Below are 72,089 nucleotides of genomic sequence, written 5' to 3' on the forward strand. Positions count from 1 at the left end.
ACTGCATAGTTTGCATATGCTTTAGAAATATTATCTCATTTTATGCTCACTGCCATCTTCTGGGGTAGGTGCTATTATTATTTCCATTTTACAGATAAGAAAACTTCAGTAGATGGAGGTTATGAGTGACTTTCACAATGTCCCACAATTAGCAAGTGTCTGAGTTAGGATTTGAATTCGGGTCTTCCTGACTTCAGGTCTAGCCCATTCTATCCCTTGTGCCACCTAGCTGCCTAGTTATGGTGTTGTCTGCTCATTGGACTCAGATTAGGATGCTTTCAGAATTTTTGTGTCTGTTTTATATAATTTTTCTGTCTCCTCTCTGGTTGTTGGGCTATCACTATCATATCTTACTGCTTTCAGTGTGCTAGCTTCTAACAACCCCTCCCCAAATCCACATCCCCTTGACATCCTTGAAGCTGCTATTGAGGTATTAGCCTCATCGAATTGTCTGAGAAAATCAAGAAATCATTGAGGGCCCAGAAATTCAGCATCATATCAAGACCCTGGCTGAGAGACCAAGAGACTCTGGCACCAGACCTCTCGCCCACAGTATCTCATCCAGAAATAAGACCTCAGACAACTGACCCAATCAGGAGCAAACTGGATTTTCCACATGAAGAGTATGTTCTTCCTGTGCATTATCTCCTGTCATCTTGGAATGAATCAAAAGAACCGGCACTGAAGGTGTTTCCATTGGGCTCCTGGGGAGCAGATCACTAGGCATTGTTATAGACAGAAACTTGACCTAATTCCATTACTTCCCTGATGTTTGACAGAATAAACTGATGCTTTCCTCCAATATCACAAGATTCTTGAGAGTAGAATCCCCAGGAAACTTGTAGATTCATATTGTATGGCTAGCAAATGTCAATATCCTTTTTTAATAAGATGAAATTGAATAGAAATAAATGTAAAGTCTTCTTACAGTTTGATTCAAAAAATCAATTTCACAAGTATATCATGGGGGAGGTTGTTAAATGGTATTTTGTCTGAATGTTCTAAAACAGGGGTTCTTAATTTCTTGTATCATAGGCCCTTTTGGTAGTTGAATAAAAACTATGAACAATTGCTTAGACTAATGTTTTTGATGCATAAAGTTTTTAAAAAATTAATTAAAATGAATTATTTTGCCCAATCGTATGCCCATAAATTTGATAACTTCAGGGAAATGGATGAATATTTACAAAAATACAAATTGCCCCGGCTAACAGAAGAGGAAATAAATTACCTAAATAACCCCATCTCAGAAAAAGAAATTGAGCAAACCATCAAAGGATTCCATAGGAGAAAATCTGCAGGGCCAGATGGTTTTACATGTGAATTCTATCAAACATTTAAAGAACAATTAATCCCCATACTTTATAGACTATTTGGGAAAATAGGTGAAGAAGGAGTCCTACCAAATTCTTTTTATGACACAAATATGGTACTAATACCTAAACCAGTAAGAGTCAAAACAGAGAAAGAAAATTATAGACCAATTTCCCTAATGAATATTGATGCAAAAATTTTAAATAAAATATTAGCAAAAAGATTGTAGCAACTTATCATGAGAATAATACACTACAACTAGGTAGGATTTATTCCAGGAATGCAAGGCTGGTTCAATATTAGGAAAACTATCATCATAATTGATCATATCAGTAACAAAACTAGCAGAAACCATATGATTATCTCAATAGATGCAGAAAAAGCTTTTGACAAAATACAACACCCATTCCTATTAAAAACACTAGAAAGCACAGGAATAAACGGAGTCTTCTTTAAAATTATAAATAGCATCTACCTAAAACCATCAGCAAGCATTATATGTAATGGGGATAAGATCCAGGGTGAAACAAGGATGTCCATCATCACCCCTACTATTGAATTTGGTACGAGAAATGTTAGTTGTAGCAATAAGAGAAGAAAAAGAAATTGAAGGAATTAGAATAGGCAAAGAAGAAAATAAATTATCACTTTTTGCAGATGATATGATGATTTACTTAGAGAATCTTAGAGATTCAAGTAAAAAACTACTTGAAATAATAAACAACTTTAGCAAAGTTGCTGGATATAAAATAAACCCACATAAGTCCTCAGAATTCCTATATATTACTAACAAAGCCCAATGGCAAGAGATAGAAAAAGAAATTTCATTTAAAGTTATTGTAGACACTACAAAATATTTGGGAGTCTACCTGCCAAGACAAACCCAGGGCCTATACGAGCACAATTATGAAACACTTCTCACACAAATAAAGTCAAATATAATTAAATGGAATAACATCAGTTGCTTGTGGTTAGGCTGAGCTACTATAATAAAAATGACAATTTTACTTAAATTAATTTACTTATTCAGTGCCATACCAATCGAACTACCAAAAATTTATTTTACAGAGCTGGATAAAATAATAACAAAATTCATCTGGAAGAACAAAAAATTCAGAATGTCAAGGGAATTAATGAAAAGAAATGCTAGGGAAGGTGGGCTAGCCATACTAGATATCAAAATGCACTACAAAGCAGCAGTCCTCAAAACTACCTCATACTGATTAAGAAACAGAGTGGTAGATCAGTGGAATAGGTTAGGTACACAAGACTCAGTGGTCAACGACTATAGCAATCTACTTTGATAAACCCAAAGAATCCAGCTTCTGGGTTAAGAATTCACTATTTCACAAAAACTGCTGGGAAAATTGGAAAATAGTATAGCAGAAACTGGGCATAGACTCGTATCTTACATCATATACCAAAATAAAGTCAAAGTGCGTACATGATTTAGGAATAAAGGCTGATACTATAAGCAATTTGGGAGAGCAAGGAATAGTTTACCTGTCAGATTTATGGGAAAGGGAAGAATTCATGACCCAACAAGAGATGGAGAGCATTATAAAATGCAAAATAGATAATTTTGATTAGCTAAACTGAAAAGTTTTTGCATAAAAAAAGCCAATGCAACCAAGATTAGGAGGGAAGCAAAAAATTGGGAGAAAATCTCCACAACTCTGATAAAGGCCTCATATCTAAAATACACAGGGAACTGAGCCAAATTTATAGGAATAAAAGTCATTCCCCAATTGAGAAATGGTCAAAGGATATGAACAGGCAGTTTTCAGAGGAAATAATTAAAGATATCTATAGGCATATGAAAAATGCTCTAAATCACTATTGATTAGAGAAATGCAAATCAAAACAACTCTTAGGTACTACATCTCTCCTGTCAGATTGGCTAACATGACAAAACAGGAAAATGATAAATGCTGGAGAGGATGTGGGAAAAGTGGAACATTAATACATTGTTCTTAGAGCTGTGAACAGATCAAGCCATTTTGGAGAGCAATTTGGAACTACGCCCAAAGGGCTATAAAAAATGCGCATACCCTTTGACCCAGCAATACTACTCCTAGGGCTATATCCCAAAGAGCTCACACAAGCAGGAAAGGGACCTGTATGTACAAAAATATTTATAGCTGCTCTTTTTGTGGTGGCAAGGAATTGGAAATCAAGGGGATGCCCATCAATTGGGGAATGGCTGAACAAGTTATGGCATATGAATGTAATGGAATATGATTGTGCTATAAGAAATGGGGAAGATACAGACTTCATAATAACCTGAAAGGACCTACATGATCTGATGCTGAGTGAGAGGAGCAGAACCAGGAAAACATTATACCCAACCACAGACATATTGATTCTGTAAGGACTAACTTTGATAGACTTGGCTCTCCTCAGCAATACAAGTCTCAAAGATAGCTCCAAAGGACTCAGGATGGAAAAAGCTAGCTACATCCAGAGAAAGAGCTTGGAGTCTGAATGGAGATTGCGGCAAACTATTTGCTCTCTCTTTTTTTTCCTCTTTTTTTTTGGTTTTGTTTCTTCTTTCTCATGATTCATTCCATTGGTCATAATTCTTCTTTGCAACTTGACTCTTGTGTAAATAAGTTTAGTGTGAAGGTTTATGTAGAATCTATATTGGAATGCATGCCATCTTGGGTGGGGAAGGGGGAGGGGAGGGAAGGGAATAAAATGTGAAACTCAAGAACATGTAAAACTAAGTGTTGTAAACTAAAAATAAAAAATCTAATTTAAAAAAATAAAAAATAAAAAAATTAATTACAAAGAAAACCAATTAGACTAAACATGATTATCAAAGGATTTTTTAAAAAATTCACAGACCCAGGTTAAGAACTCCTGTTTCAATGAAGTACAAGCTCAATATCAATCAGCATTGTGATGTGGTAGCTGGAAAAGTTAATACTATCTTGGGCTACATGAAAGGAGTTAGAGCTTCCAGGAAAAAGAAAGTAATAGTCTGACTTAGGGGTCTTGGTCAGACCACACCTGGAGTAATGTATTTAGTTCCGGGTGCTACAGTGTAGAAAAGGCCTTGCCATATCAATATAAGGTAAAGAGTATTGAGAGGAGTTTAACCAGGATGGTGAAAGACCTTAGGTCAATGTGATACAAGGAATGGCTGAAGCGAGTGCTGGAGTGTTTATCCTACGAAGAGAAGACTTGAGAGGAGCATTATAGCAATCTTCATGTCAATATTTGAAGAGGCCTCATGGAAAAGGGATCCAATTTGTTCTGTTTGGCTCCAGAAGGCAAACTAGGAGCAATGAGTAAAAGTAGAAGACATTCTGGACCTCTGTTTCCTCACCTATAAAATTAAGAGGGTGGAGTATGTGAACTCTGACTTCCCTTCCAGCTCTGGTGCTAAGTTGCAAAGAGGCAAATGTGTACTTGATGTCAAGGGGAAAATCCTTCCTATCAATTAAAGCTCTACACAAATAGCATGAGCTTCCTTGGGAAGCTGTGGATTTCTCTTCATTGGAGGGGGCTGGATGACTATTTGTTGGGCATGTTGGGATTGTGTTTTAGGTGCAGATTGGACTAGAAAACCAAAGACACTCCCTTCAACTCTAAAATGTTTATTCCTACAATAGTCTTCTAATTGTTCTTCCTACTTCCAGTCTCTCCTTCTACCAAAATTATCTTCCTAGAGCACATGTCTGATCATATCACACCCTTATTCAAAAAAAAATGGCTTCCTACTATCTCTAGTATAAAATAGAAACTCCTCAGCCTGACATTTAAGCCCTTCAAAATCTGTCTTTGACATAACTTCACATTTACTTCATGTTACTCACTTTTGAGCACCTTATTTTCTAGCCAAATTGGCCTCCTTGTCCCTCAGACTCCCATTTGATTTCCCATCTCGTTGTCTTTGTATAAGTTGTATCTCCTGACAGAAATACTCTTTCTCTCTCCATCTCTACCAATTAGAATCCCTACTTCAAGGCTCAGCTCAGCTGCAACCACTCCAGGAAGCATTTCTACTAGCAAACTACTAATACTCTCTAATTCCTCAAATTACTTTGCATTTATTTATCTCTTTTCAATGTGGTAGCTCCCAGTAGATGGTAAACTTGTAAGCTGTGAGATGTTTTGTGTGTGGTTTTTGTCTGTATCCTCATGCCTAGCTCTTAATAAATATTTATTGAATGAATGGCTATTCTCCCTCATTAATTTCTCATTTGACCCTAACCTAGAATATTAGAAAGATTTTTTTAGACATATGATAAATATTTTAATGAATGGATAGATGGATAAATAAAGCAGCATGTGATAGTGGAATGATCCTTGGACCATGAGATAGAAGACTTGAGTTCCAATTCTCTGTCTGTCATTTGCTAGCCTTTGTCAAGTCACTTAAGCTCTAGCAATTTCACACCAACTCCCCTAGTTTGGCCAACTAATTGCTAAACTTTGATTCTTCAAAATCTCTAGCACCTCTCCCCTTCTCTCTACTCACACAGGCCTTCATCGCCTTTTACTTGAACTCTTGCAATAATCCGATTGATTTCCCTACTTCAAACCAGTCTTTCCCTTCTGAAATCCATCTTCCACATAACTGTCAAATTGATTTTTCTAAAACACAGATCTGAAAATCTATTGACAAATCTTCAGTAGTTCCCTGTTGCTTCTAGGATAACATCAAAATCTTTAGTTTGATCTTAAAGTCCTCTACAATCTTGCTCCCAGTTACCCAGGGAGATGATACTACTGCTGTACTCTTTCTTGGCCAGAACATCTGAACCCCGCATTTAGTTCTTGGCACCACATTTTAGCAAGGATATTTATAAGTCAGAGAGCGTCTGGAGAAGAGCCACCAGGATGGTTATGGGCTTTATGTTCATGCCATCTAAAATTGGAAGAACCGGTGATGTTTATTTTAGAGAAGAGAATATTTATGGGGATACCTGTCTTCATAAATATGGAGAGAGATTACTTGGAAAGGGAGTTAGGCCTTTTGTTAATGTTATTGTTTTTGTTTGGCTTTAGACAGAGCAACTAGGAGCGATGGGTAGAAATTGCAAAAAAAAAAAAATTGATGTAAGCCAAAACTTGCCAATGACTGGAGCTCTTCCAAAGTGGAATGAACTGCTTTAGGAGGTAATAAATTCCACACCATGGAAACAAAAGCTAGATGTTAGATATGTTTTAGAGGGAGTAACTTTTTTCAATTATTTCCACTACAGTATCTTCCAAATCTGTGATGCTATAATTCTCATACCTTTCCAGGCTTATTCTACACTATGCCACTTCACGCACTCCCTGTTTCCATCAGAGAGTTTAGCCACTAGCTATTCCCCATTCAAAACATTTCACCTTCCACCTCCATGCCTTTCCCCATAAAGTATGATTCAACTGCTAACTTCTATAGGATGCCATCCTCAATACCCACAGTTGTCAGTTCTCTTTCCCCATTGAAATTGTTTTGTATACTCAAAATATGCAAATGGATCTATATTGCTCTGTATCTACTTTGCATTTGTTTATATACATACAAATTATACCCTAAACTTCATGACTGGAATTATTTCACTTTTTGGTGCATCCCCTAGTACGTAGCAAAATGCAAGATGCCCATCCTGATCTCCCTTAATGCTGGGACTCTCCTTTTGTTGATAATCTCCAAGTTATCCTGTATGTAACTTGTCTGTTTACAGTTGCTTGCATGTTATCGTCACCATTAGACGGTAAGCTCCTTCAGAGCAGGAATTGTCTTTTGCCTTTCTGTTTCTCCATCACTTAGTGCAGTGTCTAGCACATAGCAGGAGCTTAATAAAAGCTGGTCGACTGACTATTCTTTAAATATTTATTGAATTGAATTTTAGTTCCCTTGTCTATAAAATGATGATGATGATGATGATGGTGATGATGATGATGACACCAGCCCTGCCTTATAGGGTTGTCATAAGGATAGCATATGTGAAAGCAAGATTCATATTTAAGATACTTACCAGGAGGCAAGAATTGCCAGATACTTATCTCCACATCTCGCAACTAAGGCAGAGACTGTGTGGCTTTGTTCAATGGCACAGACGGTGTTGGAGTGGGTATTTGGATTCCAGATACCAGACATCTGGGCCAGAGCTCAGTGCCCTTGATCAAGCTATGGTAAAATGTCAAGAACTTGACCACTCCTATCTCACACCAACTGTCAGAAGATTTGTTGTGTTGTAAAATGCCTTGAGAACATTAAAAGTAGATTAAAAAAGCTAACTAAAAGACTACTTGATTATATTTTGGGCTTTTTATCTTTTTAAAGAAACAGAAAGTTTTTATACAGATCACCTGCATACCCAGGATCTAGATTTAAGTCGAGTCCAGGATACGAAATTTCAAGTATATAAAATATAATTACTAACCAGTGCCATCCTACTCATAGATGGTATTTAGTAATGATGTCATCTACACCATTAACATTCATTTTCAGTGAGGACAGTAAAGAGTCTCCTTCCACATGAAGTCATTAAACAGAACAGAACAGTTAGCTTTTGTCATCTAAGGACATTAATCAGTAGAGCAGTTTTATCTTTCATTGTTTCTTCTATATAAGATTTATTTTATTATTCCTAGGGCATCAAAATACAATCAAAACTACCCAATACAATGTTAATCTGTAGCCAGCCATATGCATTTCCTGCTTTAGAAAGAGTTCACTTTTTTCAATATAATTCTGAAATTGTCTGACCTATGATGGGCATGAGCAGTCTGTAACATATTATGAAGAAGGAATCCTGAAGTAGAATGGGGTGTAAAGGATTCCATCAAAGAAATGTCTGATTGAAAAATAACATGGGCAGGTCACGAAGCCAGAAAAAAAGATACCCCTTGGATGGCCTATGTGTTCCACTAGTATTCTTGGGGTGTCAGGAAAACTAGAGAAGGCTCTTAGCCTCTTAGCCCCATAAAGGTGGACCACCTGTGTTGAACTAATGGATTTACTTCAATAAGAGTTTCTCCAGATGGGCAAAGGTAGATAGATTGTGATTTTCATCAGTGGACGGAATATTCTACCTCTATCAGTAAGATCACAGATCCTTTACACTATTTGAGACTGGACAGGGGAAGTTTTATTTTTTAATCCTAAAGCTTTCACAGTTATTCCACCAAAATCTCAACAACGTTGTATTTTTTTTATTTATTGCATTTCATACTTTGAGCTCAAGCGGTCTTCTTGTAGCAAGAGAACCTCAAGAAGTTGAGACTGCATCATTTGTGGATCCAGTTAAAACAGATTATGTGCCATCTTCAAAGGTTCTGGTCAGAATGTAATCAAATGAACCAGTTGCTAACCAGGAAACTAGTAAAGATCAAGGCATAACATAAGGGCATATGGAGAAAGACCCCTTTTTTAAGATGAAAGAAAAGAAAGAACAAAGAAGAAAGAATAATGGTTTGGTGTGGAAAAGAGAAAAACAAGCTCAGATGTATGTAACCTTATGTAATCTTAACTTTCCCAATAAATATGCAGGCTGCCTTCTGACATTATATAAGTGGCATTTCTTTGGCCACTGGGAATAGGATTTTCATAATAGAGAATGCCTTCTGTCTTTACTAATCATGTCATGCCAAATCAAGTCAAAACTGTTTTCTCTGCTTAAGAGAATGATGTCATTTTCCCAGGTTTATGGTCTCTTTGGTCAAAATATAGTAAGGAAAGCTCAGAACTGATTTCTCCTCCCTGTCTGTTTTAATCAGTTCTGAAGCTTTCCTCCCGCTGTGCACATTAGCATAGGTCCAAGTCTCTGGGCTCTGTCCCCTGCTGACCTTCCGCCACAGGGAAAAGTTTTCTTTGAAGTCAAGGGGAGCTTCCCGAAAAAAATCTTTGTGAAAGACATACTGAGGACCTGCAGGCTGGGTGGCAGAGGTGTGGAGGAAGCATCCACAAGGGGAATGCCAAGAATTTCTTTCATATATATTAAGATCACAGATTTAAACTGAAAAGCTAGGGGATATAAAATTCTAGGTCCCCTTAATGAGAACAATTTGCAAACAATTCAGTGATAGTCAATTAACAGTCTGGTAATCAGATTTTATATGTTCCTTCATTTTTGCATTATAAAGTAAAATATATAGCTAACATTAATTGTAACAATAGTTGTGAAATAAATCATTCCAACATAACAGTAGTAGGAGGTGAAAATTAGACAAGTCAATCAGCCCAATTCGATTCAACAAATCTTTTTTTTTAAGCTCCCAGCACCATCAAGCATTCTGCCAGGTGCCGAAGGTACAAAAACAAAAGTGAAGAAGTCTCTGCCCTCAAGAAGATTCCATTCTATGAGGGAGGGGAGGCAGGAGAATAGAGTAAATACATATAAACTATATTCAAAGTAGCATAATACAATTAACAACACCCTCTAAGTACAAAACGGTCCACTAGGTACACTCTGAGACCTCCAACTGGTAAATTTATAGATTTCATATTGTATTATCTTGAAGTTTGCTCCCTTTTAAAGAATAGGGATCTGGAACCCTCTGGAGTTGTGTATTACACAATGCTGTTGGCATCATTTCCTAGCTTCTCAGATAGACTACTCCCATGGTAATTAATGGCAGACCCGCACGCAAAGAGACTACAAGGGGACAATGAATTTAAATATTATTCTCTGTGTAAGTTTTTAGACATCCCAAAATTCTATTCAAGAAAACTACAGGTGTAGGAAATGACAAGGTTTCATGAAAAAAAATAATAAAGCCCAGATTTGTAACTGAGTATAAGGATGAAGGGGAGTCTAACTGCTCTTTGATGGAGCTAAGCACTGAGCAGTACCTAATTGCATAACTCCACATCGCCTTGGGCAAGAAGGCAGCTATTCATTTAACTGGGCTGGTTCAGCATACAGAGAAGTGAATGTTTACTGGTTACAGCTTCATTTATGTGCTTTTTACCTTCTTTTCCTTGAGACAGTTGCTACTCTCTATTTAGTCTTATGTGAGAAATAAATTCCATTTTAGTTATTTTAGATCTATACATGCATATATGTGTACATGTGTACATACATGTACATATATAGATATAGATATTCAATCTTTCAGGATTGATTAAAAAAGATAGACTGGAAAAGTCAGTTCTGAGATTTCCTTGTTCCATTTAGCCTAGAGACTATAAACCTGGTAAAAAAAATTACATCATTCTCTTACATAGAGCAAACTGTTTTGACTTGATTAGTAAAGGCAGTCCCTGATATGTTCAAAAGTATGGGTCTTTCACAAAATCAGTGTTTGGAGAAAGTTTCTAAAACACTTAAATGATGGAATCTATAAACTCAAAAACTTCACCTTCCAAAATTTTATCTTTTGAACTTTGGCAGTCAGCATCTGAGCTCTCACCAGCATGGGGCAAACAGAATTTTGCCCCAAGGCACTAACACAGGGGTGGGGGGAAGTGATCTATACCCAAGAGAGAGGGAGATATTTCCTCCACATGGGACCCATTTTTCCTCCATTTCAATTCATGGTTGTCTGGAGTCACAGTGAATAACCACCCTTAGCCAACACCCTTAGGGTCCTCCAGTAATAACACCCTCTCCCAAAAACTGTCTTTCCTGCCCTAATCCTCATGGAATAGAAATCTGAGATTTTCTGGGGGATAGGCCACACCCTCTCAGCAAAAGTGTATTTACAGTGGACCCATACAGTCAATTGAATTTGCCCTAGTGGCAATTTCTAATATTTATGGCTCTGACATTCACTGAGTAACAGTTCATTAAACAAGCAGTCTCCCCACCATTTATTATCATCCAACTCTTCCCCTTATTTCTACAGATAAGGAAACTGAGATTCAGAGTATTTCAGTAATTTAGTGGCAGAGTCAGGACTATAATCTAGGTACTAGACTTTAATCTTCTAACAAATCAGGCTGCCTCTTTAAAGTAAGGAAGGAAAGATGGAAGGAAGGGGAAAAAGGAAGGGAGGGAGGAAAGAAGCAATGATTAAGCACCTACTATGTGTCAGGCACTGTGCTAAGTGCTTTAAAAATATCTCATTTGATCCTCACAACAACCTTGGGAAGTCAGTGCTATTAGGACATTTTATAGTTAAGGAAATGGAGGTAGGCAAAGGTTAAGCAACTTGCTCAGGGTTACTTAGCCAGAAAATATCTGAGGCTGGGTTTGAACTGAAGTCTCGCCAATTCCAAGTCCAATACTCTATCCATTGTGCCACCTATTTCTGATATTTATTGAATACATGTTATTACTATGCTAGATACTAAAGTGAAGAGAAAGATAAGACCCAGTCCATTTCTTTAAGTTTATAATGTAGTAGAAGAAATCCGATATCAGAGTACATACAAGGCAATAGTTTTCAGTGTTTGCACATCGGTCATTTCATTTTCTCTTGAGTATAAACTTCAGAAGGAAGTAGGGCTTATTGGTCCTACTTCACATGTGAAGAAACTGAGGCTTACTAAGTGAGTCATTCAAGACCAAATGGCTAGAAAGTGTTGAGAAATTAACTAGCCAGAACCAGAAACCAGGCATTCTGACTCCTGGTCTGGTGGGTTTTTCCTCAATAAAGAAAATAAAGTTCCAGTGGAGAAATAAAAAATGAAATTGGTGCAGGTCACCGGGGTGGGGAACCTGTGGCCTCGAGGCAATATGTGGCCCTGGTAGGGCTTCACTTGAGGACCTAGAGGGCCAAATGTAGCCTGCAGGCCAAGTTTCCCCTTGGATAGGACCTCAAAGGAGGAAGAGTTCTTTCTTAAGGAAGGTAAGATATAATAATTATTAATAACTGTAATAATTCTTGAAAGTTTAGAAAATGATTTCCTCACACACAAATGAAGTAGAAGATACCAGTATTTTTATACCCATTTTATGAACCTTGAAACTGAGAATCACAGAGGTCAAGTGGCTTACCTAGGATGGCTTGGCTATAGAAGAGCAACTGGAGGGTCCTCAAATTGAAATGGGAGAAGGCTACAAAGAAGAGCTGGACTTGGAGGATGGGATTTTGACAGGCGGAAAAGGGGATAAAGGACCTGCAGATAAAGAAAGTAGTGTAAGCTGATGCACGATAAAAGGAAAGTTCTGGTTGTTTAGGAAAGAAGAATAAGTATTTAGCATTCCTGGTTCCTGGGGCATGTTAAAGGGAGTAGGGTGACGTACTAGGAAAAAGATATTTTGCAGCCAGGGCAAGGAGAACCTTGAATGCTATGCTCAGGAGACTGGGTTTTATTCAGTAGGCAATCGACAGTCATTAATGATATAAATGATTATGGAGCAGGGGAGCGATGAGATCAAGGTTGTGCTTTAGAAAGACTGATCTAGCAGCTTTGTATAAAATAGATTGATGACTGGGAGTAGGGACTGGAAGTGGTAATGAAGGTCAGCCTGACAACAGTGTGTAAAATGGATTAGACTGAGCAGAGAATGGAGGTGAGGAGACTAGTTAGAAGGCTGCCCAAATTGCTGGAAACCTCATTCATTCTTGCATTGGCAAGAAGTAATGAAGGCCTGATAGAGAGTGATCAGCAGTGCAAATGGTAAGGAGAGACAGATAACATTGGAGGTATGTGGAAGAAACAAAGACTAATTCTGTTCTGCCTTGGGACATTTCTTCAGCTGTGCTTTTGTCTTAAATTGTTATTTAATTTTTCGTGGATTTATGTCTTTGTACTCCACCTGTGTTGCAAGTTCCTTGGGGACAGGAAGTGTCAAATTTCTTTGCCTATACCTAACAATACTCTACACATGGTAGGAGTTAAATATTACTGCTTTGATTTCATTCATCCAATAAATGTTTATTAATTCATTTCAGAATTTTTAAAGGTATGCAGAAAAATATGAAAATATGTTTTGCATGACTGCACATGTATCATCTATATCGAAGTGCTTGCTTTTGCTCAAGGAGGGAGGAGGGAAGGTAGGAAGAAAGGGCATTTGGAACACAAAAATTATAAAAAAATCAAAGTTAAAATTTGCTTTTACATGCAATTGAAAAAATAAAATTAAAATGGTCTTTTTTTAAATGTGCAAAACATTGTACTAGGCTATGAGAAAGATATAAAATTTTATTTAGATAGGATCCTTGACCTTTCAGAGCTTACATTTCCTGTGTACGTACACAGGATCATCATAACACAATATAGTATATAATCTGAAATTACTTTTTTCCACATGCCAAAAGAGGTATCACCTAATTAAAACAAAACTCCTTTTAACTAAGAAAAATTTTTTATCTGAGTTGTCTATTGAGGATCTGTATGTTATAATTCTAAAAGGCCAAGAAGTTGGTATCCCTTATCTATCATACCTAGTTTAGTTGAGATGATTTCATATTTAATAAATTATTTACATTTTGATATGATAATAATGATTCTAATGGTTTTAAACCTGTGAAAAGAAAATATATTTTTAATTAAAAATATTTGTTTGGAAAAAATATATTACATATTGGTTAAAATGTCATTCATTTATCCATTCATTCAACAATCTTACTAACATGAAAAGCATTGTAAGAACACTTCCAGCAGAAAAATATTCCACTGGACTTATGCTCTCATTAATACAAGTATTCCTATTAATGATGTAGTTCAAAACGCATCCATGCCTGTCTATCCTGTATTGTCCCTTGTCCATGTCTTCCCCTAAATCTGTTATAGAGGGAACACCAAAGCCTTCATCTCATTTTCTTAAAGTTGCATCAAGAAAAGGAATAACATGGTTACCAGTAGAGCACTTAGACAATACTTTCATTATCCTTCTCTCTTGCTAAGTGACTGTACATTTTTTTTCTGGTCATACATTTCGCTAATGACATACTTAACACAGTTTCTCCCGTGAAATTCCTCATTTGTACTGTACTGCATTCTGCACATGCCCACTATTTTCTTCTTACCTTTCCGGTGATTCACAACTTCAGTTCTTCAAGAGAATATATAAGTTCAAGACTTGTAGCTCTACATGATCACATAATCTTGTATGAAAGAACACCAGAAGAATATTTTTGTTAGAAAGATGAACCTTTAAAAAATATGAACCTTTATTTCAAGGGGAACATGGAGTCATTAAAAGAATTGTATAATTTGCTAAAAGCAAATCTGGCTTCCTCTCTTCCTTCTTCCAGTTCTGGTCCCAGTTCATGGTCCAATTATATTGTGTGTGAAACATAAAAGCACTGATGGACCCCGCTCTGTGGATCGGCCATCCAATTGCACTTCATAGCCTGAACAATAGGTATTTTTCATCCACTTGTTTTTGTTTTTGTTTTTGTTTTGTTTTGTTTTACTGTATAGATAGGCCAAACTCTGCATTTCCCATCTGGCTGCACTTGCCAACATGTCTGCATTGCAGGTACCTTCCCTTTCCCCCTTTCTATTTCCTTTTATATATTATCTTCCCCCATCGGTTATAAGCTCCTTGAAGGAAGAGGCTATCTTTCTTTTTCATTTTTTTTTTTGTATTCCCAGCACTTAGCACAGTGCCCAGCACATGTTTGATCAGTGCTTATTAAGTGATAAACCCTTTTGAGTGATTAATTCAGGAGGCTTTGGAATATTTTGGGTCTTGACCCACTTAGCACAATTATCATCTACAAACTGCTTGAACAATATCACCATATCTATCAAAACCATCTTGAATTTATATTCTGTCCTGTCATGCTCCATGACAGTGGCAAACACTTTTGGTAAACATATAATTTATGCTTGTATTTAATAATTCATAATGAGGAGATAGTTTAGCAAAGTTATCTCGGTTGCAACTTCAAAGGAATTTTGCATGATTCTGACATATTAATGGGTGAAATCTCTAAGAAAGAAAGACTTTAACTTGGTATTTTGCTCTACCACATTAAATACTTTTTTGAACAAAGTATTTCATCAAACACTAATCTCAGTTTTTATATGCTTTATACATTTCAGTTATTTGTGTGACTGTAAAGATGTGATTTACTATGGAATATAATTTGCAAAAACCTCCTCCTCCTTCCTTGTACCTTCATCAAAAATGTCCTTGAGGCCTGTATAGATTATATTAAAAAAATGTGTATAGAGATGTGAATGTAAGCATATTGAGTCAAGAGTTTTTGACATTTTTTCAGTTGTCTTTTTAAAGTAATAAGGTCCAAGATTTTCCTTAGTCTTTGATGTTTTCCCTTCTTTTAGATACCTTGAAAATCAATTCCTTAGTGCCCTCAAGATAGCATCACCTTGAACATCATTCCCTTTGTGTATACTGGATTTTGTCTGGCTGTTTTCCCATCTTTGTTTTCTTCAATGATATTTCCAATTCCTAATGCGGAACATCCTTCATGGTGAAATCAAAGTCCAAATATGGTGGTTCCATTATTCATGATGTTGAAAATAATTTGTTTTAAAAATCACTGCAGATCTTTTCCACGTTTGCCTTTTTTGTTGCCTTCTTCAATCTTTCAATGACCTTCAGATAGTTTTACTTATTTAACAAAAATTTTTAAACTTTCCTTTCCAATCCACTGCTTCTCGTTTTTTCATAATGTGATGCTACTCATAATCTTCCAACCTTCTCCTTACGCTAAGATTTTATAAAAAAAGAATTTTAAACTAGCATTGAACTTGACTGTGGTATCTCTGTTAGTTAAGGAAATGTTTGCTGGCTGAGGTAGTTTCCAATTTCTTTTGGTATCCTCTTTATGCCTAATTTATATCAGCTAAACTTCTACATGAGATTGTTATATTTGGTGTTGATGTCTATTATTCATTTTTATTCTTTCTTCAAGTTTTATATTAATTTTTAAAATTTGCTCTAACATTGGTGTGAAAGAGGAAGTAGAGGAAAGAAGGCGAGATTTAGAGTTTGGTGTGCTGGGTTCAGATGCTCTTTTGAGCAAGCAATAACTACTTGAGTCTTCAGTTTCCTCAACAGGAAAACGAGGGAATTAGACCTGATGACCTTTAATATCCTTTTCAATTTGAAATCTGAGATATTCCAATCCTATAAACCAGAGGTCTGATGAAACACTGACAGCTGATTCAGGAATAACTCTTGCATGGTAATTAGTCATTTCTTATCTATATAAATATAATCACTTTTAATTTTTATTATGTTATAGCACTCGCCATGTCCAGAATCCCTTGATTCATTTCTCAAAGTGTTCGTGCTATATGAAAATAAACATTTTTGTACCAAATAAGCCTTTGGCCACTCCCAACCTATTCTTTGCAACATATTTTTCACCATCTTTGCTTTCATACCTTTGTGTTACACTGAGTATCAGAGTCTGGATTTACTAAATTTATAGGGTTTCATCAAGGTTTTTTCTAGAATTTTTCTGCCTCTTCATTCCCTCCAGCATATGCTTATGCTTTGGAGAGTACTTATTATGAGCTTTGCAATATGAGAAGACTAAATGTTCCATGAAATGATGTTTCTTTTTGTCTTCAGATTCATCCTAAAAACAATTTCTTTATTTGCCTCTCCAAGGAGGGCTGATGAGTCATCCTTTCATTTTGCTGCAATTTCCTTTCATGTCAAGCTTCATTTCTATTGAGAAAACCAAGACAACTACAGTCAAGTTCCTTCAGCAGTATGTTCATTTGTCAGCAGTGGAACAAGTCTCTAATGTTTACAGTACTAAAATAAAAGTCAACAAGGTTTTTATTAAGCATCTACTAATGCTGAGAATAGAAGAAGAAAGAAAACCAGTCCCTGACCTAAAGGAGCTAACTTTCAAATTGGGGAAGACCATACTTTAAAAGAAGTTGAAAAGCGGGGTGGGGGGGGGGAGGAATGGTACCTGTCAAGGGGCCATGGTAGAGAAAGTCCAAAGTGTTGGGATTCAGTGTTTGTAATCTTTCTGAAGGCTTTATGATTCTTTAAACCTTCTAGGTCTTTCTAGGAATAAATGTTTGTGTATATGTGTATACACACAGGTATAGACACAGATATATACATATATAGATACATATATGACACAAATACATACATATACACATGTGTATTATATATACATGTACACATATGCACACTATATGTACCATGACCCCAATATTTTTTGGTCTGCTTTGAGAATGAAGGACAACCACCAACAACAACCATATATATACATGTATACACATACATGTATACATGTACATGTATATCTGTCCCTGCCACCATCATTGCAGAAGCAAAATGGGTTCACACTGGGCTGAGGGTCTTAATTCTTAACCAAATCCAAGTTATGAGAGAATTTTCATATATTATAAATAATCTCAACACCAGAAGGTTGGTCACCAGGTGACTAGTTTTTTTGGCTTCATTAACTCATTAAACTATCAACTAAGCAAGACTTGAGAGTAGGAATTCCCTCCCTCATGAGATCAGAGATCCTTGAAATGTTTGAAGAAATATTAGTGAGGAAGCAAGTTGTTATGTGTTATCACTATAGCCAGGGAAATTGGAATAGAAATAAATGTGCTTATTTCACCAAGTTGAAACAAAAAGTACTTAATAGAAGCAAAACTCTGATCCTGATCTATCCCATAGGTTCAAACAGAGCATACTATATTTTACTGCATAATCATTGCAGATTTTATGCCAAATTTTTATGTCAAAAAAGTAGGATGTGACCATTATGTGAAGCTTTTAAAAACTTGGGCCAATATTACTTAAAAATCATTTCTTACTAAACTGTCTTTGGTGCAAGATTAAGATGCACAGAATACTCGTGAATATGTTAAAATTGAATACTATCAATGTACATGCTCTGAAAAGTCTAGGCTCAAGACTTGCAATGAGCAGTGATAAATGCGTGTCCATATGCCAGCATATCCATTGCTGCTCTGCTTACCTTTTAAGCAGTGTGTTGAAGAGAATTATGCCATGTGACAATTATGTGATAAAAGGTTATAAACCAATTTTTGGACTGAAAAAAAATGGTGTGACAGTTATGTGGTAGAGATGATTATGCCATGAAATACAGTACTAGTTTTTTTTTCTGCTAATAGGTGATGAAATGAATGATAAAATCACCTTTTCCTCTTCTGCATTTGCCATTTAGTCAATGCTTGCTGTTTACTTATTTAAGAAAATGTTAATGACTTCTGCCACAGCTACTGATTGACAGTTGGGTGTTGTATGTGGATGACCCAATGCATCTGCCGCTGAGACCTGACTCACCACTACTGGCTACCATACATCAATCAGGTTCTCCAACTACTTCTCTAAGTTGCCCATGGAAAGAGCATTGGATTGGATGATTTTGGGCAAGTCAATTTCACCTCTCTGGTATCCTCATCTAAAAAGAGAGGATTGGCACCAACTACCTGCCATGCTGAGAAAGCACTCCTCCCATAGCTCATAGGTTCCTTTTAAATGAGACACATGAAGCCTTTGCTGAACTTTGCAACTTCCAAGACCCGCCCCCTTCCAAACTACTTTGTATTAAGCTACTTTATGTATGTGTATCTGTGTGTATACACACATATATACATATATATTGTATATGTGTACCTGTATGTAAATGATTGGTAGTGGTGGTTGTCCTTCATTCTCAAAGAGGACCAAATTGACATCATTATGTTGGGGTCAAGGTACATATAGAATGTAAAATGTGTGCATGTATGTATATAATACATGTGTGTATTTATCCCATATATTTTTGTATCTGTGTATATATGTATGTGTATACACATATACACAAATACTTACTCCTATATGCCCAGGGCCTTACACAGTGCTTGACATGTAGTAGGTATTTAATAAATACTTGTTGATTTGATTGATTGTACTATCTATCCATTCCAGCTGTAAAATTCTATGCTTTTATGACCAGATTTCTAGTCCTGACAACCATTAACTAGCTATCTGTGTGACTTCAGTCAAATAATTTAACTTCTCTGGGCTTCAGTTTTCTCACAAGTAAACTGAGTATGTAGGACAGGATGATAAATTTTCTTTCCAGGTCTAAGAGTTTAAGTCTTTTGTAATTGGTTGGGGCTGGGACAGGAACAGGGGCTGGGGGAGGGGAAGGGGGCTGGAGATTGTCATCAAAAAGCCTTTAATTTGGTGCCTTTCAGTGGCACAAGGTAAGGTACTTTAGAGTTACAGTTCCTGCCTAGATTAGAGTCACTCACTACAGCAGTTTAGAATGAGGCTTCATGAATTTGAGGAATTTTAAAATGAGAAGATTTGGTCAGTTTATCCTGCCCATTTCAATGCCTCTCCAAATGAGTGATTATGTGGTAACTCAAGCATTTGCACTAAGAAGAAGGAAAGGAAACTCATGTACCGGGCAAATGTGTCCAAAAGAAATTTGTTAAAGGGTATTCTTTACAACCCACTGGGGAGAGAAGTAGGATGCTATCTATGAGCCTTCAAGTCTGTTTCCAGATTGAGGCAATAGTAAGCTGCTCCCTGGATTGTGGTTGTGTGACAGTTTCAAAGATCATTTCCCACTTTTCCCTTTTTATATGGGAGAAGTTCAGTGTATTAGAGATGCTCCCTTCTTTTCAGGGGCCCCCAAATGGAAAATGTTGGGAAGCAAGGTGCCGTCTGCTACCTCCTCTTCCAGATCTAAGTTTCAGGTTCTTTGAACACAATAACTGACTGAGGAATGAGAGGGTGCGACCAAAATGCTCCTGGTTTACACATATCTCCAATTTAACAAAAGGGAATATAAAGGGTGGCATGGTGGATATGGCATTGGACTTGGAATGAGAAAGACCTAGGTTCAACTCTGTCCTCTCTCCCTCCCCCCTAAAAAAAAAACAAACAGCTGTGTGGGCAAGTCCCTGGGCAAGTCACCTAACATTTATGTGCCTCAGTTTCCACATCAGTAAAATGAGAATGTTGGATTCTGTGGTCTATAAGGACCCTTCAAGCCCCAAAATCTTTGATGCCGTGGTCTTATTTATAATGTTATAAAGCTATCTGATGCAAGTGGGTACTTTATGAAGTTATTATTAGCAAAAAAGGGGGAGATTTTCCCATCTGGTTTTAGAGGAGAAAGCAAAAAAGCAAGACACAATTGCCACAAGATGTCAATCATCTGGGTAAATGTCAGGAGAATGACATTGGGTTATGCTTTCAAGGCCTTCTACAGGTATTGTAACCATGTTCCCACCCCCAACCCCTTTAACTCTACAAGTGAAATGCTAATTCAGATTCTAGTTGGACAAAGGGGCTGAATTTCCACTACACAAAGATCCTAAAATGACTATTAGGTAAAAACAAAAACTTCAACATTTTTTTAACGATAGCGTTGGATTCTCTAGGCATAGAAGCAGGCCCCTTCGTTGCTTGATAAGGAATCTGGGGTTTGTAGCATGACTGTTTCTAGGGATTCGGATCTAAATGAAACTCTGATGCCGTACTGTATTTTTGCATCTTCACGTCTCCCACACCTCATAATGTCTTTGTACATTGTAGGGTCTTTAAAAAATATCTGTAGAATTGAAAATTGAATCATCTCTTTTCTCAATGTGGTTTAAAAAAACCAAGGCTAGAACTCAAGTTTTCCTGACTTTAGTTTAGTCTATCACAAACTTCACTAATGATCAAATACAGAGATCAAAAAGGAGAAAACATGAACTTCTTTCTTTTTAAATAAAAATTCATACTTTGCAGTCATATTGTTCTTCCCATGCTCCAAGATTTCCTACAAAACTAATATATTTTCCTCTATATTCAACATTTTCATAAGGTAATAGACCTTAACCAGTACCCTTCCATTCTTATGTCCCTCTCCTTCTCTCCCTCTTCCCTTTCTCAGTCTCTTCACTCATGTCAGCCCCTTTTCAGGGTTTGACATTGCATTCCAGAGTTTACTACCCTTAAACCTGATGTTATTTGGCTGTCCAGGCTTGATTCAGCCCAGACAGGGCATAACATTCCTAGCTAGGAGGAAGGTTCTAATGACAATTACTGAAAGGGACAGGAGGTGGCTAGCCTATACATTCTGAAATCACAACCAGAATTGGAATCTCCATCAGCTTTCACCCCACTTCCTGCTGCTTCCACACTCCCAATACACAAATACAATTTCTGCACCCCACCCCCCACCCCCCACGTAAGCTCCTTGAGAAGAGGCTGTTTGTGTCTTCAGTTCTGTGGCACAGGGCCTTTCACGGAGTGGACACTTAAGAAATGCTCGTTGAATTTGGTAGAAGTGAACTGAATCGAGTCATTAAAAGCTGCTTCCTATCTGAATATTTTTATCTTCCTCTTCTCCCTCTCTCACTCCCTTTCATTGCTGAGGTCTTAGGTTACTGCTAAAATGATTACTTCAGTCTGAATTGGGAGTGAAAAGTTGAGAATCAATACCTGCTTTTTCTTACTATATCTAACTGATTGACTCAGCAAGAGAAAAAGGGGGGAGTGTGTGTGTGTGTGTGTGTGTGTGAGAGAGAGAGAGAGAGAGAGAGAGAGAGAGAGAGAGAGAGAGAGAGAGAGAGAGAGAGAGAGAGACTATATACTCTTAGCCAGGAGGAAGCTTCTAATGACTGCAAGGAGGGGGTAGAGGGAGAATGGACAGACCAGAATGGTCCCCAGCGGAGGGTGGGTCAGTTGGAAGGACTGGGAAGCCTAGGAAGGACTGTGACCTCAGGGTGTGTGGAATTGCGCCTAGCCATTAGAAATCCCCACACCTCCTCCCTATCGCCCGGAGCGGAGGCGGGGAAAGGGGCATCGGCTGGAAGGAGGAGCAGAGACGACGGGGGAGGGCCCCTGAGCACAGGCTCAATCTCTATATCAGCATCCAGCCAGGTAACTGACTGGCCCGGGGGCTGCCTGGTGCTGCACGAAACGCCCTGCTGCGGACCTTCGCACCACCCCCTTTGCTCTAGTCTCGCCTTCCTCCGGCCCCCTCCCAGCTCATTTCGCCCTTGCCCCCAGCACCCCGCCGTCTTCCCCGGACTCCGAAGTCCCTGCCTGCCCCTCTTTGCGCCCTCCTCCCGAGTGCGGGCTGGGGGGCGGGGTGCAGGACCGCTTCCTTTCGGGCCCCCGCCCCACCACTCACTTCTTGTCTCCCCTCCCACGGGCTATGCCCTGCCGGCAGCGCTAGCCTTCGGACATGTTGGTGGTAAGCGGTCAGACCGGGATGAAGCGGCCGGCGGAGGGCTGGGACCGCAGCCGGGTTCGCGAGAGACTGCATGCCGCTCTGGCCGGCCTCCAGGAGCTCCAGGTGCTGAGGGACAAGCAGCAGACGCTGGTGAGAGCGGCTCTGGCCATGCAGCCGGCCGCGCCGCCGCCACCCCAGCCTCCGGTTCCCCGCGCGCCTCGGCTCCCGCAGCTGCTGCCCTCGACTGTCCCTGCGGGAGACCCGCACAGCAAGGAGCATCGATTGGAAGCCACTCTCACTGCTCTCAAGGAACAACTGGTAAGGATTAGGGGACTGAGAGCGAGGGAAGGGGGCAGACGGACGAAAAAGCCTGCACATCTAGCCTTAAAAATGACGTTGGCGACTGTGCCGGGTTTGGATTTATTTCTACCTTGTAGCATTCAGCAATAAAAATTGATTGATTGATACAACATACCCCATTGGAGTTGCTTGGCGGGGGGTGGGGGGAGCGATTTGGGAGGGAGGGAGGGAGGACGAAGAGGTGGGAGAGTTTTTTTTGTTTGTTTTTTAACAGACTGCACCTTAGTAAAGCCATCGGTATAGAAATGGATAAGGAATGTGTACAATCGCTCTGAATAGAGATTAATTTGTGGCACTTATAAGTGCAATAAGTAACATAAGTATAAATAACTCATAAATATCTAGCAGTAAATAACTTCAACATGTGTATATTATGAAATTGGTTTAATATAGGATATGTTTATAAATTATGTATTTATGGACACAACCAGTTTGGGTGTGTACACCCATACAAAGAGAGGACTCTTGCTACGATGATTATTGTTGTCGTTTAGGCAACAGGAGCATTTTTTAATACCCCTGTGATGAGAGAACACTTTTGATTCCCTGCTTTTTGCTCTATTTTGCTGGTCAGATGACATGCTCTGGATGCAACTGGTATATGGAGCTGGTGCATTGAAGCGCAGCGGACAGCGCCTGACTGCCAAGTGCCAGCTAGATTGGGTTCAGTATTGTGAAGTCATAACAACTGCGTGTATGATTTGTATGGGGGTCTTTTCCATATTAAAACATTGTCACTGCATGATCTTAACTGTGAAAACGCCAGTTGTGGAGAGATACTGTAAAATTCAGTATTCAGAAGAGTTTTTGATAGAGCATATCTTTTTTTTAATTGTTTTTTTGTGGTAAACATCTTTGGCTTTCTCAACATGCTGTGGTGTTTTTGTATTCTGAGATTCTCTGGTTAGTACACTCCTTTCCATTAGCGATCAGTGCAAATACAGATTTGTATAGCTCCTTATTGATACAGGTTCTTAGAATCCTGAACTGAAGAATTTTAAATGTCATCAATAGTTTTTGTTTTTTAATTTAGCATATAGTTCTTTGTCTTTCATGTGTATTTTTTAAATCTTACATCTGATACCTTAAACACAACACCTCTATTCTGCTAGTTAGCTCTTCAGAAACCCTGTTTAGAGGCTGGTGCATAGTTAAATAGGGATTATGCTGCTGTAGCAATGATGAAGCTACAACAGTGTCATTATCAATGCAGTCACTTGGTTGACTTGCTACCTTGAGGGATTCAGAGTACTGTGAATCCAGTCTCCTTGCATCATCTTGTGAATGTGGAAGCTATTATAAATAATTGAGGCAATGAGAGGTTTTGTCATTTGGCCTAGGGTCACACCTTTGAGAAGAACTAGAAACAGAACCCAGACATCTAACTTTTTGGTTCATTGTTCTACCATTAAGTCAGCAGCTGGGGCTGTTGGGTAAAAGGCAATAGTGTGTTGCATACCCCATTCACAGCATGCTCCTTTCTGTCGCCCTTCTTGCCTTTGTTGATATAACAGCCTACTCTGAACATGCCATTTATTGGGGTGGGCTTTAGGGGCAGGAGGAATGGCCTGGAACTTGATTTTAATTGATATTTAGTTTTTGGCTGGGTATACCATAGCCTGAATTTAAATATTGCATTTATAGTAGGAAGGAGCTATTGAGATGGTAGCATGAATTATTCTGTTAAGGGGAGTAAGAAATGCAGCTAATGATTAAGTTGGTTTAAATAATATACAAATCAAACTTGTAGGTACTCAGCCTCTAATTACAAGTAGCCTTTTGGAACAGATCAAACAACTTTTTTTTTTTATTATTTTCATTTTTTTAATATGGGGACCAGAAGGAACACGCAGGCTTCTGTCTTGTAACTTTGTTCTTGGAATGGATTATGTGATCAAAAGAGAAAAATAATTGAATTTGTGTGACATCAACCCAGCATTTAACACTTTTATATTTTCATACAAGGGAAAAATTAAGATTGATATTAGTTTCATAAAGAAGACTCCTCAAAAAGCCTTTTTCCCCCTCTTGAGAACACTGGCAATTACACACTTCAATAACTTAAAAGTTAATTCAGAGCTTCTCCCCCACCTCCACACTGGTGTTAAGCTTGGTCATCAGTTTTCAATCAGGTGTGAAGGCAAAGGAATATTTATTTGACTGGTGGCAGCCTTATTCCACAGACTCTTCCAAGTGAAAATTAGTTTTAGTATTCCAGAGGATTTTCAATGCACCTTGGAAAACAGCAGTAACATGTTAATTAACATTCATAAAAACATGCCTTACTCTCCAGATTATTGCATTAACCTTTCCATTTCTTTTCATTATCAATTAAAAATAAGGACATCCACTTTAGCACTCTAAATATAACACAGAGGAGCAAAAGAAGGATTAAATGTCCCTAGTCTTGTTGAGGTTTCCAGTCCAATGGAAATGCCTCTGACCTCCTAAATCAAAGCCATCTGGGAATATGTAGCCAGTAGATAGTTATTTACTTGTTTATCTTCTAAGGAGATTCAACATTCTTTACAAACTGGATGGCATTCTCTCCACTCCTCTCTTTTAACAAGGTTTAAATTGGAAGAGAGTGGAGAGCCCTTATTACCTGGAACGCACTGAACTATAGTTTGGAAGTTATTTCTTTCACCAGTAGGTGCTGCTGGAGTCAATGTTGCAGGGTCTAAAGCTTCATAAAAGGTTATAGGGTCTCTCCTGCCCTTGTGGATTTTACTGAAATTGACTTTGCATGTCCTGTCTTGTTGCCAGTGGCAATACAATGGTTCAGTTTCATAGACAGGCTCAAACTTCTACTTTTGCTGCAGCAAGCTAGCAGCTTGACTTTGTAACCAAAAACTCAGTGCTCTGATTCTAATCCCTATAGTTTTTCTGCTTTCGTTTATGTTCTCAGTTACTTTTCTGTGAGTGTCACTGAAGATAATTTTGTTTGGATGTTTACTGTCTTTTCTCAAAATTTCCCAGAATGCTTTTGTAGCAATTATATCCAAGTCTTTGAGTCCTGGGGGCAGGTTTATTATCCAGCCTCCCAGATGGGGAGCTGAGGCCAGAAAAGTGAACAGATTTATTTGCTCAAGGTCACTCAGTGAGACAGCATAGTTAGCAGTAGTATGCAAATCTTGTCAATCTCTAGTGTGCTTTCAATTAGACTGAACTGTCTTTCTTCCTGCCCAGATGGCGATAGTAAGATTCTTATCTACCCCTAGAGAGGGTTGGGGCAAGATTCAGAGTTAATACCTGGAAACTCACATGTAAAATGTTTCATTTCCATCCTTTCTTTCCCATCTAAGAGAAAGGCAAGGCCATTGTCACCTCCTTTTAGATAGTCATGTTAGCTTTGTTTTCCAAGCTTTCCAGTCAATACCACAAGTACCTATTAAGTGCTTGTCACAGGCAAGATATTAAATCCTCAATGTAGCATACATTCTCAAAGAACATAAAATTAAATAAGGAGAAAAGACTACACAAATACCTGAGATATCAGAGGTAAGTACAAATCAGTGATCTAGGAGAATGGCTGTGAGAAATTTGGAAATCTTGAAAGAAGAGGTGGAAGCCCAGAAGGGATAGACTTCAACATTTGGAAATTGGAGAAAACTGTGGAATGGGCACAAGGGAGAATAGAGGGACTATAAGGCTTCAGAGGTTAGTCAATTTGGCCAGAACTGAACCAACCGTAGGGAAAGGAGAGTGGTGTGAGATAGGGGTCATGGTGGTTGGGTTGGTAGAAGTGAAGTCAGGAAGACTTGAGTTGGATACATAGTAGCAGTGTGGTCCTAGGCAAGTCACTTAACTACTGTTAGCCTCAGTTCCTTCATCTGCAAAATGAAGATATAATAGCACCTACCACCCAGGGTGGTTGTGAAGCTCTAATGAAATAATACATGTAAAGTGCTTTGCATAACTTATAGTGATGTGTAAATGTGAGCTGTCATGAGATAAGGCTAGAAAGGGAGCCAGCCCTATTGTAGAGGGTCTTGAATGCTGGGATCAAGGGTTTAAGTCTATGTTTAATTGGCAATGGGAAGGCGCTGAAGTTTTTTGTGTAGAGCAGTGATATGCCCAGAGCAGGTGGTAGTGTGGGGGATAGATCTGAAGAGGGGTGAGACCAGAGATAGGAGGACTAGTTAGAAAGAAGAAAGCCTTTAAGGTAAAAAAAGTGAGAGCCTGCATTGGTCTGATAGGGTGAATGGGAAGGAGGGGCATGATTCAAGAGGCTGAGAGGGATGAATCAAAATTATGTCCAAGATTTTGAGCCTGGGTAACTTGAAGGATGATAGTGTCATGAATAGGACTGGGTAAATTTTGGAGGGGAATGGGGTGCTGTTTTTGGAACAGAGCATGGTCCAGTGGCAAGGGGACTAGATTTGAAGTCAAAAAAGTAGGGTTTGAATCTTGAACCTGTTACCTACCACCTGTGTGACCTCAAGGGAGTCACTTAAATTCCCTGGGCATCAGTTCCTCATTGAAAAAAAAATGGAAGGGTTGGACTAGATGGCCTCTAAAGTCCATTCCAGCCTAAATATATGATACTATGATTTTAGATGAGGAGGGCCCCAGAAGAAGAAGGAATATAAATATATATATATATATTTTAAAAGGACCCAATAAAATGCTAATTCAATCTTTCTCATTAAAGGAAGAAAAGTAGATTGTAAGGAATACACATAAAATCAAAGATGCATAGGTGACCAACGTATAATTACTGAGGGACCATTTAGTTTTAGAGGTAAGGAAGCCAAGGACCAGAGATGTTAAGGTGATCTGCCCTAGGTCACAGTGATAATAAGCATCAGAAACAGTATCTGAACCCAGGTCCTCAATCTTCTCTCTCTACTTTGTCAAACATTGTGAAAATGTATCTTGAGTAACACATGACCTGGCACCTATGTGGGTAAATGAAATGGGGAGTTGAGGCAACTTTATAGTCAGTGGAAGCATCATGATAGTTGCTGCTACACAGAGAAAGACAGCCTGAATTATCTACACTGGCTCCCAGTATTAATATTATTTGTTGTGTGTTATTGATTCAACTTCTAGCCCATTTCTCTGACACATAGTAGGTGCTTAATAAATGCTTATTGATTGAACATTCCCACCACTGATAGCTATTGGGTAGTAAAATAGCCGTTTTCCTTCCATGTGTGTTTCGACAGAAATGATCTTGACATCAGAATTTGTCATTGTGGGAGGAAGGAGAGGAGAATGAGGGGGCTTTCTGCAGTGGTCAAATTCTATATATGAATCATTTAAACTATCTACCCATTAGTTTAAAAAAAAAAGAAGCTTGGCTTGTTTCTAAGAAAGGAGTTAATGAACAGCACAGAGACATAAAAACCTCATGGTAAGGGACAATGGGAAGGGTTAACGAGGATGCTGTAAATCATGAATGTTGGTTAAAGTGCTGTAAAAGCGCAGGCAGGTCCTGAGGATGTAATAAATAATCTGTGAATACCTGAGAGCCTCGTTGTGGATTTTGTGGCCCCCCTTCCATTAATCAGAAACCACAGTCTAAAGAACTGGCTGGCCAAACATTAATCAGAAAGCAATTAATTCCAGAAAAATAAAAGACCTATTTCTTGCAGGGAAAGGACCCACTATTGAAGAGTCATTTGGTTCCCCCCCCACAAAAAAAATAAAAGGGAAATCATGCTTTGGAAGTGAAAAGATAAAATAGCAAATAATTCAAAATTAAAGGGGGGAGGGCTAACAAAGGGCTTGGCTGTCTTGGTCCTATAGGTTTTGTTTTATGACAGGAAGAGAAAAAAAATCACCTATTTTGTTAGGAAGTGCTTACAGACTCTTTTTGTCTGACTGAATTTAACTACCTTTTTGTACATTAAAAAGCAACAAAGAAACTTGCACCTGTTGCCTCCCTAGTGGTGGTTGCTCTGAAGCAAGCTTGGGAGTCCAGAAGGAACTTTGGAATCTCCATCGATTTAAGTTGTTTGGGGTGATGTAAGGCAGTGCTTAGAATAGACAAGTAAGAAGGCACTTATCTTCAATAGTGAAAGATTCTTGTTTCTAGCTTCCTTTGGGATGTGACCATGGGCTAGAAGTCCATGCTGCTGACACAATTTTTGTAAAGACTGATATTGTAAATGCTGATAGTATTTCATACTGGAAGAGGACCTAGTATTTGGGCATTGGAGCAGAAGCAGCTAACTAGATCTCATTTAGGAAAAAAAAAAGATTTTCAGGGTGGTGAGTGTGGATGTAGGTGTATGTACTAACGAGCACACTCATTTTTCTCCCCTTTCTCCCAAAACTGTGTTGGGTTAAGTATTGTTCAGATAGTAGATGGTTAGGATGACTTTTTATATGTGTGTGTGTGTGTGTGTGTGTGTGTGTGTGTATATATGTGTGTGTGTATGTGTATATATGTGTGTGTGTGATTTTTTATATATATATGACACATATAAAGGCACATGTGTGTCTGTGTATATATATGACTTAGTGATTTCACCTGTGTAAAATTCCTGCTAAGTAACTTCCTCTACCAATGCAGAGCATTACCTTCTCCGCCTTTATAATCTTGGGCACTAAGTGATTTGCCCAAAGTCACACAGCCAGTATGTGGCTAAGCTGGGCCTTGAACCTTTGTCTTCCAGATTCCAAGGCCAGCTACTAGCCCATGTTTCCTCTTGAAGAGATACTTTTTCTACTAGTTTTACTTATTAGTTTAAAATTATATGTTTTGTGTACATTTTTTTCCAATTCAGTTAAACAAATATCAATCAATATACATTTATTAAGCATCTGCTATGTATCAGGCACTGTGCTAAGTGCTTCAGATACAAAAAAAAGGCAAAAGACAGGTCCTACCTTCAAGGAGCTCACAGTCTAATGAGGGAGCACTTTTAAGGTTCAAGGAACTAGATTTTAGGTGCTGGAGATGCAAAGATCCCAAAAAAGCAAGAACCTGGAAAAATCAGTCCACCTCTAGGAGTGTATTGTTTCCTGAGGGAAGGTAGATAGATAGATAGATAGATAGATAGATAGATAGATTGATTGATTGATCATGGCTGCAAATAAGTAAACACAATATAATTTGAAGAGGAAGACAATTCTAATAATCTAAACATGCCAAACAAAACAAAAGCCAGTGTTTTGATACTTAAGTTCTTATTTCAGCTCTTCTGTACCTAGGGTGAGATGAGGCAGGTGACCAGGGAAGGTGATCAGAGTAGCTGACACTTGATCTAGGCCTTGAGGGAAAATAAAGATTCCTGAGGTAGGATTGAGGAGAGAGTACATTCCAGGAACAGGGGACTAACTAAGAGCAAAGACATTGCTGAAAAATGGAAGACAGCATGTCGAGTTCAGCAAGAGAGTAGTAGAGCATGTATAAAGAATAATGTGAAATATGAATAAAAAGGAAGGCTGGAACCTGACTATGAAAAGCCTTCAATGCCAGACTGAGGAGTTTTCTGTCTTCCAAAACAAAATATTTTGAGAGTTATGTGGAAGATGGAGTGAAGAAAAGAGAATGGAAACAATCAGGACCCTAGTTCAGGGGAGTGAGGATCAGATTTTGAACTATGGCTGTGGCCATGTTAGTTCAGGAAAGGTACCAGACGCAAGAGAAATCAGAAAGATTTGGCAAAGTCATTGCATTGGGGGCAGAATGAAGACAAGGCAAGAGTTAAGGATTATTCTAAATAGACTAGGGGAGTAGTGGTGTCCTCAATAGCAACTGAACATACATTTAGGGAGAATGATGAAAAGTGGTTTTGACTACTAGTCCAACCAGTTTACTCCTTGTATGACCTTGGGCAGGTCCCTCAAGCTTCATTTTTCTCATCTCTGAAATGAAGAAATTGGATTATATGACCTCTAAGGTTTCTTCTAGATCTAAATTTATGACCTTGTGTTGAATCTGAGATGCCAGTAGGACTACCAAGTGAAGATGCCTTGGAAGAAGTTGGCTGTGTATGACTGGAGTCCTGGTCAGAGATTAGGATTTGATATTGTAAATTCTGGAGTCATTTGCATGAAGATAATAATTGGGCCTTTGGGAATAGATAAAATTAACTGAAGGGATTACCTTTTCTAGGGAGAAATTGTAGAGGGGAGAGGGAAAGAGAGAGAGAGAGAGAAAGAAGAGGTGTAATAGGATAAAGCCTACTTTTAGGAGTTAGGAGTTGCTGATCTAACAAAGTGGTATTTGGTTACCTCATGATGGCATAAACTAGACTAGACCTTAGGTTCTCAAAAGCTAGGCCAGTGGAATACTCAACACTGACAGGTCTTGCCAAGATTAAATGCCTCAGAGTAGGATAGCTAAGGATTTCATTTGTTTCAGTCATGCCTGAATTTCAACAACCTTTTTTGGGTTTTATTTTTTTGGGGGGGGGCAAAGATACCAGAGTGGTTTGCCATTTCCCTCTCCAGCTCATTTTTACAGATGAAGAAACTGAGGCAAACAGGGTTAAGTGACTTTCCCAGGGTCACACAGCTAGTAAGTATCTGAGGCCAGATTTGAACTCATGAAGATGAGTCCTCCTGACTCCAGGCCTGGTGCACTATCCACTAGGCCACCTAGTTGCCCAACAGCTGAGGATTAACCTAAGTAAATTCTAGAGATGCTTATCTTCTGAAAGCTAGCCACCAGGTGACAAATTAGTTTAGCTGAAGTTACTCATGAAATCTTCGTCTAAAATGTAAAAAGTTTGCTACCTGTGATAGTGAGAGGAATGCCCACATCAATAAAATTATCTCATGCTTCTCTCATTTCTCTACCCCTCATTTCCTAGTCACGTTTGAGGAGACAAGATGTTGGCCTGAAAACTCACTTGGATCAACTGGACCAGCAAATAAGTGAACTTAAGTTGGATGTAAACAAGACCTCCAGTGAAAACCTTGATAGTGACAGCAGGCCTAGTTCAGGTAAGGCCCCAGGAATGTAGTCCTCGGGAAATAGTCATTACTATGATACTGACCTCAGTCAGTATGGAGCATTAACTGGTAATGTTTTCATAAACATCTCTTTAATATTAATATTAGCCATGAAGATCTGACCAATAAGTCAATAAACATTTTTTAAGAGCGTGTTGTGTGCCAGGCACTGTGCTAATTTCTGGGAATACAAAGAAAAGCAAAAAATAGGCCCTGCTCTCAAGGAACTCACAATCTAATGGGGGAAAGACAACATATAAAAAGTAGGTGAAAAAGACAGGTTGGGGGAGAGGAGTGAAGTCCGGAGGAGTACGGCTTCGTGGGAAATGATGAAATGATTGTCCAGGGCACCCTCCTTAAATGGAGGGTCTGGAGGAAGTTCTCTACCCTTCACCCTCTCCCCTCAGAGAGAAGGAAGGGCAGGGGGTACTAGGAGGTGTGGATTTCACAACTCATGTGAATGATGAGAGCTGTCTATTGGTGAATATTCTCAAAAGGCAAGCAGTAACTTTTGATCACTAATAGACGTTGTCAATTTAGCTTGAAAGGCAAAATGATGTTGAATTGGAAAAAAAATTTTAAAGTGCAGTTCAAGAATCCTGGATTTAAACTTTGGCTATATTATTTACTACTTATGTGACTTTGGGCAAGTTATTTCAACACTCTGGACTGTTTTCATCAATAAAGTGAGAAGAATTAGGCCGCAATGTTCTTTGAGGTCCTTTCTCATTCTAAATGCTGTGATCAACTGTGTTAATAATTATTCCTGCAGCAGGCCCATCATTAATATTTTATTGACTATCTCGTTCACCACGAGGAATTTTCTATGACTTTTCTTCTGTTCTCAAGCCCTTGGCTCTATCTTTTCTCTCCTTTTTCTCTGCAGATGACCTTGCTTCCTTTCATTTTTTTTTTCCTGAGTTGACTGTCTGACATAATCATCTTAACTGCCTTCTTCCACTATAGTGGTGTATCTGCTTTTCTTTTCTTCCAGCCTCAGAATAAGCAGTTGTCTTCCTTCTGTACAAGGATAAACCCTCCACATTTTCCCTTTCCATGTCCTGCTGCACTTTGCCTTATCCCTGTTCCTGAATACATTTTCAGTCCCTTACTAGTGACTCTTCCTTTTAGCCTGTAAATATTCCCAGGTCTGGACCCCAACCTAAAAATACCTTCCCTTGAATCTGCTACCCCTTCAAGCTATCATCCTCTCTTTTTTCCACCTTCACTGCAAAATTACAAAGAGTAGTTTGTAATTGTTCCCTCTGCTTTATCATTACTCACTCAGTCATTTGTCATTGCTTTGCAATCTAGCTTCCCTAGCTACTATGTACTGAAAATTCCCCAAGCCCTAACAACTTCCTTTAGCTAAATCCATTTTTTTTTCTGCTGTCATCCGTCACCACTGCAACTTTTAACATTATTCTATCAAAGTGATAGAACTTTCTCCTCCCTTGTTTTCTCTAACTCTCTACTTCTTTTCTGATTCCTTTCTTGCTTCTTCATTCTCCTCTTCCATCTTCAACATAAGCATCATTTAAGGTTTTTGACCCTTGCCTCTTCACTCTTCAGATTCTACTCAGATCTCAGATATTCCAACAATTTCTTATGGATGATTACCAAATTTATATGCTCATAATGCTAAACTTTCAAATAAACTCTAGTTAGTCAATTCCATCTGCTTATTAGACCTCTTTATCTGGATGACCTACCAGCAATTCAAATTCACCATGTCCCAAATCAAGTTCATCATCTTCCTCACTAAACTTGAGACATATTTCCAGTAACCCAAGCTCAAAAACTGGGAGTCATACTTCCCTTTCTCTTACTCTTACATACACTCACATATGATAAGATGCAAAATCCTGTCCATGCTGACTTTGTAAAATTTCTAATATCTGTTGGCTCTTCTCTATTCATCCTTCTATAATCTAAGTTCAAGCCCTATCAGACTGTTGGCTAGCCTCCTCTCTGTCCTCCCAACTTCCAGTCTCACCCTTGTATCCAGTCTATCCTTCATAAAACTATCAAAATAATCTTCCTGATTGACCAATCTAGCCCTTTTACCCTGCTTCATGCTCAAGAACAGTCCAATAACTCCTTGTTGCATAGGGATTAAAAAACAAACTCCATAAACTGACATTTAAATATTCATAGATCCTCTGTAGTCCACCTCCAACCTGCCATTCCTCCAGCCTTATTTCATGCTACTCCCTTCTGTATTCTATATTCTAGTCAGATTGGACTATGAGCCTGATCTTACCCTGTTGACTCCTCCATGCATTCACCCAACCCACCCCCATGTCCATTGTAAACACTGACCTCCCCCTCCTCCTTGTCTGTTAAAATCCTTTGCTTGTCTGGTGCCAATTCTTCCATGAAACCTCCCCACATTTTCCTGGAGCATCAACATTCTCTATGCTATATTATACCTATGCTGGGACATTCTACTTCTCCTTTAATAGATTGTAAGGCTCTTGAGAGCTGAGTCTGTGCTGTTGTTTTCATTTCTGTTCCCTACTACCTAATGACAATAATAACAAATAACAAATTGACAAATGTTTGCTAAATCGAATTCTATGCACTTAGTAAAAGAATACAGGAAAAACTAGAGATATTATGTCAAAGAAAGCAGTATGTCTGGCTGGCAGCACAAATCTCGTGTATTCCTAGACCACCATGGTAATTCCATATTTTGTTTGCCCTGTCCAGGCTTTTATGACCTGAGTGATGGTGGGTCCTGTTCTTTGTCCAACTCCTGCACATCCGTCTACAGTGAGTCCATCTCCTCCTCTCATAGCAGTCTGCTTCCTGGAATTCAGACCCCTAAAGTCAGGCTCAGTATCTTCGACTACCGCCCCAAGTCTGCTGATGAGACCACTGTACACAGTGCCCACCTCCAACCTCAGAGACTACCTGTGAGTGACGGTTGTTGGATCAAGGGCAGCCCAGAGAGTGAAGGGGAAACTTTGGCCAAGTTCAAGCCAAGGCCAGTTTCTACAGGTAAAGTCAGGAAATATAAAGACCTGCCCCCCATCCAATGTTGATTCATTAAAATCATCATAAATCCTTAGATCTAAGTGGCCTTAGATCCTTAGATCATAATGAACATCGCTAAACGGAGGTGGAGAACTAATCTTGCATTCAGTGGCTAGATAAATGTTGCTCTGTTTTTGAACTAAGTTCTTAAGTAGAAAAGAAGGATGGCCATCCTTGTCTGGCCATTGTAGCTCAGCCATCATTCTACTGGCAATCATTACTATTGGTACTCATATAGTACTATTGATGGAAAGATCCCTAGACCAGAAGTCAGAAGACCTAGGTTCTAGTCCTGACTCTGCTTCTTATGAGTCCTGTGACCCTAGGCAAGACATACAGTTTTATTCATTTCCTCATGTGTAAAATTGAGAAGTTGGACTAGAATAGGGATTCTTTACCTGGGGTCCATGAACTTGTTTTGTTGGGTTTTTGAGATATTTTGATGATTATATTTCAGTATAATTGGTTTTCTTTGTAATCTTGTATATTTTATTTTATGCATTTAAAAACATTCTGAGCAAGGGTCCGTTGGCTTTTCCAGAACTGCCAAACGGGTCCATAGCACAAAAAAAGCTAAGAACTTCAGGAGTAGATGATCTCTAAGATTTTTGCAAGCATAAAATTTTCATGATGTGACTTTTTTTAAGTCTTTAAAAGGATATATCTAGAATTGTGTACTAGTATAAAAATAAACATCTATTTGAGTTACTCCCTATACATAGTTTTAAAATTTTTTCTGCCTGTGTAGATGGTTATTCCTTTGACCTCAATATGATTTAATTAGTATGAGCGTTCTTTCTGCCAATTCAGGGTACAGTCCGTCTATACCTTGTGTTGTTGAAAACATGGCTGAAAACATGTCATCCCCTGGGAGCTAGCTATCTTGAGATGAGCTTTCCCCCAGCAGAGGTAGGCTGGCCATCAAGGAGTGCTACGTGTTCCAGCCCTCCAGCATTTGTGATTCACTAGAATAGACTTGGAGATCCAAGAGTCCCCTGAAGTCCAGGATGAGGCATCTGAGTAGGATTTTGGTGAAATATAGCTAAGACTCAAATAGCAAATTCATTTTCCCCCTAGGCATCAATGTTTCTTTCACATTATTTTGCTAAAACACTAAATGACATGAATGCTGTATTAAATTCACCCCCTTCACCTCTTTTATTGTTTTTATTTGTTTCTCTTACCCCCAGGTGACCTTGAAAGAATTGTGCCAACTGATGGAAGCCTTCAAAAGACAACCACTGACCCTAAGTCTGTGTCACCCCTTTGCCATGGAACAGAAATTCTGTTCCATGTGGTGGACCCAAAGTATCAGAGTGACTTGGTCTCCAAGAGTGGCAATGATATATACCCTTATCCAAGTCCTCTGCATGCAGTGGCTTTGCAGAGCCCCCTGTTTTCTTTGACTAGGGAAACCCTAGAGACTGACAACCACTTGCCCCTTTCTAAACCCATCCTGAGTGTGTCAGGTCCCAACTTAATCAGGACTAAACCGATTATTGAGGTTCCTCCTCCTGGTGGCTATATTGACAAGCTGCTCCAGCTGACCCGGGACCGAGGGAAATATACAGGGGGCAGTGTGAGTGAGAGGGCATCAGTTAAAGGGCAGGTGCCCCCATCCCAGCAGAGGCTCAGTATTACTCCCACCCTCAGTGGGCTGAGAGTGAACAGTGGTAGTCAGCTAGAGAAGCAGGTTAGCTCTCCAGAAAGTATGCAAGCTAACGCAGGAAGGGTTCAGAGAGAGTTGCCTGATGAGAACAGTGTGAAACCCCAAGAAGCCGGAGAAGCCTGTTTAGATGTGGAACAGCCAGCCAGCCAGCAAAGCTTGGAATCCTTGGCTACAAAGAGCTGCTTCCCTGGTGAGGTCAGCCCTGCCTCTGCTCAGGAAGAGCCAGGGGTCATTAATCTAGAACAGGACTCACCTTCCTGCTCCCAGGTACACCAATCACATCTCAACCTGGCTCCCCAAAGGGCAAATGCCAAAGTCATCCTGCCGCCCAGAAAGGTGGGCAAAAAGGGGACTAGTCTCGTTACGGGTGAGTTTGTCCATGCTCAGTTTGTCCCCGGAGAGGCCCACCTGATGAGGTTGAAAGCAAGCAATCCCAAGGCAAAGGCTCTGAAGGTCAAGCGAAGGAGCAGTGATAAGGTGCTGAGGCTTGGGAAGCAGCAGCCACTGTTAACAGAGAGGCCACGGGGAATGCACACAGTGTCCCGACTGACTGCAGAGTGGAATCCTTCTCTGAGGTCCCACGGAGGAAAGAACCTCATGAGGAGACCAACATTTGTTGGGGAAGTGACTGGTCGGTCTTGCTCTGAGTCTAGCCTCTTTCCTGTACAGTTTCACATCCCAACAGTAGTGTCCCGTCCTGAGCTTTATCCAGCCTCATCACATCCTTTGTACTCTTTTGAAGCGGCTCAACTCAATGTGGTAGCCAACGGGGGTGCCAAGAAGAAGCAGCAACGGAAATGGCAGTCGACCGTAGAGATCTCAGCTAAGACCCACCTGACAAGCTTTTCTGCTGACACCGGCTTGGCCCTGCCCAGGCCACCTGCAAGGAGAGCTGGCATCTTACGGACTGTGAGCGTGAGGGCCCGGCCCAAAGTACACAGTCATAACACTTATGCCAAAAGTGAGTCAGACCACTCAGAATACTCAGCTGAGTGCGCCTCCCTCTTCCACTCCACCATTGTGGAAACTAGTGAAGATGATGTCAGTGACTACACCGCCAACTGCTTTGGGGATAGTGAATCTGAGGACAGTGACTCAGAGGGGGCCTGTAGGAGCAGTGAGAGCAGCCTCACTCTAGACTATGAGGAAGCTGTTGGGAGTGAGCTGATTTGGCCCAAGGCCATTGTCCAGCAGCCAGTAAGGGTGCAGGCTGCCTCTAAGTCGTCTCACCATCCAGTGCCCAAAATCTGCCGCATCAAGGCCTCTAAGGCCCTAAAGAAGAAGATTCGGCGATTCCAGCCAGCATCTCTAAAAGTTATGACCATGGTGTGAACAAAAATGAAAAAGAAATGTCCCAGAAGAAACCAGGTTGACTTTAGAACAAGATAGGTTGGAGTTCTAAAAAAAAAAAAAAATGCATTATGGATGAACCAGAAATGATGCCCCCAAAAGGCCAAAAGACCTTTTACTTTGCTAATATTTGTGTAAAGAGCAATGTGTGTAATTTCTTTATCTTTCCACTGTTTATTATACAAATACGAATTTGTGTTATCTTGCCCACTTGACTCTGTCTTCAGAAATCCTTTTTAGAAAGGGAATTGCCTCAAAACCAGAAGATACAGCTAGATTCTATACAGTAAATATTCTGGCAGAGAGATGAATAGGGAATATTATTGTCCACTCTGCTAGAATGATTCTCTACTCCATAGTGTGATGTTTCAGAAATCATTCACACTTCAGTTTACCACCCAAACCAGTTTCTTTTCCGTGTCTTCTAATATTTACATTGTCATTGGTAATACATCTCTCTCCAAGCCCTCTGTTTCCTTAAGTCATAGCAGGGCTGCCTCAGGTACACCTTGCAGAGGGTATATTTCTCAGTTGTGCTTGGCCACACTAGACAAAGAACGATAGGTTTTTGTTCTATCTTTTAAAGGGAGAGCGGTTGGTTGTGAGGATAGGTGTTGAAATTGGGTCTGAGTTCCTGAGTCATTCATAGCCCTCCTCCCTGACCAAACTTTAGCTTAACTCAGTCACCAAAAATGTGAATATTTCTTTTCTCCTATTTCCCCCCTAGCATGAAGTAGAGGTCAAGTTTCCTGCTGAAGCAACATCATTTTGAATTTATAGTAGAAAAATTCATCTCGTGAGATCTACACTCTGGTGCCAGCGGACAAAAATTGGGCATAAAAATATATTTTTAAACAGCCTCCCTGTCTTTTTATCATTATTATTATTATTTGTCTTTCAATATTTTTTTCTCTTTAGGGGGATGGTGGGTAGTAAGAGGAAGGTACAGGTTTTTCAATTTAAAGCTTCTTGTTGAGTATCACATCATTTTATTTTTGTAAAAGCTTCTCTCAGAGAGACCTTTTGGACCACCCAGCCACCCACTGTGAGTTGGGGGGAGGGAAAAATTCAAGCAAAAAGCCTATTTGTCATAAGTCACCAAGTGAGGGACCTGGGAATCTGCTTAGCCCTAGGCCAGCTTCACACTTGACTGGAGTACTTTGAAGAATGTAGATAAGAAAACAGCATTAAAATACTAGTTCATAAAGATTTCTATACCCCTTTACTTCAGAAGTTAAAGATTCATGTAGCGATTGCACAATCTAGGATGTAGTTTAAGAAGCTTAACATTTTAGAACAAAACATTTTTGCGGCAAGTAGAGGAAAGCTAATGTTTCAAAAGGCAATACCTAGGAATAAGGTATTTCCTTTTTGGATAAAGTGTCTGAAAAGTGTAAACATTTTAAAGGTTCAAGGGTAAGCTTTGAAGTTCAAACATTCAATCTGACAGACTGGAAGATTCACACCTTTCCTTAATGAAGTAGGCTTACCTGTGCTAACGAGTTCTTTGGCATCAACATTCAGGAAGACAGTATTAAAAGAACTCTCTTTGGAGGGTCTTATTTTGAGATCTGTAATACAGAATCATTGGCTACTTTATACACAATTCCTAATCCTCACAACAGTCCTGTGACAATGCTGTGATGGGATTATATTCACTTAGAATTTTGGAGATCTGAGGCCTAAGTGATTTCTACCACCACCACCCTCTTCCCCTCCCTCCCCCCAGGATCATTCAGCTAAGGTAGTGTGAAACTTCTGAGAATTGGGGATTCTTGGTTTTGCCCTTTGCTGAGAATTACCTACTAGTTCCATTTCAATGCTTGAAACCCCAGTGAAGGTTTTGGTAGCCGGCTTCAAAATCTCATTTAACAAGATTATCCTATTTTTGAAAATTATATCTAGAATTTTGTAATGCTTTTCTGTCTATAGTGCTTTACATATAATACTATCACACGTTGCTTCCTTCCCCTAATATCCTTGGGATAATAAAGGCTGTATTAATCTTATAGGTAGAGTGATACTGGATTTTAAATGATTTACCAAGATCACAGTGAATCAAAATTGCATGAAGCTAAATTGAGACTACAGTTTGGTACTCTTGTCTCTTGAGCCTCCAATTTGATAGAGTGTGGTACATTTTATCAGTGCTTACTCTGTCTCCACCTGGTGCAGGAGGTGCCTGGCAGAATGAAATGGGCAGCCCAGAAAATTACAAAGTATAATAGAAATTAGAAAAGTAAATGGTTGGGAAGGGAAGGAATTTTAAAGGTGGAGCCCAACCACTTTGTTTTACAAATAAGGAAATTGACACAGTGATAAAAAGTGACTAGACCAAGGTCATAATATGAACTGATTAGTTGGAGGGAGAATCCACATTGAAGAAATAGTGGCCCCTTTGAAGTATTAAAGCATCTCGATAAGAACTAAAACTCAAGTCTTCTAGTCCAGGGACCATTTAGAGCCAATTTAGGTTTGGAGCAAATAAGAATTCTCTTACTCCCATAGCTGGTTGTACTTCTTTGGAATCCTAAGGCCCAGTAACGGGCTTGTTATTTGCAAGCATGAGCCAGATGGATTAATTAAAACTAGCTCTGCAGAGCTGATGCTTACTTTTAAGACTAGCATTATATGCTCTTGATATAGTTTGTGGCTAAACAAGACCAAAAAATATGGATAAAAATTGCAAGTTTCAATCAAATCATTTTGGTCAATGGTTCTCAAACTTTATGGTCTCAGGAGCCCTTTAAACTGTTGAAACTATTGATGACCCCAAAGTGGTTTAAAATCTATTGATACTTGCCACATTTGGAATTAAAACTGATAAATTTTTTAAATATTAATTCATTTAAATTGCAATTATCAACCCATTGCATGTGAAAATGCCTATATTTTCTAAAAAAATGATAGTGACATTGTTTTTCATATGCAATTCTTTTTAATGTCCCACTTAATGGAAGGAAGCTGGATTCTCATCTACTTCCTTATTCAGTCTGTTCTGATATGTTGTTTTGGTTGAAGTATATGAAGAAAATCCAGACTCAGGAATATTTTAATATGCAAATAACATCTTGATATTATTATAAAAATAGTTTTCATCTCCTGGACCCTCTTGAAAGGGTCACAGGGATACAAGGATCATATTTTGAGAAACACTGATTTGGCTTTTCAGGCAACACTTTTTTTTTTCTGGATCCAAACTACCTGCAAAGTCTTTTCTTATACTATTATCCTTCATACATGCTTTTTATTCCCACCAAACTAAACTACTCTACTCCTTGTTCTCATCTTGCCCTCTCTGGCTTCCCTGCCTTTGCTCTCACTAGCCCCTATGAATGAAATGGACACCTGCCCATCATTCACTGTTGTCAAGTTCCAGTTTGGGTGCCACCTCCTCCATACATCTTCCCCTGACAAACAAATTCCTCCTCTCCCCCAACTTGCAAGTGAAATTGGGCTCTCTTTCCTCAGATTTTTCATTACATACCTCCTGCACCCTTCTATCAGACTTAAATCACTTTCTCTTATGAGTATATGTAATTATTTATGTGTGTTTAATTCTCGCCAGTAGATTATATTCTTCTTGGGAGCATCGTCTGTCACATTTATGCTTTATTGGGGAACCAATCAATCACTGTTGCTTGGGTGGAGTAGATGGTAGGAAGATCTTGGATTTAGAATCAGATCATTCCAGGATGCCCGGGGATTTCTCTTGGGGAGCTCCCTATGCCTCTGAAGTCACAGGGCCATCCTTTATCTCTGTAACTGCTTTTTCCAGTCCACCCCAAATCATCAAGTTATGAAAACCAAGACCTTAGAAAAAGGATTTCTCCAAGGTCCCATAGCACGAGTTGTAAGGGGCAGGATTGGGATTTGAATCCAGGTCCTCTGACTCCAAATGCAGCCTATTTTCTACTTGTATCACACTGCCTTCAGTGACATTTGTTGAATTTGGCATAGCTCCTCTCCTAAAAGACTTTAAAGGGTACTATTTGAGAAAAGACAAATATGTCTCTGATAATATTTTAGATGTGGCTCAATTTATGGTATAGGACCTATAGGTTTATATATGTGTGTGTTTATATATATATGTTTATGCACATATACATATATATACATATACATACACACATGCATGTATATGTATATATATACACACATATATATGTATTTTATATATATATGTATGTAGGTTTATAACCTATGCTATAGGTTATAAATGTCAGGACAGGACCAGGCAGCCTAAGAAGTTTTCTTGTAAGATTTGACAAGCTTCATGGCGATGGATTAGTTAGCCTTTAGGTTATCTTAACCATGCCCTGCCCCACATTGACATTTATTCTCCAAAGAAAATAAGAGGGATACATGCACAATAGGCAATAAGGCAAAATGGATAGAAAGCTGCACTCAAAACCAAGAAGATCTGGGTTCAAGTCTGAGCCCTGACACATAGTGGGTATATGACCAGAAGCAAGTCATTTAAGTACTCAGTGTCCTAAGCAATTGATCTAAGGCTACGAGTTACAGAGAAGGTGCCACCCTGCATTGGTAGAGGAATTTTTCTCTTGGGGTACTCCCTCTGCCAATGAAATCACTGGGCTAATCCTTAACCCTACCACGCACTCAGTGGTGTAATTATCCAATCTCTTTTTCTAGGTCCTAAAGTGGATTTAAAGCCCAATGAGATAACTGCTTCCTCAATTCTTCCTCAAGTTGCATTGCAGTTTTCCTCCTTGCATATCTCGGGCACCACTAACAACATCTAGTGTTGGTAAAACTTCATCCTATATTGGCGAAAGGCATGAATGAAAAAGCTTTTCCTAAGTATTATGCAAGTCAGGTCAAGACAGTTAGCAAGTTTAAGCTACTGGCATTACAAATAACTATTAAAGAGAAGGAATTAATTACTTGTTGACATAGCAGAAAAAGTACTTCTTGGGTCTTTAAGAAACCTCTGGCCATTCTTATATTGTGACAACTCAAATTTAGAAATTTCCCCAATAGTGTAAGTTGGAAGAAACTTTTCACTCTGTAGCATGGCTGGTTATCATTTAGATCTGGAGGTCTGGCAATCTAGTGGTTCTCCCAGACACCACAAAGCAGAAGCCCAGGAGAAAACCTTTAACCTAGAATGAGTTCACATGTATTCAACTCAACCACAGCTGAAAGATTTAGCATCTCTCTATTAATAAGGTGAAAGTTTAGCCCAGCCAAGTGAAATCTTGAACTAATCAAAACACTCACTTCAACAGCTGGCTGCCTCTTTTCCCCCATTAAATTGTTTTTGATAAAAATGTTTTTTTTTAAAAAAAAATTCTATCAAACTCAATTTTTCTAAGCCATCTTTGGAATCAATTGATCAAATTAATAAGCATTTACTAAGCTCCTACAAGGTATGAAGCACCATGATGAATCCTACAGCTACAAGGACAAAAATCAAATAGCCCCTATCCTAAAGTAATTACATCCTGGGGGAGAGGAGTGGAGAATAAGAAGTCAAATCAATGGGCATTTATTAATCACCTCCTATGGACAGCTAAGTGGCAGAGTGGTTAGAGCACTGGACTTAGAATCAGGAAGACATCCTTACGAATTCAAAGCTGGCCTCAGACATTTACTAGGTGTGTAACCCTGGGTAAATCACTTAACCCTATGTGCCTCAGCTTTCTCATCTCTAAAAAGAGCTGGTGGAGGAAATGGCAAATCACTCTGGCATCTGCCAAGAAAACCCAAATGGGATCACGAAGAGTTGAATACACCTGAAATGACTCAACAACACAAATCACCTACTATGTGCCAGGCATTGATTTAAGTGCTGATGACACAAAGGCAAAAGACAAGGAGCTCATAGTCTAATGAAGGAGATGACATTCAAGCAACTTTGTATAAATGACATACAGCATAAATAGGAGATAAGGTTAAAGAAAGACTTTCTATATAAGGTGGGACTTTATCTGAGATCAAGGAAGTCAAGAGACAGAAATGAAGAAGGAAGGGTTTCCATGCATGGGAGGGTAACCAGTGAAAATGCCCAGAGGTGGGGCAGCTAGGTGGTGCAGTGAGTAGAGCACAGGCCTTGGCATCAGGAGGACCTGAGTTCAAATGTGACCCCAGACACTTGACATACTAGCTATGTGATCTTGGGCAAGTCACTTAACCCCAATTGCCTTCCCATCTCCCCTCCAAAAAAAAAAACCAACAAAAAATGCCCAGAGTTGGGAGATGGAGGGTTATTCAATGAGAAATAGCAAATACAGCATGCTTTCCATTACAACACATGGTCTCTCATTTTGATGTGTGCCTCCTCTCCAAGCCCAGAGGAAGAATTGGGACCTATGCTCTTTGGCATCACATGTAGTCCTCTTTCCAATTCTATCTCTCAAAGTCTCTTCCTATTCAACATTCTATTACAACTCCTGCGGCACTGCTGTCTTTCCCATGCATGACCAACGTGTTTGGAGGTCCTACTAGAGTGGCCATTCAAACTTATTTCTTAGAAAAATCACTCACAGGGTGACAAGGACCTTAACCTTTGCAGTACATATCTTGTTGCCTATTTATATGAGGCAAAACCGCATTCCTAGTCATGATAGTCGATGACCAACTGCCACTTACCGAGCATCTTCCAAATGGTTAATATCATTAGATCCTCTGGGAGGCACAGAAGCAACCTTAAACATGACTTTTGACTTTAAGAAGCTTACAATCTAATGAAGATAAACCTAACATACCAACAGCAACATCCTTTTAATATTTACTAAAGGTCAAGGTAATATGTAAGAAAGGGGTAAATTATAAGGAATACCTTCCAAAATAACAAAGATTTGGGGTAAGGGGCAGCTAGATGGCACAGTGGATAGAGTACCAGGGCCTGGAGTCAGAAAGACCTAAGCTCAAATCTGGCCTCAGACACTTCCAGACACTCCCTAGCTATGTGACCTTGGGCAAGTCACTTAACCCTGTTTGCTTCAGTTTCCTCATTTGTAAAATGAGCTGGAGAAGGAAATGGCAAACCACTCCAGTATCATTGCCAAGAAAACCCCAAATAGGGTCACGAAGAATCAGACATGACTGAAAACAACTGAACAACAATTAGGGTGGGAGAGAACTTACAGATTATACTGAAATAGTGTTAGATGGAGAAATCAGTACGGTACACTGAAGGAAAAAAAAAAGACAAAAAGAAACCCCACCTGTATTTGAAATCAGAGAACCTGGATACAAATCCTGGTTTTGCCACTTTCTAGCAATATGATCCTGGGTGAGACACTAAGTGAGACACTCAGTTTCCTCACGTGTGAAATGAGGGAATTCAAATAGATTATCTCTGAGGACCCTTGCAGCTCTAAATCTTTGATCTAATGAAATATTCATCAGAGTTGTAGGATCACTGGATTTGTAATTAACCAGTACTTAGGAAGAGGAAAAGTAAAATTAAATCCTAAAGACATACTCTATTTTTCATTCTTATATCCACATTCTGTTTTCTTCCAAGTGGAGAAGGAAGTTGCAAGAATTCTCCACTTTGCTTCTTTACAACTTCTTCAATTCACATCTACCCTCCCCTTCTCTTGTACATCTCAACAAACTGGGGGACCTTGTCAAATTATAACAGTGCCAGGGTTGGCAGGAGTTATAAAAAGAAAGCAACTCAGTTTCTGGGGTTTCTAACATTTTGGGGGGGAAATGTCCTCTGTTGGGACACAGTTGGGAAAAAGTCCTCTGACCCCTAAAAATCTGGAGTTTTTTGATAGAGCCTTTGGCCATTTACAAAAATTTTCCTAAGGGCGAAGAGAGAAGAAATGAGTGGGGGGAGAACGAAAGAGGGAAGGAATAAATGGCATCATTACTTCCCTTCTAAGAAAAAAAAATTCTGCCAAGGATAAGTTAATTCCCACTCTGACAAATTGGAAGCTTCATGAGGGCAAAATACAGTACTATATTTCATATTGGTTTTTGTTATCCCAAGGGCTTGCACAAAGGTAGCATGCAATGTTTATTGCGCTTTGGTGAACTGAATTTACCTTGTAGAACCAAAAGTGTGCTGGAACCAGCTCTAATCAATTATTAAATTTTTAGCATGAGTATTTACACCTCTGACATTGGCAACTGCAACAAATCAAGGCTTGGCTTATTGTTTTCTTGATTGGCTAGACTTAAGAAAGTGTTAATAATACAGATTAATCTTAAAAGCATGCGCTATTTTCCTCCCTAAGGGAACCTGGTTGTTAAACATTTACCCGCCAACACCTTCATATGGCTCTATAAACGCTGCTTGAGCTTAGCAGGATTGTAGCAAAAGGCTCAGGGAATGATGTCATCCCCATACTGTAGGCTTGGTGACTATAGGAGCATAGTGATAATAATAACAGCATCAATAATAATAATAACCGGCATTTCTGTATCGCTTTGTTTGCAAAGTGCTTTGCATCCGTTATCTCATTTGAGCCTCCCAAAGCCCCTGTGTATATCCTTAAGGTGTCTATTACTCTTTCTCTTCAGGAAATTGACCCAATTTCATTTGAAATTTCAAGCTGTAATTTCTTCAAAACACTTAGTTACCCAATTGCTGTTATTCAGTTGTTTTCAGTCTTGTCTGACTCTTCATGACCCATTTGGGGTTTTCTTGGTAAAGATCCTGGAGTGGTTTGTCATTTCCTTCTCCAGCTCATTTTACAGATAAGGAAACTGAGGCAAAAAAGGGTTAAGTGACTTGCCCAAGGTCACATAGCTAGGGAGTGTCTGGAAGTGTCTGAGGCCAGATTTGAGCTTAGGTCTTTCTGACTCCAGGCCCTGGTACTCTATCCACTGTGCCATCTAGCTGCCCCTTACCCCAAATCTTTGTTATTTTGGAAGGTATTCCTTATAATTTACCCCTTTCTTACATATTACCTTGACCTTTAGTAAATATTAAGTCTTGAGGCCAGATTTGAACTCAGGAAGATGAGTCTTCCCAACTTCAGGCCTGGCATTCTATCCACTGTGCCACCTAGCTGCCCCATTACATGTCCTTAAAGGTTGTCTTTTTAGTACTTCCAGTCCTAAAGGATAAGAAGATATGTCTTTTCTTGTTCTGTTGTGGTAATTCTATTCTACTGAGGCTATTGGGACTCATTATTATGTTAGTAAATGTCATTTGGAGCAATGAGTTTGATGATAAGGTCTTAGTCCAATTCCATGCCAAAATCGTCATTATTGAAAAGAATTGCAAGTTTAAGAATTAGAAAGGACTGTAGACTTAAAACTTAAAGAATTTAAGATGACTTAGAAGCCATCTAGTCTAACTCCCTCATATTACAGATGAAGAAATTAAAGTCTGGGCTAGAGGTAAAGTGATTTGCCCAAGGTCACACGGCTGATAGGTTTCCAAACAAAGTCTTTACATTTCAGATCCAGAGCCCTTTGCACGCCACCACATTGTAAGTATAATTCAATTCAACACATGTTTATTGACATGTATTATGTGTAAGAGATTGGGTTAGGTTTTCAGGGAATAAACATCTTGCCCTCATGGAGCTTACAGTCAAATAGCAAGGAATAAATGTGCACTTGTATATGTAATAGCAGAGCAGGGGTGAAAGGGCATTAAGAGTATAAGCAAAATTCTCTGAGAGTTCTTGGGGAGGAGGGATCAGTGCTGGTTGAACGGCCTCATCTTGCACTGGGTTTTGAAGGACAAGATCAAAGGAGGCTATGGGGAGAAGACCTTTGACCAGGGCCTTGAAGGATGAAGAAAATTTCAAATGAGGTGGACATTGATGGAGGTAACTTGAGGCATAAGGAGCTACAAATATGAACAAATTTGGGGAAGACAGAAAATGTAGTGCATCATGAGTGTATCAACCAACTGTCTTCCTAATACGTGCCAAGCACTGTGCTAAGGTGCTGGTGCAAAGACTAGAAGGAAACAGGCTCTGGCCTTCAGGAAGTTTAGGAAACGAGGTATTCTAAAATGAGGAAGAGAAGGAAAGAGTAAATTCTAGGCATGGGGAGCAGCCGATGTAAAAAGCCCACAGGAGGGAGATGGAATGTTGTATCCAGGTCACCAAAAGCAGACCGACTTGGCTGGAATGTAGAGTGACTCAGGTTAGAGAGAGGACTGTGTACAAAGCCCGGAGCCAGACTGTGAAGGGCTTTAAATCACAAGCTGAGGAATGTGTCTTTTGTCATGGAAGCCATGGGGAGCCAGAAGAGCTCTTTAAGCAGGGGAATGACATATCTTTGCTTTAGGAATATCATTGTGACATCTCTGTGGAGGATGGGTTGGAAAGTAGAGAAAATGGAGGCAGAAAGACCAAGTAGGAGGCTAGTGACGATGACTCATGGGGGCATGAACTAGGATGGTGGTGCCCACATAAAGGGAAAGGAAGAAGCTGCTTCTGGAGAGCTCGTGGAGGTAGAAATGAAAAAACCTGAAAACAGTGTTCGTGTTTTTGTTTTTGTTTTTGTTTGTTTTTGTATTTGTTTTTGTTTTTGTTTTTTTAATGGGGATGAGGGAGCTTGAAGAGCTCAGGATAATAATATGATCTCCTTGGATCCTCACACCAGCCTTGTGGGTTAGGTGCTATTATCATCCCCATTTTACAGATGAGGAAACTGAGGTAGAGAGAGGTTAAGTGACTTGCCCAAGGTCACACAGCTAGTGTCTGAGGTGGGATTTGAATTCAGATCTTCCTGAATCCAAGTCTAGCACTCCGGCCACCGTGACAAGAAGGATGTCATGAGGAGTACGTGATGGGCGTGATATAAGGCTTGAAGGAAAATACAAAGTGAGATTCAGCAGATGAGAATGGTCAGATTCCGTAGAATATGTATTAGGGTCACTGCTCATGCTGCACCACTGTATAAAAGGATTTCATTCTTTGGATCAATCAATCAAAGATGGCTAAACCCAGTCTTATAACTGAAAGATTTTTTTTTTCTTTTCATTCTTTTAGGTGGCCAATTGAATAGAGTGCCAGACCTGGAGTCAGGAAGACTCATCTTCCTGAATTCAAATCTGGCTTCAGACATTTACTAGCTGTATGACCCTGGGTAAGTCATCAACCTTGTTTGCCTCAGTTTCCTCATCTGTAAAATGGTCTAGAGAAGGAAATGCCAAGCCACTTCTGGTTTCTTTGCCAAGAAGACCCCAAACAGGGTCACAAAGAGTTGGACGTGACTGAGACAACTGAAACAAAAAATACACAGCTCATCACGATCAGTAAAGTAGCAGGCAAACCTCTCAGAGAGGAGGAGGATTCTCTCCCTGGCTTGAATGAGTCTGATGTTGTCTGGCAAGTCATTCAGAAAGAGGAAATAGACAGTTCTTTGAAGACAACTTTCCCTAGAAGAGCTATTCTGGAATATCCCAAATAAAGCCTTGAGGTATGTCTAGAAAACAACATCCTGGCCTGCCGGCTCCTGGGGCAAGGAGAAAAAATGTTTTATGCTCTAGTCATTTAATTAGCAAGTGTATGGTATTAATGACCCTTGTAGAAATCACTTTATTTAACCCCTCTTTTGCAGCAGTTAACAACTATTGTTGCTTTCAGACTGTTTTTACTCACTCCAGATCATCCATCACTTTAAGAGGATTAGACAATTTAGGAACTTCCTTTAATGGCAGGTTTATTTCTTAATCAAGGAGGAGCAAATAATTGTGAAATCTTCAAAAGCTCTTAAGAAATAGAGAATCTTCGGAATTTTAAAGACTTTGTCATGATGGATTAACAACACTCTTCATTAGTTACCATAATGACATTAATTCACCACTGGTGCACCCTGTAGACTAAAGAGAGTGTAGATCTGTTGGTCAACTTTTATATTAAATTTTTGACTCCATAAATCCAACCTTACTCGTCCTGATTCTATGTGACTCATGTGACCTTGAGAAAGCCATATTAGAGGATCAGGGCTAGACAGGGCCTTGAAATTAATCTTCATTTTACAGATTAGGAAAATGCGGTCTAAACAGGGTTAAGTTACTTACCAGGATCGCTGGAAGACCTGGGGACTGCTGTCAGAAGGCTTAGTCCCCACTTACAGACTCTTTGGCCTTGGGCAAGTCACTCAAACTCTTTGAGCCTCAGTTTCCTCATCTGCAAAAAAATACTTTCATTACCTAACTCATAGATTTATGAGGAGTAAATAAAAGAATGTATGCAGAAGACTTTGTAAATGATATGCCACTATGTAATGGTAACTGATTTTAGACTCACTTAGGGAAGAGAACCTCTGGACTGGGATTCAGAATGTTTGCATTCACATTGCAGTTCTGACACTTACTAGCTGTGTGCCAACGGACAAGTCACTGGACTTTTCTAGGATTTAGTTTCCTCCTCTGTTAAATGGGGCTAATAGCACTTGCCCCCACCTGCCTCACAACAGTGATGATATTATAAGACTCAGTCTCCCCTCAAAAGTTATGTGAATAACGGATGTTTATTAAACACCAATTACATGCCAGGAAGTATGCTAAGAAAGGCAAAAGAAAGGCAAAAAAAAGTCCCTATCCTCCGGAAGCTCGTAGTCAAATGGAAGAGAAAACATGCAAAAAAAAAAGTATAAATGAGATCTAGATGGAATAAATTGGAGATAATCTTAAAGGGCTAATCTCTTCCCCTGCCCCAAATTCTTAATTCAAAATGTGAGTAACAGTACAAAGTTGAACATGCTCTGTGAAGAGCCTTTATCTTTTCAGTTTCTTCAGAATTTCTTTCTAGGGCTGATCAAAACCTGAGTTCTGATTGAAGTCAATTGTGGGGCTTTTTTCCTTAATCAAAACTTTTGTTTTATTTTTAATCCAATGCTCATTTAAACTTTGGAATGTATATATAAATATATGTATTATATATATGTATAGGTATAGGTACAGGTATAGGCATAGGTAGGTATATGTACTATTATATTCCATTAACTTATGAATAGGATGCTCTTAGAGGTAAAAGGAAAAAAGATGAAGGAAATAAGGGACTTTTCCTGGCAGTACTTTGAGAAGCAGTTTATAAATTTGGATTCCAAAAGATAAGGTGTCCCAAAAGTCCTATTTCAGTTTTAAGCTTTCACAACTTCAGATATGTAAGTGCTAAAAACTCACCAAAAAATTTGAAAGATTAATTATTTAAAATTTTTAAATACTGATATGTTTCTCATTAATTCAACATCACCACCATCTTATGCAACATACAGCTCTAAGTAACTTCAGCCAGAGTCTCTTTGCTTACTTGGCATCTCGGAGGTGTCAGCCTGTTGTGAATTAAGATAGTTTCCTTGGATTTTTTTCATCCAGTTGTTAATTGAATTTCTGTGGGGAGTCTCCTCATAATGGGAAATGAATTTTCCCCTTACTGCTAATGTGAACTTGAATTCAGTTTACCAGAGAACACAGTTAACTTTTTCTTCATCATCTACCATCTTTAATAAGGGAAACTGAAAAAAAATTTAAAATATAGTGTTAAAAATTCACAAAACTAAGGTTCAAAGAAATATAAATAAACTTTCAAATGATTTTTGGTAAGTTTTCAGCCTTTTTACTTTTGACTTAAAGCTTAAAATGGCGCTAAAATTTTTGGGATGTTCAGTGTTTACATCTGAAGTCATTCATATTTAACCTCTAAAGTTGAAAAAATTATGTCCTGACAGGTTGTTGAGGCTTAGCTGTTTTTATTTTGGCATAGTGGAATGAGCACTAGCTCTGGAATCAAAAGACCTTTTCAATTTGTGTTTGATGATCTCAATTCCAATCAGATGAAATATTTGCAAAATACTTAGCAGGGTACCTATGGAGTAATAGGTGCCATAGAAATGCTATTATCCTTGTTATTAGTAGTAGTATTTTATTATTCTTTTAAAAATGACTTCAGGCATCTCATTTAACTTTGTTGGGCCTCAGTTTCCTCACCTGTAAAAATGGACTAGACTAGATGGTCACTGAAGCACCCTTTCGTTTCTAATCTTAAGATTAAGATAATAAAGCATTTATACGTTGTTATATTGGGGTCCTATTACAAATTTTCTCATGTTGGGTGAGGTTGCCCTGTAGTTTCTGTGGGAACCTCTGGGGATCAGGGACTGGAAGAAATATGTCTTGGTAGCCCTTTGAATTAGAAACTAGATGATATAAAGATTCTAGAAGATGGTGTTGGCTATCAGCTTAAAAGCTAAGTAACTCAGGGATAAGAACTGGAAACAAGTACATCAAATTTCTTTAAATACCAAAAACTTGAGGAAGAAAATGTTTGGTCTCAATTACTTGAATGGAGGGAGACTGAGAGAATTTGGAAGTCGCCAGGTAGCCAAGCTTTGCTGCCAGAATGGAATGCATGCCTGATCCTCAGCTAGAGCTGAAGCCAGGCTCACGGCGAATAAACAGCCTTTGTCTAAAGGGGATAGAGTTATTATGATTCCAGGAAACAGGGATTTTCTAAAGCAGACAAAGTATCCCAATTTCTTTGATGTCTTTTGAGATAGCCAAAAACACACAAAAGGAATGTGGCACCTTCCTGCTACGAATTGTGAATGCCTCCCTTTTACAGGTAAAGGTTGGATCCAGCTGGTCAGGAGAGCTTGGTAGAAGGGAAGGAAGTCATTAGAGTCAGTTTTGTGCCTTGTGGATGCTGCTAACTTTCAAACCCTTTCCAGCCCCACCCCCAACATAGGAAATTCCAGGAAGATTAGAGCTAGCATGTTAAAGCTTGAAGCTAACTAGTCCAACAGACCCATTTACAGATGAGGAAACTGAGGCCCAAAGAGGCTAAGTGACTTACCCAAAGGTCATGCAGTGACACCTTGTGTGGTTTGGATGCACTAATGGAGATGTGGATGTGTGGTAGGAGGAGAGTTCATATTCAAGAAGCTGAGATTGTGAGACTGCTTGAATTTTTTTTTCCAGTATTCATTTTTTAATTCGCATCTAATTCTGAGAGGTGGAAAAAATGCACAAACACTTAGCAATCTCTTTGAGATTATGTCTTATCAGTGCTTTCAAGATAGGAGTGTGGGAGAAGAGAGGTGGTCAAAGTAATCTTCATGAATTATTTTCATGATCTCTAAGACATTAATATGTTTACTTGTCTTTCAGTATCTCAGCAGCTATTGTATCAGTTGACTCACTATTGCTTTCAAAGATATACCAGAGACTCAAGATTTAAAGTTGTAAAGGAACTTACAGCTCACTTATTTCATGCTTCTCTCTGTTTTACAGATGAAGAAACCAAGACCCAGAAAAATTAAGTCATTTGGAAAAGGACACATAATTTTAAACTCAGGTCCTCTGCCTCCAAATCTATTGTACAAAACTATTTTTTTTAAACCATAAACTCCAATATGCTAATGAATCTATGGTCTCATCAAGAAGCAGACATTCAGATCATAACCTATCCATAGCTCCCCTATATTCTTCAGTCCTATGCAGTACATAAAACAAAGTCTCTTTTGTCCAGGAGACTTCAGGATCACAGAGAAGTTCATTTTTATCATATCTTAGGAAGACTAGCCACTAGAGAAATGCTGCTAATAAAATTTTATTTCCAAATACCAACTTGATATTTTTAAAAATTTCTCAAAGAACCAAATGCCCACATGTGTTTGTTGCTGTTGAGTAAAGGGTATAACAAAGATTTACTAATGTTTCTCAACCTTACGTCTCTTCTAACAGTCAGCTGCTAAAATGAAGACAAGACTAGTAATTAAAGGCCCCTGTGTGCAAGATTAGTGATCCCTGGGGGCACTGACAGAAACAAAAGAAGAAAATTTTAAAATATTTCCCCCCTCACTTTCTTACTGACACACACGCTTACAGAAATCACTGAGGTTCCTTCCTTTTCCATGATTTTAGAAAATAAGTTTACTTTATATACGTAGGACTTAGAGGTCCATCACTTATGAATGTCTTTGTGGAACATGAGAGGTATGAAAAAGGATAATAATAAAGTTAATTTCCAAAGTTAAAATTTCAAAGCACTGGAATGAGGGAGGAGAAAGTGGAGAGACCCTGGGCTTCTAAATAATCACCCTCTGAAGTAAAGAGGAGTTGTCCAGGAAGGAGTGACCTTTGGGATGTCCATAGCAATTTTAGACAATCTCACAGTAGGTAGGTACCTCAGAAACCATTCACTGCAACTGTACTCAATCCAGAACCTCCTTTACAATGTGCCCAAACAACTGTTCCTCTAGGCTTTGCTTGAAGACCCCCAAGGAAGAGAACCATAACGCCTCCTGGGGCCACTTTGTTTTTGGAAAGCTGATGTTTTGGAACTCTTTTCTTAAATAAATCCTAAATTAGCCTCTTGATATTCATTTCACTGCTTCTGGATAAACTTTCTAAGAAGAACAAATTAATTCCTCTTCCATGAGACAGTCTTTCAAATATTTGAGAGTAACCATCATGACTCCCTTGAATCTTCTTTTCTTTGGGCTAAAAATACCCAATTCCTTCACATCACATAGACTCAAGGTGCTTCACCAGAAAAATTGCCCCTTTTAGACAATTGCCAACGTATATTAAATATAGGGCTGGGGACTGGACCTATGACTTCATTCATATAGGAAAATCTCAGGTGTGGAGACTCCCTCTAACAATACAGGTCAACATCTCCTCACCAACTTAAGAGCCTTAGAAAGCATACAGCTGCTGTTCTCAAAATATGGTCCAGATGCTCTTGGGTACCCCTAGATCTTTTCAGTGTCCAAGAGGTAAAAACTATTTTCATAATAATGCTAAGAAATGTTAATTTCTAAAGTAAATATCAATATTTATCATATTTAAATATTTAATAGATCAGATAAACATTTATATACATAAATATGTGATATAAATATGTCACATTATTTAAATATCAAAATAAAAGTAAATATCAATCATATCATCCCACATAAATGCAGTTCTTGAGGGGCAGGGGTCCTCAATAATTTTAAGAGTGTAACAGGAGTCCTGAGACCAAAAAGTTTGAGAACCATTAGTCAGGAGCCCTGAGAATTTAAATTACTCGATCAGGGTCACACAGTTGGTGCATGTCAGAAGCAAAATTATAACCAAGGTCTTCGCGGCTTTCAGGCCAGTTCTCTATCCACTACTTTGTGCTGTTTCTCTTCCTAATACATAATGGCCAGAATTGAAAACAACACACCAGGTATAGTCTGACCAGAGGGTACTATCATCTCCCACTGAATCCTCATCTGTACGGTGGCGATAATAATATTTATTTAGAGTTGTCCAACATTTTCCTGACCTACTCTGTTATATTTGCATGTGTACATGGCTTCTTCCTTACAATTAGATTGTAAGCTCCTTGAGGGCAAAAACTATCTTATGTTTATCTCCTCAGTGCCTAACATGGACTCTTGCACATCATATGTGTCTATAAACATCTGACTCTGAATTTAGTGATGCTTACAACGTGGTATAGTGCAAGGAGGCCTGGATTGGGAATCAAAGTCCTGAGTTGGAACTCTACCTCTGCCACTTATTGACTGTGCAACCTTGGACAAGTCACCTCTCCTCTGTAGGGTTCAGTTAATTCATCTGAAAAAGCCTCAGGTCCCTTTATGTCTATGTTCCTTTCTAATTCTCACATTCATCCTACCCATTCCTTTTAGTAATGATAATATCGACCTGTAATTGAGCTGAGACCTTAAATTCATTGCTCCAAACCATACTGTGACCTAAACAGTACCTTCTGGGTATAGAGGCAGAGTGCAGAATTAGGGAAGAGAAATCCCACTGCTTTTTAGTCCAAAAGTCCTCTAGAACCACTAACAAGACATGCTTTAAGAACATATGATTCATAACTGAGAAAGTTTTAATGGCAAATACAAATATTAAATAATTTATTACAAACCTAACATTAAAGTTCAATTCAATTATACTTGCTTGCTAATTATTTACATTTAATTAATAAATGTCAACACAAAAAGTAGCATACTTTTCAGTCCTTGCCTAAAAGTCTCTACAGAATTCTTTTTAAACTTTTTAAATTTCAAATTAAGTTAAAAATAAAATTTGTTCTTTTTAAAAATACTTTTATTGAGATCTTGTTTTTACACAACAAACATTTTTAAAAGAAAAAGAGAAAATAAGCAAAATCAATCAATACATAGGAAAAATTCTGACAATATATGCAGTGTTTCATGCCCCTGGATCCCTTATCTCTGCAAAGGAATTGGAAAGGTTATCTTTACATGCAATACATAGAAGTCTTTCCAGATTTCTCTTTAGTCATCACATATGTCATTCCTTATAACTTAAGTGCAGCTGGGTGACACAGAGGATAGATTGTGAGGCCTGACATCCTGAAAACTCATCTCACTGAATTCAAATCCAGCTTCAGACATTTACTAGGTGTGTGACCCTGGACAAGTCACCTAACCCCATTTGGCTCAGTTCCTCCTCTTTAAAATAGCTGGAGAAGGAAATGGCAAACCACTCTAGCATCTTTGCCGAGAAAATTCCTAAAAAGGGGACACTAAGAGTCAGACATAGCTGAAACAACTGAACAACAACAAAAATAGTTTGCAATTCTTCTTTAGAAAACTGTATGTTCTTATTTGTTAACCACTTGTCTATTGACAAATAGATTTTGGTTATTGGTGTTATATATACATATATACATATGAATGTTACATATTTGTGTGTATATATGTATGAGAGATTATTTTGAATACATGAAGTTGAAAAGCTTCTGCACAAACAAAATTAATACATCTAGATTAAGAAGATGTATTAAAGATGCATTAATTTTTGTGTAGAAGCCTTTCAACTTCACATAATCAGAATGATCTATTTTTGTAATTGCTTCAATGTCTTGTTTATATACGTATATATACACATATATACAAATATGTATATATATGTACAATATATATCCTGCCCATAGTTATATAAAGTATATGATCTATTTTTCTTCTATGTTTATGGAAATATCTTTAAGTGATGTGTCAATTTTGAATTCATTATGAAATGTGGTATAAAATGATAGTCTAAATGTATTTTCTGCCAGCCTGCTTTCCAGTTGCCTTAGCAGGTTTTTTTTTTTCAAATTGGAAATTCTTTTGTAAGTAATTTGTGTTTTCAAGTTCATCAAACACTGAGTTATTGAAGCCCCTTATTTCTGGTTCTCTCTTATCTAGTTTGTTCCACTGCTCTATCTCCATTTTTTTAAATCAACACCAAATGATTTTTAATGACTGCTGCTTTATAATATTGTTTGGGGTATGAAAATTCTATTCATCTCTACCTCTTTTCATTATTTAGCTTGATAATACAGATCTTTTCATTTCTCCAAAAGAATGTTGCTATCATCTTATCAAATCCTATAAAGTATCTAAAGAGATAATTTGATTTGTATAACACTAAACTGTAATTAACTTTGATAGCATTGTCATCTTTATCATACTGGCATGGCCAAATAACCAAGAATTAAACCCAGCACAGAAATGTAAATTCAAAGAATTTTACTCATATTTTTGACCACCCAGACACATTCATTGAGAAGTACAGCATTATAAGTGCTCTTATAAGTAACTCCACACTTTTCGACTTCTCTTGTGGAAAGTTCAAGAACCATTTTTTAAGGTTTTGCCCTTGTTCTGAAAAACTATGGCCCAGGAATAAGGAGTTTGGTGAGAAGAATGAGGTATTTTGGTTTTGTTATCTGAAAAATGGAGGTTGGAATATAAGAGCTAGGCAGATGGGGGATGGGGCGGGGGGTGGGTGGGAAGGAAACAAGCCTTTACTGAGTCTCTACTACATTTCAGTAGGCGTGTGCTAAACGCTTTACAAATATTATTTCATCTCATTCTCATAACACCCCTGGGAGGCAGGTGTTATTATTATCCCCACTTTACAATTGAAGAAACTGAGGCAGACAGGGGTTGAGTTACTTTCTCATGGTCACACAGCTAATAAGTGTTTGATTTGAATATTAGTCTTCCCAGTTTCTGGCCTGGCACTCTATCCACCTGCACCTTACAGCATGGTGCAGCACATAAGACCTGTGTTTGAATCCCAGATCTCTCACATCCTGCCCATGAAACCTTGGGAAGTCACTAAACCTCTCTCAGGCCCACTTTTCTCATCTGTAAAATGAGGGGATTGGATAGGACAGCCTCTAATATTCCTTCCGGCTGTAACATTCCAGTGTGGTACCCTTTCTGAGGTAGGGAGCATTGCCAAAAGTTGGCTAACTATTATTCCCTTAGAGTTTCTAGTAATAGTGCTCACAACCCATCTAGTATTCTCCCCATTATCAACCAGGTGAACTCCATTAATGTTCAGAAAAGGAATTTACTGAAAAGATGGAGCAAGAACAGTTGGTATGAAACATTCCCACCAAGGTGGGTGTATACCATCCCCATGAACACTGTACAATTGCAATTAGGGACATGTGTGGAGACAATATATGACAAAGAGGTACCTCCTAACTCTGGGCCCTGGAAGCTCCTCTATCTTTTTGTAGAGTTCCATTAAGTTCCACGCACACACACACACACACACACACACACACACATATCTGTGTGTGTGTATATATATATACATGTACACATATATACACACATGTATGTGTGTATGTATCTATATGTATGTGTGTATGTACACATATATACATATATACACATATATATCCATATATATGTGTATGTGTATGTGTATATATATGTATGTATGTATGTATGTATATATATATGTATATATCTGCTGGGCTAAGTATCTATGTCTTTCTGGACTTCCTAGTGGGCACTTCTAATTTTCAGAAGTGATCACGATCCCTGAAGCTGCCACCATCCTTGGGGATCTGTCTTTTAATGTCCATCCTCAAGCTCTTCCTGTTGTCAGTTCTCACTAGCCAGCAGTCACTGCTATTGCCTCTGGTGGATGCTGTACCTACTCTGGCTGCCTGTGGGACTGCTGATTAGACATCTGAATTTCCTAAACTTCAGGAGAAAGAGGTGCCATGTGCTCTTGGACAATATCAGCCAGGTGGGATGTAAGGCAGCTGTCCGTACCTTTAACACACTAGCAGTTCAAGAATCTTCCTCATTTGAAGCTGCCAAGGAAAAGAGGGTGAAGCTGAGCAGGTTGTAGCTCTTGCATGCACACTCAGTTCCTGATCAGCAACTCCTGAGTCATCAGGTCTTTGAGTTCCACAATTAGAAGAGCCAGTATCAATCCTCAAGGCCAGAATTGGCTACCTAAAGTTTCCATGTGGTTGCCTGAACTGAAACCAGGTAGGAAATACCTGCACCTGCTTCAAGGGCTGGCCTCATTAGCCAGTTCTTTTCCCACTTCCAAATACATTCTTTCTCATGTTTAAATTTTATCTGAGGCGCATTTCAAAGTTATCGTCCAATGTAGAATAGTCTTCTGGGATGGTAAAGACTCACGCATTTTCCTTTTTAATGCTCTCCCTAGCACCTTGAGGGGGAAGTGTGGGGACATTTTTGCAGAGTACCTATACCAAGAGGGGGTCCTTGCACAAACCTGTGAGTAAGCTTCTGCTCCTATCCTGAGCAAGTGGAGGTTGGTGGTGGACATAGATGCTGAAGGCGAAAGGAGGGAATAAACACACACACACACACACACACACACACACACACACACACACACACACACACGGAGGGAGAGAGAGAGAGAGAGAGAGTTTAGTTTAGAAATACATTAAATTAAAAAAACACGAATAAATTTTTAAAAGAAATGTTAACTAAATTCAACAGAGAAACCACTGGGGTTATTCAGTCAGTCAATAAATATTTATTAATTGTCTGCTATATGCTAAGCACTGTGCTAAGAGCTGAGGATACAAAGAAAGGTAAAAGACATCCCTGTTCCCAAGAAACTTCTAATCTAATGAGGGAGACAACATGTGAATAACTGCATTCAAACAAACTATGTTCAAGATCAATTGGAGATAATCCATAGAGGGGAGGTACTAATATTAAGAGGCATCTGGAAAGGCTTCCTGTAGAAGGTGGGATTTTAGCTGGTACCTAAAGAAAACCAAGGGTGCCACAAGATGGAGAAGAGGAGGAAGAGAATGCCAAGCATGCAGGTCAGCTGCTGAAAATGCTCAAAGCTGACTTAGGGAAAGTGGACTTAAGAGAGAAAAATACTAGGGAGAAAGTAATCATACACAAATAAAACTTCCTATTACTGAAGGAGGGAATTAAAAGGCGTGAAAGGGAAAAGCTCAGAGCTACATTCTAAGGGGCTGCCTTAGATTACCTGTTAATCAACTGGGGAAAGGCTGAACAAAATTGTGGTTTATGAATGTATTAGAATTTTTTTAAAAAATTATTTATTTTAAACCTAAATACAAAATGAGGGGGAAAAGAACATTTCCATGTATACAGCAGAGCATAAAGAGAGGAATAAGTACAAAACCATAAATCACTATTTCAGACTGTTTAAGAAAACCCTATGTAATAAGTACAACTTGTTGTTTCCAAAGCTTCCCAGATTTTCTGTGCTTTCTTCCAAGTTTTCTTTTGTTCCCTACTGTGCAGTTTTTTTTTTCTTCCCCTCTCCCCACTTGGAATTTTGCTGTAAGAGAAAGAAATATTTTGCTGTAAGAAATGATGAAAGATAACTTCAGAGAATGCTGGATTGGCTGAATTATCCAGAGTGATCTCAGCAAAATCAGGAGAATCATTTATACAAGGACAAAGACATTATAAAGAAAAACAACTTTGAGAGTCTTAGTCCTGATCAAAGTAATAGCCTACCATGACTCCGAAGTACATAGAATGAAACATATCATCTCTTTTCTGAGAGAGAGGCTGTGGATAAAAGGTGCAGAGACATGCATTTTTGGACATGGCCACTGCATGGATGTATTTTTCTTAAATATGTTTTTTAACAAAGTTTTCTTTGTCTCCTCTTCTTTCAGTTAATGGGGGAGGGAAGTTGGAGTGAAGTTGGAAATAGCGATGGCCTTCAGAAGGTAACCATTATAACATTTTAAAAAAATACATAGAAGCAAACAGAGGGTAGTTCAGAAGGAATCAGACACGCAAAACAATTTAGAAAGCATGATGCAATTTCTCATAAACTTTTTTTAAAAAAAGTAGTTGTTGTTCAGTCGTGTCCAATTCTTTGTGACCCCATTTGGGGTTTTCTTGGCAGAGATACTAGAGTGGTTTCCCATCTTCTTCTCCAGCTCATTTTGCAGATGAGGAAGCTGAGGCAAACGTGGTGAAGTGACTTGCCGAGGTTCACACAGCCGGTAAGTATCTAAGGCCAGAAGATGAGTCTCCTTGACTCCAGGACCATCACTCTACCTACTGCACCACCTAGCTGCCTAGTAAATGATGTGAAGTCAAGACTGATGGTTTCAATTAGAATCTTTTTTTTTTGAGTCATACTGTGTGTAAGCAAATGCTTTTTTAGTTTTTAAATTCAGAATAAAAAATGAAATGAAAAAGAAACAAATAGTTGCAAAAGCAAACCCAATACTCATAATTTTAAATGTGAATGGACTAAACAATCAGCTAAAATAAAAGGGAATTTCCATATTTTTTTCAAAACTCTGGAATGTATTGTATAAAAGAAACATATCTAAAAAGTAAAGACATACCCAAAATTAAAATAAGAGGCTGGAACAAAATTCACTATGGAATAAATGAAAAAAAATGGGAGTTAAAATCATGCGATCTGGCAAGGCAAAAATAAAAATTCATGGTATCAGTAGAGATAAATGAGTATTATATTTAAGAGTATCTTAGAAAATGAATCATTAATGATGTCAAGTGTTTTTATACCCAACAGCATATCATCTAAATTCATAGAGGAAAAATTCACTGAATGTCAAAAAAAAATACATCATCACTAGACAAAATAATAAACATTCAATTGGTGAAATGAAAATCAAAATATTAAGGGAAATAAAGAAAAAATAGAAATGAGGGGAATGAAATGAGGAGGAATAGCATTTTAAGACCTCAAATTATATTATTAAGCTGTAATCATCAAAACTCTATTTAGCTCTGGTTTAAAAAAATAGAGAAAAATTGATCAGAGGAACTGTTTAGACAAGAAGGAATACTAGGTAGTATGAATTGATGCAGATGTTCAACAAACTTCAAAATTACCATTACTGTTGCTAGACAAACTTAAAAGTCTGGCAGAAATTGGGTTTAGAACTACAGTTTACACTGTATATCACAATAAACTCAAAATTCACATGTAATCTAAATATGAGAAGTGACACCATTTTAAAGAACAGAAGAGAAGGAGATCAATTATAACTAGGGCCAAGAGGTAAGTTCTTAACCAAACAAGGGATAGAGGTGATCAAAAAGATTTTAAAATTTCAATTATGTGAAATTGAAAAACTTCTGAACAAATAAAATTAGTGCAACTAGGATAAGAAAGGAGGCAGCTGACTAGGAAAAATCTTTGTAAAATATCTCTGAGAAGGGTCTGATATCCCAGATAATCATCTAACAGAAAATATAAATGACTGAAACCTGTATAGATGGATAAGTGGCAACTTCCAATAAATAAATGGCCAAAAGATACGGACAATTTTCAAAAGGAGAATTGTAAACGATTAACAATTATATGACAGATTTTTCCAAATCACAAATAGTAAGGAAAGCCAAGATCAAAACTACTTTGAGGCTTTACCTCACATCCAGTAATTGTCAAAGAGGGCAAGAGATAGGAATAATTAATGGGATTATGGAAAGGCAGTCACACTAATGCATTGCTGGTGAATTGTGAATCAGTCCAAACCTTCTGGAAAGCAATTTGAAATTATGCTAAGATGATTAAAATGTCCATATCCATTTATCCAAAGAGCCACTACTAGGCACATGACCAAGAAAATGCCAATTATTGAAAATAAAGTGCTCAGATATACCAAAATACTTATGGTAGCACTTTTTACAAAAGCAAAGAACTGAAAAGTAGATGTCCATCAAATGGAGAATGTTGAAACATGTGGTACCTGAATGTAATGGAATATTACTGTATTTAAGAAACAATATTAAGAATAGATATATCTATGTGTATATATGCATATTTATATATATGCACATGAATTTATACAAAGTGAAATAGGCATGACCAGGAAAATAATAACATAAATGGAAAAAAGACAACAAAATGATTGAAACAATGTTATGAAATTATAATAACTAAATTTAGCCCCCCCCCACAAAAATATATAATAAGGTATCTCCTCTACCCCATTTTTTTTGCAGAGGTGAAGTATTATGAATGTAGAACATTGCATATACTGTCAGATTTCTTCAACACATTGGTTAGTTTGAACAATTCTCTGTTTCAATTTTTTTTATTATTAAAAAATGGCTTTGTGCGAGGGAGAGTGGGGTCCATTTGGCGAATGTAGCAGATGAAACCCCCCAAAATACCATTTCTTTTTAAAGAGAGCATTCTACAGGCAAGACATGGAATCAGATATTGGGAATAGAAAGGTGGAAGAAAAAAAAAACAAAAGAAAGGAGATAGTCCAGCTTCAAGGTTCACAAGTGCCACGAGTTATTTTACATATTTGACCCTTTGTCCTGGGCTGTGTCTTGGCTGTCTGGCTTTTATGTTTTCATTTCGAGATGAATAATCCTGTCTTGACTGAGAATGCAGAGGTAAAATGAAACCACACAATAATGTAGACAAAAGAAATATTCTGAGACAATTCTGAATATAAATAATGGTTTATCACTTTTTTTCTAACCCTAGAAAGGGAAGAATGTGGGTCCTTCACTTTAGTCCCTCTTTGAGGTTAATCAGCCCGAGCCCCACAGTTCAAATGCAAACACCAGGCAGCTCCCCAATTAAGTAACATCAGTGTTGTTTCCAGGGAGGTTTGTGTGTAATGCAAACACAAAAGGATCGGAAGCCAAGTATTTGGAGAGTTGGAGTGAGAGTTTAAGGCAGGTCAGGTCACAGAATGACTGATGGGTTTACATGCTCAGCCAACAGTCTTCTCTCCTTCTCCATACCTCTGGTAACAGCTGCTTAAGGGATTTTACAAGGTCTCCACTGCTCCCTGGGTCTCTTCCCCTCCACCCACAATTACTCATGCCTTGGTTATGCAGGCAGCCAGATTTTTTTTCTTGAGCCCTGGAGACATATTGGATTATGTAACCATTTGCCTCATTATGAGGGTGTGATACAGTAAAGGCAGGATTTGGGGACCTCCATTTGCCCTTTGTCTTTGGATTCATTCCTTGGATCCTTGGGTGGTGCTCATGAGATTGAGGGTTGCAATCCTGTTGGAGGCCAAAATCAATCCCAAGGTAATGTACGGTGCAATGAAAAAGCTACTGGGTTTGGAGTCAGGGGACCTGGGTTTGACCCTTCTTACAACCTCTGTGACCTTGGGCAAGTCACTTGAGCTGTCTGCCTCATTTTCTCCAAATGTAAAATGATGGGCTTGGAGTAGTTGAAATCCCTTCCAGTGTTAAATCTACGATCTGCTCGTAGATATGAGTCAGTGACGATTGTCTTGATTGGAAGCCATAGACATAATGTGGACTGTCCCAATCCCAATTGGAAGCAGTCAGGGGGAGGACATTTTAAAGAGAGTGAATGACTGGAGGGAATACATGTGAGGAACGATCTTAAAAGATAGTTCTTGGTAATATGGCAAGGTAGCTGGGTGCCAGCAATAGTACAGAATGAAGATGTATGTCCTTTATTTATCTGCTACAATGTGAAACTTTGATGTGGGCGTACAAACATACCCCAGCATTCATTCAATAAGTGCTTATTAAATAGCCCCTACCCCCAAGGACCTCATAGTTTAATAGGGAAGACATCATGTAAATAACTAGGTACAAACAAGCTCTCTACAGAATAGACAGGAGGTAAACTCAGAGGGGAAAAGGCCCTAGCAGGTAAGGGGACTGGGAAAGGTCTTAGGAAGGACTGAGGCTTTGATAGCTGACTTGCCAAGTGGCCTTAGACAAACTAGGATATCATCTCAGAATAAAAGCATCTCCAGACTTCATAACAACCTGGAAAAACCTACACGGCATAATGCTGAGTGAGCGGAGCAGAGCCAGGAGAATGTTGTGCACAGCCACAGATATATGGATTCCGTGAGGACCAACCCTGACATACTGCGCTTTTCTCAGCAACCTAAGGGGCTAGGGCAACTCCAGGGGACTCACGATGGAGAATGCTATCTTCATCCAGAGAAAGAACTGTGAAGTTTGAATACAGATCGAGGCGCACTACAAAAAAAAAAAAAAAAAGAATAAAAGTATCTCAGAATCTCAGCATTATAAGGGATCTCAGAATCCATCCAACTTATAAGAAGCTCATCTACATGTTCCCTAACAAGTGATCATCCAGATTTTTCTTTAAGATGTCAAAAAGAATGCATGATTCTGTGATTCGGTTAACCCAGCGTATTCAGGGACAACTCATTCAACTTCTGGAGAGCTCAAATTGTTAGGAAATTTTTCTTAAACCTAAATTTGACCACATAATGTGGACTGTCCCAATCCCAATTGGAAGCAGTCAGGGGGAGGACATTTTAAAGAGAGTGAATGACTGGAGGGAATACATGTGAGGAAGGATCTTAAAAGATAGTTCTTGGTAATATGGCAAGGTAGCTGGGTGCCAGCAATAGTACAGAATGAAGATGTATGTCCTTTATTTATCTGCTACAATGTGAAACTTTGATGTGGGCGTACAAACATACCCCAGCATTCATTCAATAAGTGCTTATTAAATAGCCCCTACCCCCAAGGACCTCATAGTTTAATAGGGAAGACATCATGTAAATAACTAGGTACAAACAAGCTCTCTACAGAATAGACAGGAGGTAAACTCAGAGGGGAAAAGGCCCTAGCAGGTAAGGGGACTGGGAAAGGTCTTAGGAAGGACTGAGGCTTTGACAGCTGACTTGCCAAGTGGCCTTAGACAAACTAGGATATCATCTCAGAATAAAAGCATCTCCAGACTTCATAACAACCTGGAAAAACCTACACGGCATAATGCTGAGTGAGCGGAGCAGAGCCAGGAGAATGTTGTGCACAGCCACAGATATATGGATTCCGTGAGGACCAACCCTGACATACTGCGCTTTTCTCAGCAACCTAAGGGGCTAGGGCAACTCCAGGGGACTCACGATGGAGAATGCTATCTTCATTCAGAGAAAGAACTGTGAAGTTTGAATACAGATCGAGGCGCACTACAAAAAAAAAAAAAAAGAATAAAAGCATCTCAGAATCTCAGCATTATAAGGGATCTCAGAATCCATCCAACTTATAAGAAGCTCATCTACATGTTCCCTAACAAGTGATCATCCAGATTTTTCTTTAAGATGTCAAAAAGAATGCATGATTCTGTGATTCGGTTAACCCAGTGTATTCAGGGACAACTCATTCAACTTCTGGAGAGCTCAAATTGTTAGGAAATTTTTCTTAAACCTAAATTTGACCCTTTGCAATTTCCATCCAATGCTAATCATTCCAACCTCTGGAGCCAAGGAGAACAAGTCCAATTCCTCCTCACCATGAAATCCTTTCAAATACTTGAGGACTGCCATTTTATTCCCTTATTCCTACCTTGCCTCTTACTCACCCTCATCATGACCATCAAACCCTCAATTCCTCCCTCTTTTCCCAATCAGTCAATCCTATTTTGGACTTAGCGTTTCTTCTCCTGGTCAGTCATGGCCCTATGGTTAAGTAATTCAATAATGCCTCCACCCCCATCTTTGAATCACTCACTCCACTTGACTTTCATTGTCTAAATAGAATTGAAAGTATCACTCTCGGGCTCTTCATATACAACCTATATCAAGTTGCTTATTGTCTTAGGTAAGGGAAAGGGGAGAGAGGGAGAAAATTTGGAACTAAAAGTTTTACATAAAAATGGATGTTAAAAATGTCTTTACATGTAATTTGAAAAAATATACATACTATTTAAAAGAAAAAATAACTAGGGTTCAGGATACAAAGATATACCAAGACTTGGGCTCTGCCCTCAAGCAGCTAATCATCTTTTAGGGAAAATAAGACAAATATAAAAATAATTGCAATTTTTAATATGACTAACTTCTTCATTATGGGCAGCTAGGTGAATAGTAGATAGAGTGGCAGGCCTAAAGTCAGGAAGATCCATTTTCTTGAGTTCAAATCTGGCTTCAAACACTTACTACTCATGTGACTCTGGGCAAGTCACTTAACCCTGTTTGCCTCCATTTTCTCATCTGTAAAATGAGCTGGAAGAAGGAAATGGTAAACCACTCTAGTATCTTTGCCAAGAGAACTCCAAGTGAGGTCATGAAAAATCAGACATGACTGAAATGACTAAACCACAAAACTTCATCAGTTTTTAAAAGTCCTCAAAAGTATTCATTTTATCATATTGGTATTATAGTTCAAATTGCTTTTCTGGTTCTCTTCACTTCACTTTGTATCAGTTCTTATAAATCTTTCCGTGTTTTTGGAATCATCTATTTCCTTATTTCTTTCAGTAAAACAGTCCCCCATCTCATTCATGTACCAGTCATTCCTCAATTTTTAGACATCTTAGTTTCCAGTTCTTTGCCATTACAAGATGGCCACTAAAGTCCTTTTCAATTCTCAGATTCTATGACTCTTTGAACATTCTTTCCAGATACACTGATTCACAATTTATTTCTGAGTAGCAGTCCAAGCTGCTATCCTGAAATTAAGAGAAGCTCTATGGAATGATTACATGGTATCATTCTTCCTCTTTTAGATTTATTATGAACAGAAATTCAGATCCATGCCACACATGACACTCCATTTTAGTCAAATAATCTTGCTAAATTCAGCCATCTGTGACTAAAAGTATTAGTTTATAATATCCATATCAAGTCTACCAAATAGGAAAAATTAGGTGAGAGTAAGAAAAAAAATGGAGGAAGGGAGAAGCTAAAATCCAGAACACAGTGACACCTCTTGTGGCATTTTTACATGTGCCAGGGTGTTCTGGAACCACACTCAGTAGCTGAATGTTAAATTTTCACTGTTACGTTTATCCCATCCAATAAATATTTATTATGTGCCTTCTATGAGTCAGGCACTGTGCTAAGTGCCTGGGGATACAATTAATAAAGACAGTCCCTGCCCTCTAGGAGCTTACAGTCCAATGGACTGTAAACAAGAAATGAGTATGTGGTGGTTGGGGGGAATGACACCAGGGGATACCAGGCACCAAGGCATCTTGTTCCTTGGAGCTGAAATCAGGCAGGGCAGCAGATATAGATTGAAGCAAGGTAGAATCCAGTTCTGCCCTCTATGAAGAAGGCATTGGAAGGAGTTTGGTACTCTACTCTTCAACCCTCCAATTAGAGGAAAGAATGGGTTAAGGGAGATGGTGCCAATCAAGGCTTGAGTTAGTAGTATGGTGATGATCTTAGAAGGGATGAGCTTATCCTGGGAAGAGCACCTTATTCCATAGAGCTGAAAACCAGGCAGAGCAGCAAATGTTGCCTCAAATCTAAGGCCATTTTATGCAAATCAGCTGAGGTACATTTTAAACTCATTGTCTAATATAGAAACCCAGTCTTGTGCCTAGAGTGGGTCCCAGCAGATATACACAATGAAGTGGGTGTCAGAAAGGACAAAGGAAGTAGGTACCAGAATCAGGTATACAGTGATGGTGACATCTTCAGAAAGATGACTGGTGATTTGGGAGCTAGTGGGGGTAGAGCTCTGAATCCAAGGAACCAAGTAGGTGCAAGGACTATAAAGGCTAAAAAACAACTTTGAGGTCTCACTTCACAGCCAGAAAATCGGCAAAAGATGAAAACGAAAAGATAGGTAAACTAATACATTGTTGGTAGAGTTGTGGCCTGGTTCAATCACTCTAGAAAACAATTTGGAATTATGTTTTAAAAAAAGTAATTACTATCTAATCATATGCTTTGAATCCAGAAATCTAATTGTTAGGTTTATTCCCTAAGAAAATAAGAGACTAAAAGAAAAGTCTCATAAAAACCAAAATATTTATAGTAGTACTTTTTGTGGCAGTAAATAACTAGAATCAAAACAAAATCTCACTTAACTGGAAATTTTTAACCAGATCGTATTATAGGAATATAATAGAATATGAATTTTATTATTATTTTTAAGGAACAATGAATATGAAGAATTCAGAGAAGCATGGGAAATTTATATGAACTGATACTGAGTGAAGTAAGCAGGATCATGACTGCACATACACACAATAACTACAACAATGTGAATAGAAAGCACACCCAAAAAGTAGAACAGTGGGTATAATTACAATAACCAAGCTTGGACTTGGAGAAAAGATGAGAAATGTACTTCCCTTTATTTTTTGAAGTGAGGGTCTATGCATGTGAAAATCACAAACACTATCAGACTTGATGGGTGATTAATTTTCCTAAACTGTATTCTTTCCTTCTTTTTTATTCTTTCTTATAAAGGATTACTCACTGGTTAGAAGAATGGGGAGAGATTTATGTAAAAAAAAAGACATCAATAAAAACTTTTAAAAGGCAAAACAAACAAAAGATCAAAAAACAAATCCAAAACCCCAACCCCTTAAGGCAGCTTTGAAAAAAAATTATATGATACAACATATTTCATATTAATAGATTTATGAAAGTGTCTTCTCAAAAGAGAATACAGCATTCCTATCATAAATTTAGTTATGCATTATATAAATAATTACATATGTGTATACATATGTGTATATACAGTATAAACATATTTTGGGTCTCTATATATACATACTAATACATACATGCAAACATACACATATCTCTCCACTGCAGAGCTATTCTAATTCATGGGTTTCTGTTTACTAGTATATAATCCTCCAACTTCTGTTGGTAAGGAATATTTATTCCTACTAAGCCCCTAGTATCCTAAATCTAAACCATTCTGCAAATGGAAAAAAAAAGATCAGTAGGCCCAAGCATCTTTTGGAAGTTACTGTAATGGTTAAAGGAAAACAGAGGCTTAAAATCCATCATGAAAGTGGCTAAAAGGAAGTTCATTTTTAGCAGGATAATAAACAGGAATCATTGTAGCCACACACAGAGGGGGAAAAAATGTATCCCTTTGGAATCTTCTGCACAGCATCCCATTAGGCTGCGGTGACTCATACAAACGTGGTTGGCTTTTAAGACTATCATTTTAAGTCTGTTGAAGAAAAGCAGAAAACCATTTCCCTTGACAGGGCTGAAGGAATTTAATTTAATTTAGAAATTGAAAAGTTATGAGTGGATACGAAAATCATATATCCCTGGAATTTAATTTATGGTTCTTTAGCATTTCTTTAGCACTTCCATATATGAAAGATGCTTTACAATCCTTTTTATTAATTATACTCAGCCATAACCCTGTGAAGAAGGTCAAATATGATCATTCCCACTATATTGATGTACATATTATCATGCTTCTAGCTACACAATAGCCCAGAGAGTGACCCAGCTATGTACATTTAGGCTATGCCTATATATATAAAACACAGTTTGAATTAATTCAATATTTCTAAAATGGTTGAATGGAGCATGCTAATTGAAATTTTTGTCTGTATGCCTCAGGGGAATTAGCTATGATAATTTTTGAAACACTTTAGCCGTTGAATAATTCTGCTAATCCATTATCATGGTCATCCAACATTATTTTTGTTTAATTTAATTTTATTATCTTTTTAAAGACTGGTTCTCCCCATCTTTCCCAGGCTAGAAATTGAGGGCTGCTCCTGGGCCTGATTGTATTATCAGCATGGGAACATTGGCCTGCTCCATTTCAAACCCACATTGGTTTGCCCCTCCTTAGGTAATCTGGTGGCCTATCTTTCATCCAGGGGCTCAACATTGATGTTTAATTTAGGTCAGACGTGTAGTCTGCACAGCCTACTGCAGCTCATAAGTTCTGAGCTCCAAAGATCCACCAGATTCAGTCTCCCCATAGCTGGGATTATGGACTTGTGCCACCTTGATTTCTTAAGAACTTCTGGTCTTCCCGAAATAGTTTTATTGAAATGTTACTTTGTAACTGGTTGCTCTCTTACCATGATGAAGAAGGGGTTATACTCAACCAGGGGTTGAGGTCAATGTACTTTGACCCAGAAGTTTTTCCCAGGCAATGTTCCTGCCCTTTGCTCAGTGCATACTCTGTCATTCTTTTTGGTTTTTTTTTTAATTCCATATTTTATTATTTAATATTTTTTAGTTTTCAGTGCTGATTTCCACAAGATTTTTAGTTACAAATTTTCTCCCCATTTCTACCCTCCCCCCCACTCCAAGATGGCATATATTCTGATTGCCCCATTCCCCAGTCAGCCCTCCCTTCTGTCACCCCACTCCCCCCATCCCATTTCCCCTTAGGTAGATTTCTATGCCCTATTTTTTTTAGCATCTGCTTTTAAAACTTTGAGTTCCAAATTCTCTCCCCTCTTCCCTCCCCACCCACCCTCCCTAAAAAGGCAAGCAATTCAATATAGACCACACATGTATCATTATGTAAAACACTTCCATAATACTCATGTTGTGAAAGACTAACTATATTTCACTCCATCCTATCCTGTCCCCCTTCATTCAGTTTTCTCCCTTGACCCTGTCCCTTTTCGAAAGTGTTTGCTTTTGATTACCTCCTCCCCCTATATGCCCTCCCTCTATCATCCCCAGTTTTTTATCCCCTTCACTTTACTCTCCTGTGGGGTAAGATACCTGATTGAGTATGTATGTTATTCCCTCCTCAGATGAAATCTGATGAGAGCAAGATTGACTCATTCTCCCTCACCTTCCCCCTCCTCCCTTCCAATAGAACTGCTTTTTCTTGACACTTTTATGTGGGATAATTTGCCCCATTCTATGTCTCCATTTCTCCTTCTCTCAATATACTCCCCTCTCATCCCTTATTTTATTTTATTTTTTTAGATATCATCCCTTCATATTCCACTCACCCTGTGCTGTCTGTCTGTCTCTGTATATATGTATACATATATATATATATATATATATATATACACACATACACACACACACATAATGTATGTATATTCCCTTCAATTCCCCTAATACTGAGAAAGGTCTCATGAATTACACACATCATCTTTCCATGTAGGAATGTAAACAAAACAGTTCAACTTTAGTAAGCCCCTTATGATTTCTCTTTCTTGTTTACCTTTTCATGCTTCTCTTGATTCTTGTGTTTGAAAGTCAAATTTTCTATTCAGCTCTGGTCTTCTTACTGAGAAAGCTTGAAAATCCTCTATTTTATTGAAAATCCATATTTTTGCCTTGGAGCATTATACTCAGTTTTGCTGGGTAGGTGATTCTTGGTTTTAATCCTAGCTCCTTTGACCTCCAGAATATCATATTCCAAGACCTTCAATCCCTTAATGTAGAAGCTGCCAGATCTTGTGTTATCCTGATTGTATTTCCACAATACTCAAATTGTTTCTTTCTGGCTGCTTGCAGTATTGTCTCCTTGATCTGGGAACTCTGGAATTTGGTGACAATATTCCTAGGAGTTTTCTTTTTGGGATCTTTTT

At 38.5% G+C, this 72,089-nt stretch overlaps 1 protein-coding gene across 1 annotated transcript; it reads left to right on the plus strand.

Moving 5' to 3' along the window:
• Positions 1 to 22,286: 22,286 nt before the first annotated feature.
• On the plus strand, positions 22,287 to 38,448 carry DACT2 (dishevelled binding antagonist of beta catenin 2). Its single transcript, XM_036767708.1, has 4 exons — positions 22,287 to 22,620; positions 31,434 to 31,566; positions 34,288 to 34,578; positions 35,805 to 38,448. The coding sequence occupies exons 1-4, from the start codon at positions 22,315 to 22,317 to the stop codon at positions 37,613 to 37,615; spliced, it is 2,541 nt and encodes an 846-aa protein (XP_036623603.1). The 5' UTR covers positions 22,287 to 22,314; the 3' UTR covers positions 37,616 to 38,448.
• The last annotated feature ends 33,641 nt before the right edge of the window (positions 38,449 to 72,089 follow it).

This window comes from Trichosurus vulpecula, chromosome 7 (genome assembly GCF_011100635.1).
Source record: "Trichosurus vulpecula isolate mTriVul1 chromosome 7, mTriVul1.pri, whole genome shotgun sequence".
Taxonomy (NCBI): Eukaryota; Metazoa; Chordata; class Mammalia; order Diprotodontia; family Phalangeridae; genus Trichosurus; species Trichosurus vulpecula.

Coding starts and splice junctions, on each gene's coding strand:
- DACT2 (XM_036767708.1), top strand. CDS start 22,315: ATGTTGGTGGTAAGCGGTCAGACCGGGATGAAGCGGCCGGCGGAGGGC. Junction 31,567..34,287: donor TGACAGCAGGCCTAGTTCAG/GTAAGGCCCCAG, acceptor TGCCCTGTCCAG/GCTTTTATGACCTGAGTGAT. Junction 34,579..35,804: donor GCCAAGGCCAGTTTCTACAG/GTAAAGTCAGGA, acceptor TCTTACCCCCAG/GTGACCTTGAAAGAATTGTG.